Source organism: Sinohyriopsis cumingii, unplaced genomic scaffold (genome assembly GCF_028554795.1).
Source record: "Sinohyriopsis cumingii isolate HCF-2022 unplaced genomic scaffold, ASM2855479v2 utg003621l, whole genome shotgun sequence".
NCBI classification, from domain to species: Eukaryota; Metazoa; Mollusca; class Bivalvia; order Unionida; family Unionidae; genus Sinohyriopsis; species Sinohyriopsis cumingii.
In genome coordinates this window covers 50,821-122,909 of record NW_028316550.1, presented here as the reverse complement: position 1 = coordinate 122,909, position 72,089 = coordinate 50,821, and the positions used below count along the sequence as shown (strand labels likewise).

Here is a 72,089-nt window from a genome sequence, read left to right as displayed (position 1 = left end):
CATACTAGATTATAACATAATATAAGTTCATTAAGCTGATCTTTACCGTGTTCAACCTGCTGACACCACTTTCTGTTCCTGCGGTGGGATCGAAACCACCATATATTTCTCCATGTTCTGACCCAAGTGAGGTAGACAACGAACGAAGTTGATAAGAGAATTACTTTCAATGTCATATGCAGCCATAGCTTAAATTTATTGCTTTGGAAAAAGGGCGATGCAAATGAAAAATATAGAATTTTACATCATTTATGCAAATATATAACCGCTACAGGACGATTTCAATAACTTACTCAAATCATGATTACTGTCATTGTGTCTCCCTCCCTCGTTCTCTCTCTCTCTCTCTCTCTCTCTCTCTCTCTCTCTCCAATCAATTTTCATTATTATTATGTTGTTATGTTGAATATGTTGTCATACTTGTATTGAGTACGGGAGAGGTCTAATTTGTTAGAATGTGTGCCCAATCCCATCGTATCCTACTGTGACAATAAAATATGTTCAAACAAACAAAAATCAGCAACGGAAATGAGATAGGAGGTACATTTTAAGTAGTTGATTATATTTAGCATCAAACAAATTGACGGATATTTTCTGTTTATGTAGTAGTTTATGCCCAAAATCCACAATGTAAATTGTTTATAGAAATAATTGATAAAGGGCTCAACAAAAAGGTGTAAAATACAATCATTATATATATATATATATATATATATATATATATATATATATATATATATATATATATATGGAGAGAGAGAATGTGTGTGTATGTGCCCATTAAAAGTATAGTTCCTCGATAGAGATCTTAACATTTTCCATGTTTGAACCAGGCAAGGTCACTTTCCCAACCACAGAGGCACATATGTCTAATTTTGTTTTCTCTTTCCCTTCAGAATCAGATACAGTTTTAGGCTGGGATCTCAACAGTTTCCATGTGATGGCCCGAGAACCAGTCTCCTTTCTCAGGGTCTATACTAGAAATTGGTCTGAGTTCTGCTCATGTCCTTCAACCGGTATATTGTTAGAAGGCGTGGATCTCAACTGGTACCAAGTTATGACTCGGGGACATGCCAACAACCTAAGGGTCATGACCCACGGTCTATATTTGATATGGAGTATGTCTAGTTAAGTCTCGTATCCTTAAGGCCCAAATGTGGTTGTTGACTTGGATCTCAGCAGTTTTCAAGTTGCGACACAGGGGAATAATACCCATAGGGACCATCCCTGGGCAAACCCAGACAGAGTAACCCAAAAGCTAAATGCATATGTCATACCCCTGGCATTGAATATGGCACAAACCAACTTTTAGACAAAATATTTAGACTGTGTCTTTAATGTTGTACGAGATACATTACATTGCTAAAGGAGGAACAGACTTTATAGTACCATCTAGATTCTAGAGCAATAATAATCCAGCGTTTGTATATTGTCTTTGAGACGCCCCTTGTCCTCTCATCTCAACTTCAGGTTGTTTTCCATATAGTTTGGAAGCGTCTAGCTTCATTGTACATTTTGCCTGTCTTCATTTTTTTCTTTCTCTATCTTCTTCTGGGATGTGCGTCCTCTGTAATCTTAATGTTGACATGGAATCAGGAACTTCTACAGTAACAGCCGCAGTTGTTCGAATATGTCAACATTATTCCTGTGCACTATTTACAGAATCAAAACCGACGTCGCCGTTTTTTATATCTAAAAGTTTGACAGATTATTTATGACGGTCCAAATGTTTGACATGTATTTTTGGGGGCAGAAAATTGTGTTTTTACAAAAACAACACTCCTCTTGACTTTCCTGGAATTTTTTACTTTTTATATTATGCAGTAATTCTCCTTTAAGAAGGAAGAAAACCTTGAATTTTCGACAAATAATGAGTTACTAGATGCGCGTTACAGTATGTAAGAATGAAAACATGCACGATATGCGAATTTGCGTTCATGATACAATCAGATGGATAAACTACATCCAGAATGATAGCAGCTAAATAACAAAACTTTATATATGAAACGAGCAATTAGGCATGCAATCTATCGCCAAGATAATGGATAAAGAAACTGAACGAGGTAACATAACATTTTTATTGGATTCCAGCTGGATTTAAAAAATTGTCAAAGAAATAAGTACAATATAAAGGATTACAAAGTTATCTTTAAAACTTTGAAAATCATATAAATGGTGATGCAGTCATGGAAACATTTAAATTTCTCTCCCATTTTTATTATTAAAGATGCAGGAAGTACATCATAAAACGGTGCATTTTCCCGAATAAAATGTTCACCGTCTTAAATTTATAAAAATCCTAAAATTTATCTTGCAAAAATATTAATACAAATAAACCACATCAATTGATTTCTGAAGAGTGCTTACACCACATGGTTAAGTTAAATCCTGCAACCTTGTACACCAAGTAGAAACAGATTTTGAAGGCACAATCGTTCCTGCAGAACGTTTTGCCTTCGACGCGATTTTCACAGAAAATCTAGTGGGAATCAAAATCTAACTGCAAAAATAAATGAACCAATCAGTTCCAAAATTTTACTAGAGAATCGACGAAATTCGCACATGAGAAATGTAGACACGAAATTAAAAATACAACAGATATATTTTTTTTTGCGTACAAGTCAATTACATGAGACTTGTATTAGCGTGGGCTAAACGATGACATTAAAGAGAAAGAAAACTGTATTTGAATCCGGAAAAACAATAAATAGAGGTTCCGTATATTTTTTTTAAAAAGAGTATCCAAATTCACAATAATTAGCCGAATCTAAATAATCGGCTTTAGCTACATACATAGCTACAATACTGCTTTTATAGAATTGCATTAGAGTGCTCTAGACCTAAAGCAAAAGATTATAGTTATAAAACGATATATTGCAATTATGAAGTACAACCAAATATTAAATAAGTAGAGAACTTACCCTTGTCCCGCAACTCAATTGAATTTAGTTCAAGAAAAAATCATATATATCAAACATGCTCAACAATATTGCAATGATACTACTTCGTGTTTTTTTGTTGAGAACTCCAACAAATAACAACCAATATTGCAATGATACTACTTCGTGTTCTGTTTGTTGAGAACTCCAACAAATAACAACCAATATTGCAATGATACTACTTCGTGTTCTGTTTGCTGAGAACTCCAACAAATAACAACCAATATTTACTAAGCCCTTCTTATCAAAAATCGAATCATGACTATCTGCCATCAGATCACTACTGTCACGTTTCTTCTCCAACCCCTATAAAACATTTAACAATATTTGCCATAGAAATAACAAAGGTTGGTATTGTCATACATATTGCTGTGGTTGTGAAAGATTTTCAAATATTATTTCAGTCTGTTATCTAATAGTAATTTTTCAAAAAAAAATCTGATTCATTATTCATTTCGATATTTTCTCTGTAAATTCCATCGAGCTGAGTTTGATGCCCAACCAATTACGCTTCCATATTTTAATTCCTACTCCTACCAAAGTTATTGTGAAGTAGCCCTTTCAGGTGGGGGTCTGGTTATATGCGTATCAGGTTTCTAAACTCTGCATTTTTTGTTTTTAATGCATACCAGCATCCTATTTCATATATTTGATTTTCGATTTGACAACTTCTGCACTAACCTTATTGTCTTTCTTCTTGTTTAATTCATTACAGGTGCAACCTCTTCCTGATATTCCTAAATTATAATCTTTCTTCTTGTTTAATTCATTACAGGTGCAACCTCTTCCTGATATTCCTAAATTATTGTCTTTCTTCTTGTTTAATTCATTACAGGTGCAACCTCTTCCTGATATTCCTAAATTATTGTCTTTCTTCTTGTTTAATTCATTACAGGTGCAACCTCTTCCTGATATTCCTAAATTATTATCTTTCTTCTTGTTTAATTCATTACAGGTGCAACCTCTTCCTGATATTCCTAAATTATTATCTTTCTTCTTGTTTAATTCATTACAGGTGCAACCTCTTCCTGATATTCCTAAATTATTGTCTTTCTTCTTGTTTAATTCATTACAGGTGCAACCTCTTCCTGATATTCCTAAATTATTGTCTTTCTTCTTGTTTAATTCATTACAGGTGCAACCTCTTCCTGATATTCCTAAATTATTGTCTTTCTTCTTGTTTAATTCATTACAGGTGCAACCTCTTCCTGATATTCCTAAATTATTGTCTTTCTTCTTGTTTAATTCATTACAGGTGCAACCTCTTCCTGATATTCCTAAATTATTGTCTTTCTTCTTGTTTAATTCATTACAGGTGCAACCTCTTCCTGATATTCCTAAATTATTATCTTTCTTCTTGTTTAATTCATTACAGGTGCAACCTCTTCCTGATATTCCTAAATTATTATCTTTCTTCTTGTTTAATTCATTACAGGTGCAACCTCTTCCTGATATTCCTAAATTATTATCTTTCTTCTTGTTTAATTCATTACAGGTGCAACCTCTTCCTGATATTCCTAAATTATTATCTTTCTTCTTGTTTAATTCATTACAGGTGCAACCTCTTCCTGATATTCCTAAATTATTATCTTTCTTCTTGTTTAATTCATTACAGGTGCAACCTCTTCCTGATATTCCTAAATTATTATCTTTCTTCTTGTTTAATTCATTACAGGTGCAACCTCTTCCTGATATTCCTAAATTATTATCTTTCTTCTTGTTTAATTCATTACAGGTGCAACCTCTTCCTGATATTCCTAAATTATTATCTTTCTTCTTGTTTAATTCATTACAGGTGCAACCTCTTCCTGATATTCCTAAATTATTATCTTTCTTCTTGTTTAATTCATTACAGGTGCAACCTCTTCCTGATATTCCTAAATTATTATCTTTCTTCTTGTTTAATTCATTACAGGTGCAACCTCTTCCTGATATTCCTAAATTATTATCTTTCTTCTTGTTTAATTCATTACAGGTGCAACCTCTTCCTGATATTCCTAAATTATTATCTTTCTTCTTGTTTAATTCATTACAGGTGCAACCTCTTCCTGATATTCCTAAATTATTATCTTTCTTCTTGTTTAATTCATTACAGGTGCAACCTCTTCCTGATATTCCTAAATTATTATCTTTCTTCTTGTTTAATTCATTACAGGTGCAACCTCTTCCTGATATTCCTAAATTATTATCTTTCTTCTTGTTTAATTCATTACAGGTGCAACCTCTTCCTGATATTCCTAAATTATTATCTTTCTTCTTGTTTAATTCATTACAGGTGCAACCTCTTCCTGATATTCCTAAATTATTATCTTTCTTCTTGTTTAATTCATTACAGGTGCAACCTCTTCCTGATATTCCTAAATTATTATCTTTCTTCTTGTTTAATTCATTACAGGTGCAACCTCTTCCTGATATTCCTAAATTATTATCTTTCTTCTTGTTTAATTCATTACAGGTGCAACCTCTTCCTGATATTCCTAAATTATTATCTTTCTTCTTGTTTAATTCATTACAGGTGCAACCTCTTCCTGATATTCCTAAATTATTATCTTTCTTCTTGTTTAATTCATTACAGGTGCAACCTCTTCCTGATATTCCTAAATTATAATCTTATCATGTCTTGCTTGGTCATCACATAGCTTAATACTGTCTAATGTTTACATTTCTATTTCCTAAAGAACTTGTACTAGCTGTCTTTTAACAAAAGTGGCTTGAAATGGATATTTAACTCGTGACGTTCGCATTCAAGATTAACATATATTTGTCTTTCTTGACATCCACTTTGTAAACATTTTTTATTTAATCCATTTCCAAAACTTGACCTTCGATTAGTTTTCCTTTATACTGAGATGATTGCTAAAACTCCTTTCCATCTTCCTGAGTAATACGTTCATTTTCTGGTGCGAAAACGTTTACTTCCTCTACCTTTAAATGCAGTTTTAGCATATTTGTTGATAATTTCTTCATTCACATTCTAGGTGTTATATATGGAAATATGCTGTACATTCTTTTACCAGAAATGAAGCCCGCAAGTCTAGACTGACAGTAAGCTTATTCATGAGTTTCGAAACGTTCTCGTAACAGGTCAGCTTCAGCCAAATATGATTCAATGTTTTGCATTGGTCTCATCTATTCACCATCATCTGTCACGTAATTTTCAGGTATTTTTTGCATTTCAAACTCTTAACAACCTCTTTCATTTATTGCGCTTAAAAGTACAATAAAGACTGTGCTTTCCCAGACCCCATTATATCCGTTGTGTACGTGTTGCCTAACTCACCAGACGGGAAGTGTCCAGGAAGGACAAAGTCACACATGCAAAGCACGATTTTATCCTTACCTAAATAAGCAAACGTCAACTGGACAAAGGTTTGTGATTTGTGATTTATCGAAAAGAAAACAAAAATAAATATATTTCTATAGAATCTGAAAAATACAATAGGATTTCAATATAACTGTTGGAAATATAGCATGCAAAGAGGGGATGATAAACATGTAACTGAAAATGAGTAGGAAAAGACGAATGAAAAAGACAATGAAAGACAATTAATTTTTGTCGATGCTAGAGCTGGTAAAAGTTTCAAATCATTGTCAGATTACAACAGTCTACGTTGTGAACTCCTTGATAAGCAAATTTATTCCGATCGATCGACAACAAAGAGAGTTTTCAGAATGACCTAAAAGATGATTACAGGACGTCCAATGGTATCAAATACTTTAGATGATTTTAGTATTTTAAGGTGGGATTGCCACTATCTGCGTTGTGTGCTAGTTTGATAGAATTGAAACATATCTATTTGAAAAAGGCTACATAAAGTAAGAAATCTGAAAATACGGAAATGAGAGCTGGATAAATAAATGGGCATTGCTTGTTTTGTTTTGGATATTTTTATGTCTTTAACCTCAGTCGTAACAATAGTTGTCACAAGAACAGGAGCAATACAGTCTTACATGGAAAAGTAGACCAGACAATACGGTTCAAACTCGCGACAGTAATGAAAATAGCAGTTTAGACTGAATCAACTTATGTTGTCAGTCTCGTTAAATGAATTGTATAGTTATTCATATTTCCGCTGGCTAACAAACACACACACGAGCGCGTACATATACACACAGTTTCTTTGTTGCTCAAGGCCAGATAAATAAATATTGAATAGGATATGGAATGGTTAATACGATGGCCATCTTCAATGGCACATTTCGAGTTTGTAACATTTAACCAACTCCAATAGATGTCAGTAGACAGAATACCAAACAATTTCTGTGTAAAATTTGCTATAATGTGTTATCTTAATACATGTAAATTCTTCTTCTTGCAATGATATTTAATATGAAATCTTCATAAATGTAGTATTTTTGTCATTTTAATTTCTTTACATGCTCTTCTTTTGTTTTCGTTCCTCTTTGCGGTGTTTCTTTTTTCTTCTCTTTATTTACTCGTGTATTTATTCACAAGATTTAGTTTCACTTTGCATCAACGCAGTAATATATTTCACTTCTTAACATTTTTGGACATGTCATAAAATCCATACTTTTATTTCAGCTATTGGATTTCGGAGTATGTTTACTGTTGAAAATAACACTGCAAAATTATGATATGCACCTGTTGCCTTCGTGAGATGATTTGCAATTAATCTTCGTTTCCATTTTTCATAATGAGTTAGCATGCCAATTTCCTCGCAAGAAACGGTAACCTGATCATTTTTCTTCAGAAAGGTCAAAGTTCAAAGCAGAGCTGAAGCTGGTATACAATTTGCTAATCTAAAACGGCCAAGGTTGAACGTTTAAAGAAAGAACACGTAGAAGTATCTTCTTCTTGTTTAATTCATTACAGGTGCAACCTCTTCCTGATATTCCTAAATTATTATCTTTCTTCTTGTTTAATTCATTACAGGTGCAACCTCTTCCTGATATTCCTAAATTATTATCTTTCTTCTTGTTTAATTCATTACAGGTGCAACCTCTTCCTGATATTCCTAAATTATTATCTTTCTTCTTGTTTAATTCATTACAGGTGCAACCTCTTCCTGATATTCCTAAATTATTATCTTTCTTCTTGTTTAATTCATTACAGGTGCAACCTCTTCCTGATATTCCTAAATTATTATCTTTCTTCTTGTTTAATTCATTACAGGTGCAACCTCTTCCTGATATTCCTAAATTATTATCTTTCTTCTTGTTTAATTCATTACAGGTGCAACCTCTTCCTGATATTCCTAAATTATTATCTTTCTTCTTGTTTAATTCATTACAGGTGCAACCTCTTCCTGATATTCCTAAATTATTATCTTTCTTCTTGTTTAATTCATTACAGGTGCAACCTCTTCCTGATATTCCTAAATTATTATCTTTCTTCTTGTTTAATTCATTACAGGTGCAACCTCTTCCTGATATTCCTAAATTATTATCTTTCTTCTTGTTTAATTCATTACAGGTGCAACCTCTTCCTGATATTCCTAAATTATTATCTTTCTTCTTGTTTAATTCATTACAGGTGCAACCTCTTCCTGATATTCCTAAATTATTATCTTTCTTCTTGTTTAATTCATTACAGGTGCAACCTCTTCCTGATATTCCTAAATTATTATCTTTCTTCTTGTTTAATTCATTACAGGTGCAACCTCTTCCTGATATTCCTAAATTATTATCTTTCTTCTTGTTTAATTCATTACAGGTGCAACCTCTTCCTGATATTCCTAAATTATTATCTTTCTTCTTGTTTAATTCATTACAGGTGCAACCTCTTCCTGATATTCCTAAATTATTATCTTTCTTCTTGTTTAATTCATTACAGGTGCAACCTCTTCCTGATATTCCTAAATTATTATCTTTCTTCTTGTTTAATTCATTACAGGTGCAACCTCTTCCTGATATTCCTAAATTATTATCTTTCTTCTTGTTTAATTCATTACAGGTGCAACCTCTTCCTGATATTCCTAAATTATTATCTTTCTTCTTGTTTAATTCATTACAGGTGCAACCTCTTCCTGATATTCCTAAATTATTATCTTTCTTCTTGTTTAATTCATTACAGGTGCAACCTCTTCCTGATATTCCTAAATTATTATCTTTCTTCTTGTTTAATTCATTACAGGTGCAACCTCTTCCTGATATTCCTAAATTATTATCTTTCTTCTTGTTTAATTCATTACAGGTGCAACCTCTTCCTGATATTCCTAAATTATTATCTTTCTTCTTGTTTAATTCATTACAGGTGCAACCTCTTCCTGATATTCCTAAATTATAATCTTATCATGTCTTGCTTGGTCATCACATAGCTTAATACTGTCTAATGTTTACATTTCTATTTCCTAAAGAACTTGTACTAGCTGTCTTTTAACAAAAGTGGCTTGAAATGGATATTTAACTCGTGACGTTCGCATTCAAGATTAACATATATTTGTCTTTCTTGACATCCACTTTGTAAACATTTTTTATTTAATCCATTTCCAAAACTTGACCTTCGATTAGTTTTCCTTTATACTGAGATGATTGCTAAAACTCCTTTCCATCTTCCTGAGTAATACGTTCATTTTCTGGTGCGAAAACGTTTACTTCCTCTACCTTTAAATGCAGTTTTAGCATATTTGTTGATAATTTCTTCATTCACATTCTAGGTGTTATATATGGAAATATGCTGTACATTCTTTTACCAGAAATGAAGCCCGCAAGTCTAGACTGACAGTAAGCTTATTCATGAGTTTCGAAACGTTCTCGTAACAGGTCAGCTTCAGCCAAATATGATTCAATGTTTTGCATTGGTCTCATCTATTCACCATCATCTGTCACGTAATTTTCAGGTATTTTTTGCATTTCAAACTCTTAACAACCTCTTTCATTTATTGCGCTTAAAAGTACAATAAAGACTGTGCTTTCCCAGACCCCATTATATCCGTTGTGTACGTGTTGCCTAACTCACCAGACGGGAAGTGTCCAGGAAGGACAAAGTCACACATGCAAAGCACGATTTTATCCTTACCTAAATAAGCAAACGTCAACTGGACAAAGGTTTGTGATTTGTGATTTATCGAAAAGAAAACAAAAATAAATATATTTCTATAGAATCTGAAAAATACAATAGGATTTCAATATAACTGTTGGAAATATAGCATGCAAAGAGGGGATGATAAACATGTAACTGAAAATGAGTAGGAAAAGACGAATGAAAAAGACAATGAAAGACAATTAATTTTTGTCGATGCTAGAGCTGGTAAAAGTTTCAAATCATTGTCAGATTACAACAGTCTACGTTGTGAACTCCTTGATAAGCAAATTTATTCCGATCGATCGACAACAAAGAGAGTTTTCAGAATGACCTAAAAGATGATTACAGGACGTCCAATGGTATCAAATACTTTAGATGATTTTAGTATTTTAAGGTGGGATTGCCACTATCTGCGTTGTGTGCTAGTTTGATAGAATTGAAACATATCTATTTGAAAAAGGCTACATAAAGTAAGAAATCTGAAAATACGGAAATGAGAGCTGGATAAATAAATGGGCATTGCTTGTTTTGTTTTGGATATTTTTATGTCTTTAACCTCAGTCGTAACAATAGTTGTCACAAGAACAGGAGCAATACAGTCTTACATGGAAAAGTAGACCAGACAATACGGTTCAAACTCGCGACAGTAATGAAAATAGCAGTTTAGACTGAATCAACTTATGTTGTCAGTCTCGTTAAATGAATTGTATAGTTATTCATATTTCCGCTGGCTAACAAACACACACACGAGCGCGTACATATACACACAGTTTCTTTGTTGCTCAAGGCCAGATAAATAAATATTGAATAGGATATGGAATGGTTAATACGATGGCCATCTTCAATGGCACATTTCGAGTTTGTAACATTTAACCAACTCCAATAGATGTCAGTAGACAGAATACCAAACAATTTCTGTGTAAAATTTGCTATAATGTGTTATCTTAATACATGTAAATTCTTCTTCTTGCAATGATATTTAATATGAAATCTTCATAAATGTAGTATTTTTGTCATTTTAATTTCTTTACATGCTCTTCTTTTGTTTTCGTTCCTCTTTGCGGTGTTTCTTTTTTCTTCTCTTTATTTACTCGTGTATTTATTCACAAGATTTAGTTTCACTTTGCATCAACGCAGTAATATATTTCACTTCTTAACATTTTTGGACATGTCATAAAATCCATACTTTTATTTCAGCTATTGGATTTCGGAGTATGTTTACTGTTGAAAATAACACTGCAAAATTATGATATGCACCTGTTGCCTTCGTGAGATGATTTGCAATTAATCTTCGTTTCCATTTTTCATAATGAGTTAGCATGCCAATTTCCTCGCAAGAAACGGTAACCTGATCATTTTTCTTCAGAAAGGTCAAAGTTCAAAGCAGAGCTGAAGCTGGTATACAATTTGCTAATCTAAAACGGCCAAGGTTGAACGTTTAAAGAAAGAACACGTAGAAGTATCGCAAGCAGACTACATGAAGTAAACGATACAATTGTAGATTTACGATTTTCAAACAAAACATAATGTATCATAGTTTCACGCATGTTTTTCATTTGGTCTGAAAGCTCAGATGTAAGTTACTTCACTGATTCTCCAACATTGTACCATCACACTTGCGGAGCACGATCCACTTAAAAAGATGTTGGATTTAGTAATGAGCAATCAGCCCATGCACGTCAAGAAATACAGCCATGCATACATAGAATCTAATCCAATAAATGTTCTGACGCTTTTCCATGTAATAAATGGCATAACCTTTCTTACAGACAAATATCAAGTGAAACAAATAATATTAATAACCATGCATCACGTAAATCTGATTTCATTGTTGCCTGCAAATTATTTTTGAAGACATTGTTGAAGATGCCAATAGGTCCACCATTAAGCAACTATACTTGATAAAGGACACAAGTAATAGTTTAATTTTCAGTTCGTTTACAAATGTCTATCTAACAGCACATAAACATTTACCTCGTAAAATTGTTAACACGGTAGAGACAAACATAATATCAAACTTACATTGTCCAGTGCGTTGAGCCCTTTCAGTTAATAATGACACAGCTTTTAACGGGAGACAAATGATGATTGAAACCTAACAGAAAACTAATATCGTCACAATTTACCATGCAACAATCAACTCTTTTCTTACTCTGGCCTTTATGATGTTATGGAAGAAATGTATATCGAGACTTACAATTAGCCCACCGTAAAACATGGTCATGGAAGGGAAGTAAATTGTAAGGTTAATTATTCCCATTTATTTTAGTCAGATAACAGATTACCACCAAATAACACATTGGTTCCTTCTAGATAAAATTGTTACCAGATGAATGATTTGTATAAACAAACTTTTGATACTAGGTTAGTAGCTGCAAAGCAGCAATGCGCATCATCTCTGAACGAGAATGGGAACGTCTGGAAAAAATGATACTTACATTTCACATTTCTGTTTTGGACAGCCATCGAAAGAAGCTTTATTCATCTGTTTTAGCGAGTCTGGTGAAACATTAATTGCATTCGTTCCAGAAGCTTTCAAAAGAAACTTGAAGTACAGTAAACGTTTGAGGAAATAATGAAATAGTCCCAAATGTAACATATGCAAGCTAAATGGCATTCACCAGCTCATAAGCAAACCAATGCGCGACAAAATTAAATCAATCGAGACGAGTTTATTTTTTATCGTGAACTAGCAAATAGATATAAAGGGAACAAATACGCAATGTGGAAGAATGTGAACAATATTGAAAACAAAGACGATGGAGACTCAATTAAATTGCAATAAAAGAAAAAGTGGAGGAATATTAACACATTACTCCGAAGAGCACGTCGCCATTGGCAATGAAGCATTGGAGAGAAGCTCATTTTCGGTCAAACTTATAAGAATGGAACATGTGCAGGCGCAATTACTAATTAGACAAGAAATATTTAGTGATGACAGGTTGACTTTGCCATAACTATTGGATTCTTAAATTCATCCAAAGAAAATATAAAGTTGTTTTACAAATAGATGGGCTCTGAGAAAGGTTTTTTTCAATAGTCAAACTAAAAATAGAAATGGTAAAAGTCTATTGATGTTGTTGCATAGAATGATTTTGTTTATCGGTATTACAATGTCTTCAATGAATAGAATGAATAGAAAAACAAGATCTTTTACAATATAAATGATAATAATGCAACAAGGACTAACTTTTAACAACTGGTTTCGTGCTGAATGTGTAAATTTAATGTTGGCGTTGCTGATATTTATTATTTGAGGTAAGGATGTGAATAAGAAAGTCTTTGTGTTGTGATCAGAATGGCCTCAGTTTTATCATCATTCATCTGCAGCTTGTTACATGTCATCCATGATTTCACATCAGAAATGCACCTCTTTACACCTTGGATGATAGCATCAATTTCAGTTGGGTGGCTAGATTTGTATGTTTGGGTGTCATCAGTGTACAACTGGTGAGACACTGAATGATGATCTATGACACTTGAGAGCGACTGAGTGTATAGAATGAAGAGAACAGGTCCAAGAACAAACAACTGTGCAACACCACAATATAGATCCACTGAGCTGGAGTGTATTCCATTTGCATATACAATTTGTGTCTTGTTCACCAAGTAGGACTTGAACTACAGTAAGGCTGTATCATGAATGCCAAACACATGCTGCAGATGGTGAAGTAATATATCATGGTCTATTGTGTCAAATGCTGTAGAGAAATCAAGAAGGGTGAGGACTGTAATCTTTTCGCTATCCAACGCAGAGAGAATGTCATTAGCTACTTTCAGAAGAGTAATTTCAGTACTGTGGCAATGGCGATATGCAGATTGCACATTGCTAAAAAGACTTTGAATTCAGATGAGATACAAGCTGGGATAGAACAACCTTTTCTAAAACTTTTTATATGAATGGGAGTTTAGAAACTGGGCAGTTCTTTAAATCGTTATGGTCTAGTGTTGGTTTCTTCAGCAGAGGTTTTACAATGGCAGTTTTGAAAAATGATGGGAATTCCCCGGATGAGAAAGAGGTATTAATAACATCAGTTAGTGAAGGCAATACTGGATCTAAGCACTCAAGCAGCAGTGTTGTTGGAATTGGATCAAGTTTATGTGACTTTGGTACACTCTTCATCACGACTGTACGTACGAAATCCATAGAGACAGGTTCAAATGCTGCTAATGGTTAACGCTCAAATTCTGTATCCCAACTGTATGGTGACGACGAGTCAATTGAAATTGTGGTGTCAAGCTTATCTCAAATGGCTTGTACTTTGTCACGGAAGAAATTTGCAACAGGTCCGGAATGTCGACTGGAGAGAAGGTAGTTGGAAGTGGTGTAGATTTGTTCCTTGACATTAGCTTGTCAGTAATCTCGAAGAGCTCTTTGCAGCTGAAACTTTCCATGATCTTAGTAGTGTAGTGGGCTGATTTCGCTGCATGGACTATATTTGTGACAGTCTTCTTAGCGGCTTCATAGATTTCCTTATAAATAGTGACTCTGGTGGAAAGCCAAAGCCTCTCAGCTTTACGGCGGTCTCTTTTATAAGTGCGAATCTGGTCCCTAATACTACTATACCATGGAGAACACTTTTGAATTGATACTCTGCACTTGGTAGCTCGGGCATGTTTGTCGAGCAATGAACGCAGGCAGTGATCAAGTTGTTCTGCTGTAGGAGGTAAGCAAGTTGTTAGGTTTGCTTGAATGTCGTGCATTAGTTTGGTTCTATTTATCATACGGAGGTTTCTGTTAGTAGCAGATAAATGTGGAGGGTTAGGGACTGATATGTCAAGATGGCATATAATGCAGAGGTGATCTGATGCAAGGTCATGGGATACCAGGGAGGACCGTAGAATATTACCATCAGGTCTATGACGAATCCAGTCTAAAATGTGACCATGTTTATGGGTGGGTTGGTTAACTGATTGTTTGAGGTTGAAAACATTAATGAAATCTATAAGTTTTTATATGTTTGGATTTCCGGGACAGTCGAAGTGAAAGTTGAAATCTCCAAGAATAATCATGTTGCCACCTGTTGAATTTTCATACTCCGGGATATTCGGAAACTACTCCAAAAATAGAGATGCAGCCACCTTGTTTTTTTTTCTACTAGGAGGGCGGTATAGGCAAAAAAAATGGACTGACCTTTGCTCCAGTGTGAGTGTGGTTTGGACTAGTTCAAACGATGTGTGGTCGAAATTGAATGTTGTGGTGTGGTTAAAACGTTTGATCATGGAGTTCTTTGTAATGACAGCAATTCCACCTCCGCGAGAGTTACGGGGGAACGACTTGATGGAGTAACCAGTGGGTGTTAGATGCGCACACTTGTGCTCATCGCCTGATGGTTTAGTCATGTTTCTGTCAGGTAAAAGACGTCAATAGTCTGGTCGTTGATAAAAATTACCTATTACAGTGCGCTTTTCCGGTGGTCCTACTGACTAGGCATTGAATAATGCAATACGCAGAGGTATCTCTTGAATAGTTGAGACAAAGGTTGACGAATTAATAAGGATTTCATGTAGGTTATCTAAATTAACGGTCGAATTTTTGTTTCAAATTGTTGAGCCGAAATAAGGGAGATAACTGGAATTCTTTTTCCTGTTCTACGTCGGCCAGCTTTACATTAGCATTAAAATCTCATAAATGCCATTAGCACTAGCAGTGCCATATGTGACAAAGTGTTCACAATGCCATAAATGACATTAAAATTAAGTGTCATGAATGATATTAGCATTACAGTGTCATAAATGACATCAGCAATGACATTGTCATAAATGACATTAACATTACCTGCGTCATTAACGTATGTGATTATGTGAATAAAATGATCTGCTAGTCTTTATTTGCGAGGACGTGTTAATCCTCGCATATGTAAGATTTTGGTGGATACAAATATAAATGATATTATTTCATGAAGTGAAGAAGTTATAGTGTCAATCCTAGCATGGAATGAGTTAACAAATACAAACATGTCTTTACTTTCGTATGAATCTGAAGCATAACATGTACATGGAACACGTTGGTGTCCCAAAATTATTGCAAAATTTATGAGCCTCTTTTTATCGATGTAGTAATAAAGCTGTTAATTGTATTAGCACACAATGAGAAAACCCACTCAAATCGAGGGGTTTTACGTTTTGAAAAATATAAATCTACGCGTCTAGAGTAGATATTTGGAAAAATATTGTACTCGCCACTAGTGGCAATAAAATGTTTAAACTTCGCTCGTGAAATATTTCCGTATATCTACTCCAAAAACGTAGGTATCCTGCACATGCTCCGTTACGTTTGACTCTCGATGCATTCATTCCGAAGATGATATTTTCATAGTTGGGACCCATCGTAGTATCAAGCTTGCGTCCAAACCATGAAAATATCGTCATCGGTATGAAGGCATGGAGAGTCAAACACTCAAAACGCATGGTTCATTAGATAAATATATAACGAGAGACAATATTTGAAACTCTAAAATTACATTTTCACACACAGTCCTCGTTTTCGTAATTGTACTCGCACTTACAGTGACACTTTGCAGTGATACATGTGTCATTTTAAAGTAGGAGATGGGTTGATTTGCAACGAGTTATCACACACATCTGTGAGTTAGACAGATGGGACGTTAAGAGACAGACAATGTCAACGTTTTGTGAATTTCTTGCAGCACAACACTGTTCATTTCGCCCCAGGTCACCTACATAATCAAGACTGTATAACTTTATTGATGCATTGTCAGACAAGCAATCGATATTCGCCTTTCAAAGGGAAGATTCATGATTGGCAGAAAGAATGAGGAGGGCTATTCCGTCATGACACCAATAAATTAGGACCAATAAGTCAGATGTTGTCGTAGCATTGTGCTTTACAAACTGAGGACATTAATTACGCGAAAACTGGTGGGAATTGGCAGAAGCATTAAACGTTTCTTTCGAATGTAAGCTAGTTACATGATTGACTGAGACATTAAAAAGCTTCTTTCGAATTTAAGTTCGTAACATAGTTCTATGAAAAGTAATTACATACCTCTTTCTAACTCTCAATCATCAGGAACATGTCACATTCTGAGATACCATTTCTAAGTATTCAAATGGTTCATTTAAAATGGCATCATATGCTAATCCAGGAACATCATAGTAAAGAGGATGTTACAGTTTGTAATCTTTTGAAGCAGTCATTTCTGAATCCCCAAAGAAATGTCAGATAACAACACTGTATGGGTGACCTTACTGATAATCCTCATTTGACGTTTGAATTGTTAAGTAATGAGTGTAACTTTTATATTGGTAGAATAGCTAGGTTATTAAATCGTTGAAACCTATCCATAATTTCGTATCGATAAATGACTTTCATTTATTTGTAAAATGTTTTAATATCTCTATTAACTTTTCATCTCTTGAATTATTCGTACGCTAATCTATATATTATCCCATGAGGCTAACAGTATGCACATCCCAAGTGTTCTTCTGTAATTTTTGTTCATTCTGACAAACCTATCAACTATGAAGCTTTTTGTAAATGACTTGTATTCATCGTTGATGTTTCTTGAGTTTGACTTTTTCATCTGTTCGTTATTCACAGGTGTACTGTATGTGCATATCATGGTAACCAGACAAATTAAGCATGAACAACAGCATGCAATATCGGTGCTGAAGATTCAAAATTGTATCCCCTTGTGTACAGAACCAATATACCTGTTTGTTAATTAAAAGTGATCGAGAAGCTTAACTACTTTTTGTCACAGACGTTAGATATATTGTTTAATTAAAACGGTTTTCATCTTCCTCTGTGAACACCATAGGTTTTTAATGTATATTTTATAATTCTTTCTATGCTTTGTTGCAATATTACCCAACTCATCATAAAATACTTAACAACAATATGCTATTCTAGATACTATTGATATAAATTCCTTGTTGATTGATTTAACAGACAAGCAGAATCCTGATAGCCATTTTTAATGTCCAGGATAATGTATTAAATTTTTGTCTATGTCAGTTTCGCTTTTCAAAGATAAAGTGATACCTTCAACTGACAGTAAATAATATAAGTAACTTTTAATTTTAACTGGTGTTGTCGAACCTTTCTTGAGGCATTATATCTCTCGATTTATCTACAATGGGATGTAATCTTTTTGTTTAGGAAATATTCTGGTATACAGACAAATTTCAATAATTTTTAAATATATTGTTCTCTTCAAGAAATCTACTTTTCTGTAAATGACACCTATGTTGAAACAAATATTTCCAATACATTCCACGTCGATTAAACCAGTGCTGCATTAATGTTTAGTTCCAAGTCGTGTTGTTCTTAACGCTTCAAGACAACTCAGCGTACGAGTTTGTTTTTTTTTTTCTTTTTCTGGGCGGTAGATAGTTATCTATGAACAATGTTAAAGATTAAATTCTGTCAAACAACTATGTTGTCCCGTCGCTTATTTCCAATCCAAAGTCGTTATGTAAACAGTCAGTGTCCACTTCGCATTTGGTTAACATATTTTTCGAGGCTTTGTTCTGTGGGAAAACGAAAATTAGATTCGACTTGTTTTTCTTTTTCCGTGGTCTCTTCAGAATTCCAACCATTAAATTTAGCTGAACCAAGCTGTCGAATATTTCAAAGAAGATGATTTTATATTGTTACTTCTGAAAATGCATGCTCATTTAGATCTCTTGTAAATGACTTTATATGTATTTTCCTTTTCAATGTGTTTAAATATTGTCTATTCATGTGTCTTAACTCTTGTCTAGTAAAAGCCCTATTAAAGACATCGTAATTTATTTCTTACTTGATTTGGTATTGGTTAATCAAGTATCGAAGTCATTATATTGATTTATTTAACTGGAAACACACATACATATATCTTTAATTATTATAACCATTATAGTGACTATGGATCTTTCCCCATATATAAAAATGTGTTGATTATTGTGCTTTAATTAGTGTGCTTCCACAGCACTAAAAGGGAACAAAGCTACTTCGTGCTGCTGGACTTGCTTCCAGTCTCAAGGGTCACTATCCCAAGGGCATGTGCACTCTGCATTTTAACTCCAACTGACCATCGACTCGTTTCCAGTCTCAAGGGTCACTCTCCTAAAGGCAGGTGCACTCTGCATTTTAACTCCAAGTGACCATCGACTCGTTTCCGGTCTCAAGGGTCACTACCACAAGGGCAGGTGCACTCCGCATTTTAACTCCAATTGACCATCGAAACGATAATGAGAGAAAGGACGCTACGCTTTAGTCACTAAGAATTAATAAATCTGGAGACATAGTGTACATGCGCATTGTTGCTCAACTCGCATTTACTGTTATGCAGTAAGTTTGAAGGCCATAGGCAGTAAGCATAACTGAGAAAAGAGATTCTTACGTTTTTCGGTATATTTCTAACACTTTCCTGTGAAATCTTCACAGTCAAGGTGAAGCAACGAAAACAAATATTTGCATGCTAACACCGACCGTCGAAAACGAGAACAACAACAGCAACAACAAAACACATTTGTCATGACTTTATCTATTGTCAGATTACAAAAAGCATGTACAGCTCTGAAATGTATCTGGCAGGTGTTTATTCATCTATCTATCCATCAATGAATATTCCTGGCGTCAAAATATATCGCTGTTGTTGTCCTTGTCGACGATGTTGTTTCTATTGTAACTGATGATTATTATGTTTCGCACAAAATATATTTAAATAAAAACTTGATTTTCTTTTATTGATAATTGTAGAGTATTTGGAAGAATGTATTGTTTCTTATATATATATATATATATATATATATATATATATATATATATATATATATCTGTGTGTGTGTGTAATTCATGCGCGCTATGGTTTAAGGGAGATAATACTATTGTCATGTAGATTTGAACTTCCAAAGTTAGTTCCCATGCAGGAAGTACTACAACTTGAGCTTAGCTTGACCAACAAATTTTGTACCGCGGTATTTCTGAGCGTACCGTGATAACTATTTATATCAAGGACCAACCGTTCAGTGTTCTGAGGCATGGGCCTGACACCTTTTTGTTTAATTTCTGTCTGTCGATAGCTATAAAAAAAAATTATTTTGCTCTGATTTAAAGCAAAATAACACTTTTATATCCATCATATTATTTAGAAAAACTATTCATGATACTGAGATAAAAGATAAAAAAATTCACCTTAAAAGAAAATCACAGCCAGCCAAAATAAAACTTAAATGAACAGCACTTTGTAAAATACAGATTCGATATGTGTGTTAGGTGTTGTGTAACTTGTAATCTAAGAACTTTAACTAAAATTAGAAAATTGAGCTTAAACTAAAGTTATAATTGTGATAGATATCCTGCAAACATTAGAGAGCCTGTTGATAAAAATAGGAAGTATCAACACGGAAGTCTTCAGTTAATTAGTTACACTACTGATATTATAGGTAGCTGTGACGTTCTGTCGTATTGGGGTGGGGTTCTCCCAATATAATTTAAATTAAATTGAAAGTTCCACCCTGGCTCGTTAGGTTAGAAAGTTAAATTAGTGATGATGTAGATTTACAGCTCTGAGCCCCCAGTCAGCAATGCCGACGGTTAAATTATAGAGAACACGAAGATGAAATTCAATCAATAACAATTTAATAAATGTGATAATTTAAAAACGATAACTTCCAATCACTCGTCTTTCCCTCGACCAAGTGACAGCCTAATTCATCCCGTGATTTACAGTGTGAGTTCGATTTTCCCCCTGTCCTTGCATCTACTCATCTATTTCTTCCCGCTGATTCTTCCTTCTTTCCGTTCCTCTAACTCCTTCTTTGTCTCTGTTTCCTCTCTACTATCTCCTCCAGCTTCGCTCCAGACTTCAACTTCTCCTTTCCCTCTCTATTATCTCCTCCAACTTCGCTCCAGACTTCACTTCACCTTTCTTCTCTCCTTTCTTCTCCTTTCCTCCGTCTCTCTATCCGAGACTACGGGACCAAACTTTAACTGGTCTGTCCCTCAAAGCTTCCTGTGAAAAACCACAAGGCGTTAACAAATGTTTAATCGAACCTCACCTCACACTATAACGACAATTAACCATCAGACAGCTGTCACTGTTTCGGCCACGCATGCATACACATCGAAATTCCCACACACTTCTTGCAGGGTAAACAATGGCGTAATAACACAGTATCAGCGAATTGTTATACAGACATCAATACATTGCGTCACGTCAGTATATACACATATATATTTAATCTCATCGTACTACAATCTGACAAAATCAGACGCATGTCTGTACATTACAAATATTCAACAATGGCAAAATCTATAATCATATGTGTTAGTCTACTATAAAATACCCACATCGTAAATTACAATATTAACTCTTACGGCGGCTGGCAAGCTATATAATTCTTTACAAATATCAACTCATTTCTTCAAAATAGGCAAACATATTAACAAAACAAAGTAATTCTTCGTACTACGATTCTAGTACTAATAAAGTATACATACGACCTACAATTAAAATGCAGTCGCATTCCACAAAGACCGAACAAATATCTACTGACCTTTTGAAGCTTTCTGTACTTAGACCTTCCCGCTCTAAGATTTTCCAGCCAATAACGAATGGCTATTCGGAGTTACGCTAACCTCTTCTCTGGGTAATTTCTCTCAGCGAACTAACTTTTGCCGGAAAACGCAGGGATATCATTCTACCCAAATCAAGGTCTCCCCCCTATCTCGATTCTGATTGGGTGGCGCTGTGCCCCTGTCCAATCGTCTTAGCGGCCAGTTCAACCTGTCTGTCTGTTTGCAGGGGAAAGAAGTTAGGACACTCCCACTTCTTCAGGCAATTTCTTTTGATCTTGGAAACATTTCGACACCTAGGTGATAATTGGCTGTGTGCAACTCCAATGTCTGGTCCTTCGATTCTAGCCACAACAGTCTTACGTAACGGATTAGTGCTAGCCTTCGGCAATGTTCGACATCAAACAATGACCCGTCAGAATTACCTTGATTATACATGTTTCAAACTGGGCTACTCTGGGTCGGGGTAAACATGACAGTAGCAAGAGTTTAAATGGGATGCCAACGCCCGGGCGAGATATTTATCAGACAGGGCCAGTAAACATATAGCACACTTACTCAACAAACAAGAAAATATTTAGGGGACTTGAGAAACTATGAAAAGTTCAGACAGAAAACACCTGCGCTCCTGAAAATCTTTGGACCATTCGCAGTCTTACAAAGGACTATATGTAGTTGACACATGCAAATATGTTAGTAAATATTTCAAGCATGACTTGCGTTTTTATTTTTTTACTCCTAAATATTTTCAAAAGTTGGATCTGGCCCTAATATCTTTCACACAATTCCATTGTGGCTACCGCGTTGGCATACTTGAGAAATGTCAAACATTTGATTAGGATTATTAATAGAATGATATCTGCAATATGTATCGTCAATTTGTGACAGATACAACCGTTTTGTATAAAAGGTATTTTATGTCAAGAATAATGAAAATACTCTGTTCATATTATTAAAGTCCTAACAAGGTCATTTGGTAATTTCCGTACAAATTTTTACTGACGGAAACTACCGAAGTCAAGGGAAGGTGAATAAGTACCGTTGAACGTACCACCAGAAATAAGATACCGCGGTAAACCAAGATACTCGTAATCCCGCGCATATATATATATATATATATATATATATATATATATATATATATATATATATATATATATATTCAATATTGTCGTAATCTAAGAAGATGATGGCGGTGTAAGAGAATGCTTTTGATAACCACTATTCCATACATTGGGCAAAGGAGCAGGATCTGAGATGCTTGATTCATACTAAAACTAAAGGGAACCTAAAAAAATTTGGTCACACTTACCACTCATGAAACACTGTCTATTAGCGGTATTTTACTATTACGTGTACAATACAAATACATGATCTCCTACCGCAGGGCAAAGTATAGTGTAGGATAAATAAAACAAAATTACGGGGGCCCATAACAGTCTAGGGGCCCACCACCGTCACATTTTTTTTCTTCAAAGGAGCCTACAGAAATTTTTCTAATGCCTACAAATCCTGCCCGCGGCAATGTCCTTCCATGACATATCATAAAATCAAGTTTCGAGACGATGTATCCGAGCTGTTTTAGCTGTATTCAATAGGCTTTAAAACCTCGTTTGTATAATGGTTCAGGCGGCCTTGAATACATTGGTAAGACTTCTTTATTGTTCCCAGATACTTGATTTTATGATATGAATCAATTCCTTTCAAACAAATTAAATTCACTGCTGTTGATTCAAGCGTAATATAAAAGTAATATTGTGCCCCATAAATAAACAGCTATCTCCCGCCACACTAGGAAATTAAGGCTAACTTTCAAAATACTTAATAAGTGGGTCATCCATTTCTTGCTGAATAATTAAGGGCAGCATATTATAGTATTTGTATATTGCATGTGGCACACGTAATCAAACACATACATTCATATTTAAGTCATATTTCTTTTATTAAGCATCTTATCAAATTGTCATAGTAAAAATAAACAAGGTCCTGACTTTGAGCATTTATTTAAATTTATTATTACATTTACACAATTTAAAACCATACTCCCCTATCTGTTACAATATATATATATATATATATATATATATATATATATATATATATATATATATATATATATATATATATTCTGAGAATAAGATCTTGTCCAGCAACGCATAGAATTTTAATTTAGTGGTATTGATTGAAATGAATGTCTTTCTGGCAACATATCTGGTAGTAAAATAGTCATTTTGCAGAAACGTTGCACCTAAAAGCCACCCCCCCCCCCATTTACTTTCCCCAGCCCTTTCTGCTTTTTAAAAAAAAAAAGTCGGTATACAAATAAATCAAAAACCACAGTCACGAGACGTTCTTTTAATCTTAATAACGAATTTTAAATCCGCGAAAATATTGTAACATGTCTGTTCAAAATCTCGCGTAAAGTAAAATGTGAATTAATGTACGTTTAACTATAAGAAGATAACTTTACGTAATGTTCTAAAATCTTTTCAACTTATTGTTTTGACACATATACTTCTCACAGCAGTGTCAGTACTTTGTGTTCAAATTTATATTTGCTGATTGGAAAACAAATTGCTAGAATGTGTTTTTACAATCTCAGACGCCTAACATATATAATCCTTTGTGATCATTTAGAAACTTTATGGTCAACACTTTTATCATTTGTAGGCGATGCCGTTTGTTCAGTACAATGCAAAGTAATTGATTTTAGACGGATTAACTTCCATTTCTCTATGCTTCCACAGCTCTTTTATCACTTTATGACAAGTACTTCTGGGAAACATTTGGATTTAACGCCGGTACATCACTGTAAAATATTTTTTTCTATTCAAACGTTCAATTTTCAAAAATTAATTAATTAATTTAAACTGATCACTAGCTAACGCTCTATTAAATGTTTGACTTGCTTCCTATTATTATTATTATTAAGTTTTCTCATCAAAGTTGCAATATGAAGATTATTGTGAGATTTTTTTTTAAATGTCATAAAGATTGAAGTTAGAAAAGTTACATCTAGTTTTTCTTTTTCTTTTAATAGCAATTCTCCTTTATTATTATTATTATTATTATTATTATTATTATTATTATTATATATAAGAATAACATCACGATAAAAGCGGGATCGGGTTAAAACATTTAAAAATAGTTTGATAGTTCTCAGAGAATGTAAAACTAGCTACATCTTACTTCCTCCAAACAATAAAATGTACCGACCTTGTTCGAAAATCTTGTAACTTGTCTAAACTAGATAGCTTTTCTTTTTTTTGGCTACCAAATATAACTCTGCAGTATGTTTTACAAAATGGGACCCATGCTGCCATTGCGTTATAAGCAGACTCGCTTTATAACGGGTTTCACCTGAGTGTGTGTGGATTCGATGCTCCATATAGATGTACCACGTTTCCCACGACTTATGGTTTATGTACCCTTCTCGGTATACAACTTCAATTCAGGCAGAAAATGTAAATTGTAATTATAGGTTACTGCATTTGTATGAGAAAATATGAACGAGTTTTTGGATGGAATACTGCACGACCTTGAGAGTGCAGTATATCCTTCTGACAAAACGAGTTCATATTTTCCCATACAAATGCAGTAACCTTTTTATTATATGCTCATTTTTTAATTATACATAAGGTTTAATTATATAAACACAATACACTACAAGAAACAACGTAAATGAATGTATGCCGCATTCCAAACTAAATACGCAAGCACATATTCATCACTACACAAATCAACATTATTACTGCGCACATAACTCAGCCCAGATAAATTTGAACTTAGTCGCGCGCTCGACATAACTTTCGAAAGAAAATGGCGTGTCTAGTTAAAATTGAAATTTGGAGTCATATTGTGAATGAATGTGCATTGCAACAACTTTTCCATTTGATCTGGAATGAATAGATTTTGGTATTTTCCACGATTCTAGGAAATTTCGTGATTATGGACTGGATTTGTATGTGACAATTCCACATGAAATACATGAGATTGAATAAGCGTGTTGACATCTGCAAATGTGTTTCTGTTTCTGTCATTGAATGTTTGAAATCATAATGTGGGAAAAATATGAAGCCTTTCAATTGCAATTATCAAAAAGACGCTATGGAATTTAATGCTTATTTCATTTTGAGTGCAGTAAGGAAAATGCAATTGCACTTATCATCAAAATTACAGCACAATTTTGAAATGTGTAATCCATATTGAAAACCTATGACATGACTCATGTAATTCGGATTTGCAAAATTAAGAAAATACATTTTGAGGAAATTCAAGATGTAAAATTGTAAGTATATTTTATTTTGCCATTTTTATCACCAGCTAAAGAAGAGAGTATATGACTTGTCACTTGTATGTTATTTGTAAGGACCTTATCTTGCGTCTGTTATATACTGCAGCTAGCCTAAATCCGTAACATTGTATCAACGCGGAATGTGCCAAATCAGCTGGTATGTGGCAGTCCACGAAACATCTGCTTTAGTTCATTCAGAAACAAATTAAAACAACCACAACGTAAAGAACCTCTTACGCGAGTGTACATGATTTGTGTACAAATCAAAAGTGCTGGCGTCTGCGTCCATTGTTTGTTTACAATAGAAAGTAGTTCCTTTATGCACGTGGATACTATGTGTGTATTGTCGCGCGGATTCAATATCGGGTAATACTGCACGATTCTGACAATGTAAAGTTAACGGGGAAAAAAATGAGCATATAATAATTAATTTTAACTTAAAGGTGTATCTAGATTAAAGTATTGTAGTTACAAATGGATAAACCTACTGAATCAACTGCTAGGTAATCTTCAACATCATATGATGACAAAACTGAAAACATTTCAAAAGAATTTCTACTCAACCTGTAGAAAAGTATATGACAGGACATGCACCAATGTCTTTACACCATGGCGGTGATCTCCTCAGATCACAGTGGTCACCGATATTACGGATGAGTAATGGCGTTTTTATAACTAAATGTCTCACTATTTCATCAGAAATTGAGATCTTTTATAGTGTTTCAAATTTTAGTGAAATTTTTAAAACTAAAAAAAGATGAATACTCTAGTGACACTTAATTAAATATGTATGCCTATCTGTAATTACAACAATGTCATCAGCTATTCCTGTCAGTAAGAATTAATTACAATGTATAGATTCTGTTGTGCTCATCTGCTGTCAGATAGCGAAAATGCCAATAAACCCGAACCCGTTTCCTGTACCCAAGGTCATGAAGAGTAAATCAGAAAAAAGAAAAAAAATTGGTTCATATTTTCCAATACAAATGCAGTAATAATTATACGGAATATTTCACTTGATTTAAAGTTTGGATGTTATTCTGAATGCATTCGTAATATAAGATGGCTCTCTTTCTCTCTCTCTCTCTCTCTGAAATTTGTTTAAAGCGTATTTTTCCTTTATCATTTGAAACTGTCATCGGTATACTACAACTTCAATTGGCATAATGTGTACGGCTAAGGAAGTTTACACTATTGTGCATTTGTTTAAGAGCCGTCGTAATAAATAAAAGTGTATTATGCCCATTCTTCAGCACAAATTTAAACTTTAGTTAACAAAACTCAGGTATATGTTCGCTTGAAAAATACTGATTAAATTCTGACTTTTGTTTGATGGTTTCGCGTGTCAGTGACAAGAAGATAAGGAAAGAACGCTGGGTTTAGCAATGTAATAACAAAGGCATGGTCATGTTTTTGAGGAGCCACAACTTTGCTACTGAGAACAGTTTTTATTTGTCCCTCTCATGTTTTATGAAGAATTTTCCCCGTTACACCACGGTGAAATTCAAAATTTAGCTGCAAAACAAAAAGCAGTTATAGGACACACGGTACTAATTATACGGAAGAACTGTGAACCAGTCTAGAAATGGGTGAAGAAATAATAGAGTATTTACAGGTTTGGTGGTCCATAATTGGTTAATAATGAAAATTAAAATTTTAGGAAAAATATCTTTTGAGAGCTTATCCTATATGTAATTTAGAAAAAAATATTGACAAATTTCTACTGATGCAATTTTAGCATTTTTACAGGCTTGACTCAGGAGTACTCAATGCTGAAAGTAGCACCTGATTCATTTGGTGCAGAATTAATAACACGTGTTTCATGCACATGTATGTAAACAAATTGCCGCGGGTCATATGGTGTTCTCCACACATAAGCTTGCACCAAGGTTAGATGTGCACGAAAAATTATACATGTCATTATCAGCACCCATAAATTTTAAGTTATTGAATTTTGAATATGATAGTGTTTCCATATGTTCACCATTGGAGTGGGATTAGTACCGTGAGTCCTATACCCCCTCCCATTCGCCTTGTGCCCAGGGACAACTGCACTTCCTCTCCACCCTTCCTTCTTGTGGCCATTTGTCTCCTATAGGAGTTTCAGAATTTTCATATTTAACTTAAAATCCGCAATTTAAGAAATAGATGCATAGACGTATCACAAAAAAAATGTTGCCACGCATTATAAAAAAAAAAATCGTTGCACACCTTTCGTCCACTAGCCGACACAACGAAAAAGAGTTTGTAAATTATTACCTCCCTTTATATTATCGACCTGTTTTCATCAGTTTGCCAACGTGGCTTTCTCGCGCTTTTATGTTAAGCATCCACCGTGAACGATGTTTATGTACATGCCTGTTATCTAACTATGAGGATATTTGACATCTTAATATCACTAGTCATACATGTGAATACTGTGGCCTTGGTTTTTTTTTATAAAAGTGTTATTATATTCATTAATTATAGTTAAAGATGGGGTAAAATAGATGCCTAGTATGGAAGAAGAAAATTCGTGATCGGCGTCACTGGATAATACATTCACCTTCGCTTCGCTCATTATGATCATTAGTTCTACCACGCACGCGCACGACAGTTCCGTATATTGCTTACTTACGCACACGCATCGGTTTGTTTTGCAGACGACACAGATGAATTTGCATCTTTTAATAGCATATGACAGCTTTCATTGGGCGACAATGGCCTAAGGTTGTGTTTGTCTTCATAATTGGATATAATATGAAAATGCCATGTCAACTGAGCACCTGAGCTAAGGCTGGCAGGTGAGTAAGATGAGGTAATGTTGACACGCAGAGACAGTAAAATCGACCGACTACTGTTTTTCTCCAGTATGGGAAGATTCAGGATTGGCTGTGAACTTATCAATGGAGGGACTTATTTTCATATTGTGAATGTATCATACCGATGAGTCTAAATCATTGTCAACTTGTAAGAATGAAACTTAAGAGAATTTATGAGATCCTACAATAGTATAACGGAAAGGTGGTGTGTTGACTGTCATTGGAAATGCTGTATTGAAAAAATGTCATTCTTTGATGTATAGTGTGGCCAATCACAGAAATTTATTTATAATTCATCATAGATGCCGACATATTTAATGAGGGTATACTAGATTATTAGCTTTCTTAAAAAATTCCACACAAAGGAAATTTCGGATCTGATTTAACCGGGAAGGAAAACTAATAACTTTTGATAACATGTTTCTTCAGAAATAGGTTCAGTTGGAATTTTAATTCGACGTCCATTAGAAATAATTAATCAAATAAAGAAAGACGTACATGTGCATGGTGGTTTGATTGTGTACTAAGCAACGTGTAGATGACCGGATTATTTTACAGTGACTTCACATTGAAATGTGTCATTACGTTTTACAGTCGTGCCAGCTGTCATAGATTAAAAAAGGTACGTTTATTTTCTTCACTGAATGAACTGAAGGATTCAGTTTATTGATATCAGCAACAATCCATACCAATCGTTTTCTTCGGGGACGGCATGGTTAGGCACAAAAGGGAAATCATAATTGTGGTGGTTCCCCGCGTATGTTGAAGGATAAGTAACAGACAGCCACTTGACCAAAGCGTATTGAGAGATTTCTTGCCTGAATGGCAGAATAATATAAAAATATTACATGACAGAATGTGAGATAGCTCTATGAAGCTACAACATCGTAAACGACCAGCATTCATTACGTGACATTCACCGGCACACCAAGGTACTTCCTTTCAAATATTTCCTTCTTTTTGCTGCACAACAATTTTGGTGGAGGTTTCCTTCTCGCTTCTGCTTATATATTTTAATGGACAGGCAAAGAACAAGAAAGTAGATGGTTCACACAATTTCTAATAATAATCTATCAATATAGACAGGAAACGGAGGTAGACTCGAATTATATGACCCATTACTTATAGTATCAAACAGCGTGGAATAGCTGCTTATAACAAAATATTCATTATTACAAAACGTTTTAATGAACACTACATAGATCTTTTTACCCCCTTCCATCTACCCTAATCCACATTCCTGCAACCCCGCGGCGTAATTTCCTGTGATGCATTCTTGTAGTTTTTATTCTCTTTCTTCTTCCCCCACTGCCCAAGATTTGGATGAATACGTTCTGCTAATGGCAAACAGACGGACGGATGAACCTGATTGTTCTGGAGAGGGCTCCGAATCTCAGGTCGAAGAAGAGGATTTGAAAACTCAACTAGATCAAAAAGAGAAGGATTTAATGCTAGCAGCAGAACTTGGAAAGGCACTGCTAGAAAGAAATCAAGAACTAGAAAGAAGAAGTGAGCAATTAACAGAAGAATATAACCAAAAATTTGAGGTGAGTTCCAGTAAGCGTGTATGTGTCAAATAAACGAGAGTCCATTTCTCAGGAACTGGATCAGATCTAGCATAAAAAAGCAGATTATCCATAATAGGAATTATGTCCATTGGAAAGAAATAAGTTACTACTCGAATTATTTTTTTTTAAATCAGGCAAGTACGTTAATTTATTTAATTAGTCGACCCCGGTGCCATTTGTAATTTGGCCATAAAAAAATATCCGTTTTTTTCTGTGCAGACCCCATCACTTTTTCCCCCAGGGGTATAAAAAATTTATACAAAAATGCCAAAATCGATTTGTCAATTTGGGCATCTATACCCAGTGGTATAAAACTTTATAAAAAAGACAGTCCCTAAGTTGGTTTGTGCGTACATATATATATATATATATATATATATATATATATATATATATATATATATATATATATATATTATATATATTATCAACAGTGCAATTGGAAAGACTAATTTTTACCTTTGTATTGATTTTATAAGACAAACAATTCTCTTTTGAAATTGCACATTAAAATTTACTTGGAGATTGGAGTAAATATTTTTTTGATAATATTATACTTGTACACAGAATCATTGCTACTTGTTTAATGTGTGTGTGTGTGTGTGTGTGTGTGTGTGATTTTGGATTTTAAACGTAGCTTTAACAATTTTTCAGTCATATCACTACGATGTCTGCAGTGTGGCAGTGTATAGTGATGTCTATCACTGGGGCATCATGCCGCAGACATGTAGCATGATGTCCCACCCAGTCACATTGTCCTGACACCAGGCCGACCAGTCCTAACACTGTCCACTTCATGCTGAGCGCCAAGCAAGGCAGCTGTTAATACCATTTTGTAAGTCTTTGGCATGACTCGGCCGGGGATCTAACCCACGACCACCCGCATCCGAGGCGGACGCTATGACCGCTAGGCCACCAGAGCGGTTGTTACTTGTTTAATATAGTCTCGTGTACTTCCACTTTCTCACCATGATGTATGTGCAAGTTGCATAAAGTCACAGATAGATTCAGGCAGACTGATATATGGATTGATTCAACAAGAGGTATTAAGCGATAATGAGATAGGTTGCAGATATTACAAGCATACATATTTTATACGATTACATAACAGACAAAACTGACTCCTCATTTTATTCAGACTATCAACTTTGTAGTGTAATATTTTCACAGATTATTTAATTTAATAAAAAGAAACAAACCAAAAATTAAAAGAACAAAACATGTTAAAAGGTTTACCGGAAATTTAGAACTCATTGTTTCAGTTACTATAACAGGAAGTTCGATATATGCTGTGACCAAATGAAAGAAAGAAAAAACCTCGTTGTTTTAATTATTTACTAGCGTATGTGAATATGATGAGTAATGTATTCCTTTGTAAGACTGCAAATTATCCTACCATTTTCAGTACGCGCTTTGTTTTCTCTCGGAACTTTGCATACTTTCTTAAGTTCACTAAACATTTTATCGTTTGTTGATTGTGTGTTTATGTTTACTTGCCCTCTCTGCTAAATATCTTGGCCGGGTGTTGGCATCCCAGTCAAGGTTTCCTTACCTAATATACAGTAGTAAAGGCTTCAGTATCGGCACTATTTATTTATATCAATAGTCTCTCTCTCTCTCTCTCTCTCTCTCTCTCATGAACATTATCAGTTATAGTGTAAGCTTAATCAGCCCACTTTAGTTACAGCTTTTAGATTACAACTTGTACAACAATTAATATACACATAGAAAAATCATCTTATATACGCTACTGACCATTTATTTTGGGGGGAGGGGGTAGACTGTGATAATTTTCATTTGAGCTGAAATGTTTTCTTTTCTTTTACCTCAAGATGATTAATATTTTTATCGCTGATAATACCATGGATATAACATGGTGTTAGTTTGCTTTAAATTAGAGCAATGCCTTTTTCGAGCTATTGACAGACGGAAATTAAACAAGAAACGTACAAGTTCCCTTCACCAAAACAATGATATGTTGGTTCCTAATTCAACTGAGGTATGCCATGGTCCTTATCGCGGTACATTCAGAAACACCGCGGTACAAAATAGTTCAGGGTACCCAGCTCCAGTTATTACATGTGTGAAGTAATGACGACCACGATCACCTAAGGACAAATAGATATTTTCATGTTCCCAGATGTGACATAATAATGATGTATGCCATTAGATGTTTCTACATGGCATTGCCACAAAAAAACATGTGCTCACTCATTTGCATAAGCTTATCGGTACACATGCACTGTAACTTTCAGACTGCATTTGTATAGAAACAATAGCTCTAGCATAACCTTCCACTGTGTATAATAATTAATATCTCGTGTAGCCACGTCAGATCGCGAGAATTGTCTAACAAGTTTTCAAGAATGATTGACCATTATGGTGAGAGAGACAGAGAGTTAATAATACATAAATGGGTCTAATGGTTATGAACTTCTGTATAAAGTGTGATTTTATTTGGAAAGGAAAACTGTATTCAAAGATAAATACTACATCACTCAAGTTTTTCCCTGTATCTTCTAATACATCACACACAGAGATTGAGAGAGAGAGAGAGAGAGAGAGAGAGAGAGAGAGAGAGAGAGGGAGGTGGGGTGGGGAGTATATTTACCCATGCCAGAGGATGCTGATAAAGAATGCACCAGATAAGTTTTCCACAACAGCTGACTATCAGTAAAAGTGTGTGCTGACCGTTATTTTGATCGTGTGTTTGTGGTGTAACTTTTCTAATGATGATTTTGAAATGAACAAATCACACCTTTATTTGTGTTTTTTTTTTCTCGAATAGGTGTTAGAACAAGAAAAACACCAACTTCACCTGAAATTGGAAAACCTAGAAACGGAGTACGTAAACACTGTGAAAGAGTTGCAGTATGACTTGTCCCAGCTGCGTAATGAACTGTCTGAGTACCAGAAGCAAACGACTTTGGAAAACAAAGAAAAATCCAGGATCATCCGAGAACTTTCCCAGCAAAATGAAAAACTTGTTGAGGAAGCGCAACAAGCCTCGGTCCGGCAAGAGGCAGCTGTATCAGAGTTAGAATTTGTGAAAGAGAGAGGTCGGACAAGAAGGTCTTCGAGCAGTCTATATTTAAATCAACTGGAATTACTCCAGGAAGAGGTAAGATTCGTTGTAACATTTATAGATTATTTTGAAACCCCCAAAATCATCCCTTAATGGTTTTCTCAGATATATCCAGTCTGCAAAGTGTGTCAGGCAAGCTCACACAGGTGATATTATTATCAAAAATTCATTTAGGAAACGCTCCAACATTAGGAACACTAAATTTGAGATGGTTGTCATATACCTACGTGGTCGCAGGTAATCACTACTATTCTTCTTCATTTCCATTGCAGCAAAATAATCTAACGTCGTGTCTCAGCAGTCGATAGGCTATACACGGGCGGTCAGTATATTTGGTGGAGGAATAACCCAGGAAACCTTTTAGGAAAAACCACCGACCAACAGGAAACTACTGGCAGGCTTTCTCACATGCCTGCTTTGGTTGAGCTGAAATTCGAACTCATGCGGACACAGGTGAAATGTTTGTCTGATCTGTATAGAAGAAAACATTGGACTACTCGGCCATCCAGGTGCCTCTTTAACTTTATGAACACAGTAAATATGACCTTGGTTATGCCATCGGAACAGACTGGAAGATCATAAACGAATCCGAGGAGCGTATTGTTTTGCTTTCTGCAAGGTAGAGGTACCTATTTGCATTATCGACCATGCTAGCTGGATTTGCTGGTCTTGTCTTTTAATGTTTCGTTCAATTCGTGTCTCAGACGGCCATAGTTCATCTCTAGACAGGGAAGTAAATAAAGTCAAATACGTTTCCGTCTATATCTATCGTAAAAAGGGTTGCTAACCTATAAAACGAAACATTTCGGGAATAAGATCTGATTTGCCAGACGGGTGTCTGCTTTACGTCCTGTCATTTTAGCAAATGTCCAGGCTAATGGCATACTATAATAACAGATAATTGTTTATATGCCAATAATAACTATCGTAAAAAGTAAAATAATTCAAATCCGTGTATGTCGGCGTTCTTTTAGATTCGTGCACAATCACAATTATTCACTTACATTACGCACTGCTAAATCAGTTCAGCTTCTTCTTCTCTCTCTCTCTCTCTCTCTCTCTCTCTCTCTCTCTCTCTCTCATACATAAATAATTTGCGTAAGATCAGAACAGTTCGGTTTGGATCGCATCTTCCAACATTTTTCGTTGCACTAACAACATCTTCAAAGCAAAAAGAAATGTATTTATTTATTTATTTCAGTTGGCAATGTAACATATTGACAAATGGATGTACAGACGACAGAAAATCTTTACTTTCGTAAATGTCACAGGTGAAAATACAATTAAAAAATTCACGAGACCGTTCTTTGGCCTTGCTTTTAAAAACCCCACAAAAAGCGTAAATAGCCTTATTTACCCCTGAAAAAGTTGTAGTTAGTCATATTTTACGTTTATGTCAACATCTTCTTTCAGACAATATAGATATTTTAAAATGCATGTTTTCTAAAGTGATCCCATTAAGATTACAAATAATGAGAATACAGATTTTGAGTTGTGATGTATAAAAGTAAAACGTTATCTTTGCTCATATAAATATCTTCCTATGAACTATAGCCCTATTGTCAGACGTAGCTGACGGAGAAAAGAGTAAATAAAGGTTAAAGAGATGTACGTTTTTACATTACGTACGGAATTAGCGAATTTCGAATGAATAATAACATTTGGTTACATAAATAGGTAGCTGTTGCGAGTCTTTTCGCCATAATTAACTAATGGCTTCTTTGGCGCCAATGCCGTGGTCGTCAGGTAGTAGGGCAAAATGAAACCACAGAGGAAATCAAATTGAATTTTACAGCAGAGAAACATGCAATAGGCGTAGTATTTATTCATGTACTTAATGATATTAAAGTAAAAACAAAAACACAAAAAAAGTATGAGAATAGTAAAACATATTGGGCCGAGCTGAACAATGCCAAATTAAATCCCGAGGCGGAGACTGTGCAGTTGCATTTTTTTCGCAATTTGCGAATGTGAATAAAGGATACAGCAAAGGAAATGACGTCAATGCTGTAACATGTATCATAATCGATGGCCAGCGTAGGACTGCAAATAAAATTATTGGATCCGTTGTCAGACATGTAGATATATATTTTTGTTAGTCAAAAGTTGACGATTAACACAGGTGGTTATTAACAGTCCAAGATATAGCTATTCGAGTGAGCTTGTGAGAGTTACGTCTCTCTATGTTGATGCTATGACGCCGTAGCTAGTTCTGCTTTAGATAGGGCGCTTACTTCGCCGCTGGCAGCAGGGTGTGTATGTCTTTGGAGGGGATAACTGTCCCCATGCACCAGACGAAGGGGGCGCCGTCAGGATTTGTTCTTTCTTTCTGCAGCAGATATTTTCATAGTATTTCGCCATCAGCTCATTGTAACGGTTGCAATTCTTCACAAAACGTTTAGGGGGTTGGGTGGGGTGGCAGCTGGCTTACAAATGTTGTCAGTAGCAAAGTAAGGGTGCCATTTAAGAACAGTTCCCTCGGACTCCTGACCACGTCTTCTCATCAATCCCGTACACAGGGAGAGTTACGATCTCAACACCACAACTCGGCTCTTGCACACAATAAAACGTGTTACATATGAATGGCTACATCCTTAAAGCAGGACTCATTGCCCAGTTCTTAGAGAACAATGTTCTGTGTAATTATATTATTGTAAAACAAGCGTACAATGCTCTATATTGTATACAATACACAAGAAAGGTTTTATAAAATATACGAGCTTAAAATATGAAAAGTAGATACTTGATTTTTTTATTCGGTCGCAAAGGATGGCGAAGATTTGATTTTTAAGCTGTAATATTTAAAATCGATACCATGTGCAAAAGCGTCAGTGACAGTGTATACGACATCCTTGGTTGTTAATCTCATTAGAGTTGAATGATTAAACCGGGCCTGAATTTTCATCACTCGGTTGCGCCTGGGGGCGTTGAGTTCGTTTATAGATAACATTTGGACAGATATGAAACAAAATTAATTTCAAGATAAACTATTATTAAAATATAAAAATTATTTTCATTTTTGCTTGAGATTTTTTTTTCAGGACAGCTGTTATTATTCTTGTTTCCATGCTTTTCCAAGGATTCGATTTATTAGTCGTTTCGTCCGTGTTTTTGTGCACGTAGTGTCGCAAAATCAGATCCTTCGAAATGGGAACACCATACTTAGTGATACGATTAAGGGTGTTTTTGACTGTGCGCAGCAGTGAACTTAATCCACGTCTTAGAAGGCTGTTGGACTGGGAAAGCTGGGTGATGATTAACTTGGAAAATCGTGGGGATATGTTAATTTCTAGATTGGTATGAGCTTGTTTAGCCATAAAACAACCCTGTAGGTTGAATCTTAATTAGACTCAAACTTTAGTATTTGTAAATTTGCAGGCACGACAGTTGAAGATTGTTCATTACAAGCTTCTTGCAAGAAATAATGTGATATCATGATAACTGTCATGTAGATAATATAAGTTGGTAATACATTTTTAAATAATTTGATCCGCATATCATGCTTATCTAATGTTTTAGATATCATAAAAAGATTTAGTGGGGCAGTAGTCACGCTTTGTGTCATTTTAAGTCGCCTATGTCCAACAATCGAAGGTAACATATTCAGTTTTAGGCCTAGGGTTGTCTAGACTCTAGACCCTTGCTTCTGAACATCTTCCCACTTGTTACACAGTGTCGAGATCATTATGGGCCACAAAGTTCATGACAGTTCTGCAGTGAATACAATCATTTTTTGGGCCCTATCCGAGAAGAGTATCTAGCCCATTTTAAGTACATTGGATGAGTCACTAGATATGTGGTGAAAGCCCAGCCGCTATGGTTTGAAGCGGATTACATGGATAAGTTATCATTAATTTCAAAAGGAGTAAAAAGCACTATAACACATTGAATTGTAGTTTCACTGAAAGGCGAATTATTTTAGGTTAAAAGCTTTCCAGTCATTTGTTTGTTCTAGGTATACTAATTAGAATAGCTAGCAGGACATTGCAAATCATACGTTTGATACAGAGGTTAGCTTGCTTAGAAAGTTTAAAATGTAAGGCCGATTCAAATAGATGTGCTGTTGCTGTTATTTCTGGTTGTTGTTGTTGTGTCATTTTTGTCTTAGTTCAAAATAATGTCTGGTTTGACTAAAAAAAAAACGCCATGTTTATTCAGAAATACTGGCTCACAGTTTTGATCAGGTATTTCATGTGTCTTACGCGTGGTACGCGTCTTTTGTATGACTCGTAAAGCCATTTTTTTTGTTCTCCACGAGTAACAACATACTGATCAGATCTATGCATTATTATTTTGTGAAGGTACGAAATTTTGTTTTCTTTTTGGTTTGTGTCATAAAAATAAATTTTGTCATTTGTTAAGAAAAGTTACGATTTATTGACGAAACTAGGTTGTGCAAATTTTCCAAGCTAAGTAACAAGTTTCAGGCAATTAAAATAGATTATTTTCATGTACAATCGGTGAGTGTTCTGACGACTTTTGTCTTAAATTCGACATGAAATGTTTTGATTTGATTTGATTTGATTTTTAACGTAGCTTTAACAGTTTTTCAGTCATATCGCTACAATGTCTGCACTGTGGCAGTTCATAGTGATGTCTAGCACTGGGGCATCATGCCGCAGACATGTAGCATGATGTCCCACCCAGTCACATTATCCTGACACCAGGCCGACCAGTCCTGACACTAACCTGTTAATGCTGAACGCCAAGCGAGGCAGCTGTTAGTACCATTTTTGTAAGTTTTTGGTATGACTCGGCCGGGGATCGAACCCACGACCTCCCGCATCCGAGGCGGACGCTCTAACCACTAGGCCACCGGAGCGGTGACATGAAATGTACTTAAATCATTCATTGTACATGTATTGAACTGAAAGGACAATATAAAAGTCTGTCACAAATTATTGTAAGAAACTTGCCAACACCAGGTCTGCAGTCACAAAACTTTAGGCCGATGCTATTCGCACGTCCGCCTTGCACCTTAACTGAGAAAGAATATTCTAACGGTGTGTATCTCATCTAGATTGATTATTCGCAAGGTTGCCATGTGTATAATTAACGTACAGCTATTCCATAGGCCCCCGCACATAGAGGCAAGGGGTGGGTTGGTCAGCTTAATAGCTGACCACTGCATGTTTGCTCCGGCTCCCTTTTCGATATATGCTGTGAGAAAATAAAAGAGAAAAAAAAATCACGTCATATTTTATTTATTTACTAGCGTATGTGAATATGAGCTATTAGTACGGCTGTCGCATACCTAATCCGTGAAACCACTCATTTTTTGCAGCTTATTACCTACACGTCGACACTTGCAAGCCGTTGTTATCAAAATTATCCGCCACCTCTGGAAATAGAAATTTCCCAATAGGTCACTCACGACAAAATTTTCTTTTTATTTTATGTTGAAACGAGTTGGTTAGCTAAAATTATAGTATGAGTTTGAAAGTAGTAGATTTCTTAGGTAACGTCAGCTGTTTACTGTTTATGTTCTGCAGTGGTTTGGGTACATTCGCAAAGTAAATCTGCGTAACCACAATTCATCCTTAATTCAAGATAAGAAAGCATACACATAAAATGTACATTTGCACAGCAAATATGAGGTAACTTAATTCTTTTGCAATTCAAGATAACAAAGTATACTTTGAAAATAAAAAATAACGCAACAAGAAAAGCTTTGAGAGGAGTTAATCCTGAATCGTTTGCGTGATAGTTTATCATATCGCAATGATTTAGGAGTATGCGCAGTTGATAATAACTCTGCATTTTAAGGATTTCTTGGATTTTTTTAATTACTTGTTTGATTATGGGAAGTCGGTGCTGGGGACATAGTCCTCATACCTTAATGGTTAGCCAATTACTAGGAGCAAAAGTCGCGGAGTGAAGAGTTGGTGAGATTTGATGATGTCATGGTTTACTTCTAGTTAAATGAGGTCAGAGCCGCATGGATGTCCATAGAACTCAGTAGTCCCTATTAAAATATAAATGTGTGAATTGATCGTGTAACTCCCTGTGCAGTATTTATGATTGGGGATTGATAAATTGCACAGTGGAATAACTGTGAAGTGACTGTTCCATCATCTGGTGGCGCCGTTTATTGTTGCTATGATGGTAAATATGGTTTAGAGTTACAGGCGAAATGTTGCTTAAAATCATGATTTGACTGGCCTAAGGTTGCGTAGTAAAAATAGTTCCATGTATTAAGTCTTGAGTTGTATATGTTCACGACGTGGAATACTGGCGGTACGTTACGGAAATTTAATGAGAAAACACGCCGTTGTGAGGTTGACAGGCAACTGGGAAGTTGTGAGATTAGTAGTTATGTACTAATTATAGTAAAATTATTTATAGTTTGGACACGCCGGTATTTCTAGTTTACGACAGTAGTTGTATAGAAGACTTTGGAATCAGGGGAAACATGACTTCTAGCGAGATTCACGCCAGGGTTGACATCGCTCGGTCTAGAAACCCCTTTGGCTTGTTAAAGTTTTTCCACTCGCATACAGTGATTAATATGCATTATGATAATGTTTATTTGCATATGTTATACCTGTATTGAATCCAAGCCCGAGGCTGTTAAAATAACACTGAATTATCACAAATTTTTCTCCTGGGAAGGCCACTAGTTCACTCCTATATTTGAGTCGTTCATAATGGCATTGACCGTTAGCCATGTGAATAGTCTTTCCTGTTGCTGCCACACGGCGGTCGTGCGAATAGTCATTCAAAAAGATAGTACACGGCGTCCGTGCAAATAGACACTGCTAATACTTTACACCAAATATTCTTACCACTTCACTATTGAGCTTGCATATTCACGCCACCACCAACCCCAATAATTAAGTGGTCACTGTGGAAAATGTTTTATTTTGTTGCAGGTTTATCAGCTGACGCAAAGACGAGACGAACTTGAGCGGCGGTTGTCACAGCTGACGGAAGAGAAAGAATGTTTTGGTTGTAGTCTAGAAGAAGCGCAAGATCGTATGATGGTCCTAGAACGGAGCAAGCGAGAGTTAGAGCAGGAGGTATGAAATTTAAGCATTCCATTTTCTCTAATATAACATAATAAAGTACAACCTTAGATGAGCCCCACCGCTTCAGTGGTTACGTTCGTTTTTCCCCCGACAAGATATCGTTTTCTGTAGGTCTATAGCTTTCGTTCCCAGGTCATCACCTTTAAAAAGCTGTACGTTTCGGAGTCCAGAGTGGCCGAGTGGTCTAAAGCGGTGTTCGTCACGGACTACTGCCATCTCACCTCTGTCTGCTTGGGTTCGAGTCTCGGGCTTGGCCATTGTGTTTATGTGAGAAAGCTTGCCGGCAGCTTCTCGTGGGTCGGTGGTTCTTTAAGGGGTTTTCCCGGGTTCTTCCTCCACCATTAATACTGGCCGCCATGTATAGCCTCTCTTGTGCTGACAAATGGCATTAAACCCTATAACAACAACAACAACAACAAAGCTATACATTTCTTCCTGGTTTGGACACTGTGGAAAGGTTTTTGTTTACACCAATTAAAAGGAAGGGCTACAAGTAATTTGGAAATTGTAGCCAAACCTCTTTTGACGGTTCCTCGTAAACTTGAGAAGAAACAATTGCTGATATTTATTTTTCAGTGATGAAAGCATAATGATTGCCTATTTATGTTCACAGTTTTCTTTAATGTTTCAATTTAGCGTTTTTCTGAGTTTGCCACACTGACGTGACATAGTCATAAAGTCCCCTATTGATATTCGATATAATTTACAGTTGTTTTATTGTCCTCTTTTACAGCGTTGCAGGTAAAAGGACAGAACATGTTTCAAAGGCTATTGTCACTTTGATGACATGTCTTAAAGACAGTTCATCTCATGTCAAATTTAGATCATATTGTTGAGTATATATATGAGTCCAACTACAGACTGCACAGAACCAGTTCTGCGGTGCATCATGACCTGGTAGATATGGGTCTGTGCAGTTTGTTATGAATAATTACTAGAACTGAAACAGCATAAACCATGATCTGCAGGCCCACTATGCTATGGCAGGTCAGGGTCTGTTTTTTGCAGTATGACTTGACTTGTGAGTACATGTATATACGGTATTCACCTTATGAAATCTGATGCACTATTTGAAGAGAATATTCAGTGATTGTTTGGTTAAAAGTAGTTGAAATTAACATACATAAATTTATATCTGCCTTGTGATAATTGACCTATCATTTTGTTAAGTATAGTGATCATATAACTTCATGATTATTTTCTTACTGGATAGTATTTACTAATTTAGTGACCATGTGAATGAGTAATGGTTTTTTTTTATGAATATTTTCTCTGAAATCTTTTTTACTTTTATCTATCAAAATTACCTAAAATCAGGTTCACAATCAAAAGATCGAAATTCTGGAGTTACAAGAGACAACCAGCCAGCTGACAGCACAGATCGAACACCTGACTGAACGAGCATCCACTGGAAGTAGTCACTCACAGACCCTGTATAGTGAACTGTCACAGATTGGGGGAAACAATGGTCCCACTGATATGGCAGTGGCAACAGATACTGACCAGCAAGTAAGAAAATCTTTCAAAGAATTTATTTATTATTTGGGGCACCATACTGAGATGTGCAAGCCGTTCAGTAATCAGCTTCACTATGTCCATCTGTACATGCAAAACTTATAACCACCAATACTCTGCAACGTTTTTGTATAATTAAATGCCATCAGTGCATGAATTGCCTAAAAAAGTGTAGATGTGCCTTTTAAGCATCTGTACATTCACCAATACTCTGTAACCCTATAAAACATAGATTTGCATTTTAAGCATTTCATCCTTTCAGGTCAAATGTTGATGGACTTTTTGCAATTTATCCGTCAATTTTTAGTCTCTAGTACACTAGATCCTTTGAACCAGTAAAGACTTGAAACCTTTTAACATATTCTAATGCAATTTGGTGTGTACATTGTCTGATAGACCAAGATGTGCCATTTATGGGTTTTGTCAAATTTGGAAATACTTATTGTTCTTGATAACTAACTTTGTTTCTGCACATGAGAATTTGCCTGTAACTGGTTTAACTCATAACTTAAGTACCATTCAGCATCTTCTGATGCAGTTTGGTATGAACATAATTTCATAGGTTAACATGGAATCTTTTATGGGTTCATATTTATAGCCCATGACAGCGAAGTTCATATTTTCATTTGAGATGCTGTTGTAAATGGCACAATGCAAGAAATGTTTAAGATATTCTATTACAAATTGATGTGGAAATGCTTTTATGGACCTATATGTACCTTTTATAAATTTTGTCTTGTCAAGGTCAGTTTGGATAGAGTAATGGTCCAAGACATTTAAACTCAAAAGTTTCATATGTTACGTTACCTGTAACCAGCATAGCTTAAGGAGTGCTAAGTATACATCTTAATTCAAAAAATATTGTCTCAGATTTCCCACTGCTTTTTTGGGAGTTTGTATGCTCTACTCTGTTGTGGACAGAGTTATATCCCTTGTCAAATGAATTCTTCCTTTCACATGGAAGCTTGGAATTCTGCTTACAATTAGCATATCTCAAGAGCCATTTAACATATTTTGGTCAGTTTTGTTAGGAATATTTTTGTTGTTTAATGTCAATCCCATCTGGATAGAGCCATAGTCCTTGACATTTGATGTCATATCTTCACTTGGGACATTACCCGTAATAACCATAGCTCAGTAACCTTTGATTATTTCACAGATCCAGCTCTGTTTTTTTATAGCTTATTTTATCTTCTGATGCAGGCTGTCTCATTGTGTTATAGTAAAGGGCACTTAACTCCCATTTCCTGGCACAATATTGCCAATAATTTCACAAATGCTGTTAAAATCGCACTACCAACTGATCCATTTTAGATGGTGTTATGACTTTAAAGCTTCACATCTTTCCATGGGATGTGGCTTGAAGTGCTGATTCCTAGAAAGAGTTGAGATATAAACACTCCACATCATCATTTAGAGAGTCATGGCCCCTAACTTTCATTTCCCATTGTAAGTTCCTTAGTTTAAAGCCTCTCAAAGTGTTCTGAGTGGGATCCATTGTGATGCACCATTGTTAATGGCTTAAGATTCTTTTATCTTGTAGAATAAAAGCTGAATTCAAGTTGATTAATTGGACACTATGCACACAGGAGTCAGATTGTGCCTAATTTGTAATCTGAAAATGTTTATTGTCAAAGTTGTAAGACTAATAGGACTTTACATTCGAAGATTTATAGAAGTTATTGAAAATTTTAAAACTGCATTTTTCTTGTAAATGATCCATATAAGTATGTTTGGTGCATCTCAAGTAATTGTGAAATTTTAACTATTTTATCTAGTAGCATTTATATCACATCATTTATCATGCTCATTTTTCTTCCTTGGTTTTAGCCATCAGTCTAATGTTTTTCCTTTGGAGCAGAAGTCCATTAAATCATCCGTTTTTTCAGAATCAATTTTTTAAAATCTGAAGCCAGTTATTCTCATAGGAATAAAATGCCAAGAGTTACTGCTTCATAAACTTTCTACTTTTCATTTTAAGCAGATGAAACATCTTTAACTTATTATTTTGTAATATTGCATTCCTTTTTTTTATCTTCAAATATTGCATTCCTTTATCCCTGTATGTTAACATCATATTCCCTTTATGTTAACATCATATTCCCTTTTTCTTGTCTTTTAACGTCATATTCTCTTTTCCTTGCCTTTTAATATTGCATTCCTTTTTCTTGTATTTTAACATCATATTCCCATATCCTTGCCTTTTAGCATCACAATCCCTTTTTTTGTCTCTTAACATCATATTCCCTTTTCATGTCTTTTTAACATCATATTTCCATCCCTTGTGATTTAACATCTCATTCCATTTTTCTTGTCCTTTAATATTGCATTCCATTTTCCTTGTCTTTTAACATCACATTCCCTGTTCCTTGTTTTTTAATGTTGCATTCCCATTTACTTTTCTTTTCTTTTCAAAAGCATAATATACATGCTTCAGCACCATTTGTGTACAGCTTAAATAAACGCTCAGGTTCTGGCAAGCATGCTTCCATTTTAAATCTTCCTTTTTCTCAGAAATCCTGAAATTTTTTGGTGAACTTTCTTTCTTCCCATTTTAAGCAGATGAAACATCTTTAACTTATTATTTTGTAACATTGCATCTCTTTTTCTTGTCTTTTAACATTGCATTCCTTTTTCCTTGTATTTTAACATCAAATTCTCTTATCCTTGCCTTTTAACACCACATTCCCTTTTTCTTGTCTTTTAACACCATATACCCTTTTCCTTGCCTTTTAATATTGCATTCCTTTTTCTTGTATTTAAACATCACATTCCCTTATCCTTGCCTTTTAGCATCACATTCCCTTTTTCTTGTCTCTTAACATCATGTTCCTTTTTCCTTGCCTTTTAACATTGCATTCCCTTTTTCTTGTCTCTTAACATCATGTTCTCATTCCTTGTGATTTAACATCTCATTCCCTTTTCCTTGATTTTTAATATTGCATTCCCTTTCCCTTGTCTTTTAACCTCACAATCCCTTTTCCTTGTTTTTTAATATTGCATTCCATTTTCATTGTCTTTTAACATCACATGCCTCATTCCTTGTTTTGTAATGCCGCATGCCCTTTTACTTTCTTTTTTCTTTCTTTCAAAAGCATAATATACATGCTCCAGCATCATTTGCATACAGTTTAAATAAACCCTCAGGTTTTGGCAGGCATGCTTCCATCTTATACAGTATTAATCATGATTTATTTCCACTTTGTATCAACGTTATACTCTTCTCTCATCTATTTCATAGTTGCCAGCAGATCATTCAATTGACGATGAGATAGAATGTGATGATGATGACTTTCCTATGTTTTCTCCAAACAATTCTGCGATGAGCAATCAATCACTTTTCCACCAGACTTTAGGCACTGAGGTATACTGTTGTTTTCATTTCTATGACAACCAGGGGTTCATCTTCTTCTTGAAAGTCATTTGTTTCGCAAGGCCTTGGAAGAAAAAAAAACAACCAAAAAACATTGTACTCAAACTTTTGACTGCAAGTTTCAAAGCCAATCTGTTTCATTTTTCAATTAACATGGACATCAGTGACTCATATACTGTTGCACTCTTTATGTAAAATTTAAGTGACAATAAATGCTTCACAGATTCTGTGTGTATTTTACTTTACCTTTTCAATGTTAAATAATTAACCACACTTTGATCATTGATTAGTACTGTTGAATCCGAAATAAAATAAAATTATCCATATAGTTTTTTTCCAACCAAAGAATTTGAGTATTCTTTTACAAGTAATCAAACAATTCCAGTATGATATGAGTCATTCAACATGCAATCAGAAAAAACAAAATAAGAGTATAAATCCAGGTAATTAATGCATTCATTAGAAACATTAGAATCTGCATCATAAATTTTATGTAAGCATATCTTTCTTTGGGAAATAATTAATTGATTAATTAATTTGTAATTTTACAGATCAGAGACCAAATTCTTTATGTTTACAACTGTATTCAAGAATTTTGTCGTGAAGTTAGACAACACATAGAAACAGCTGGAGAGATTGACCAATTCAGTGTTTCTAATGGTGGAATGGGTAGGGAAAGTAGAACAGTGGCAGATCACCTTTCCACTGAATCAACAGCTGAATTCAAAGGAAAAAATGATGAGGTACAATGCAATCAGTCGGATCATCCCACAGACTCCCCGCATATTCTTAATCTTGCTGTAGAAGAACTAAGGAAGCACATTAGGGACATAATTGCCTTCAACAAGCAGGTATGAAAAATTGATCCCTTTATACTTTATAAAGACCAATGTCAGTTAAGGTGTAGTACCATATATACTTGCTTATAAGTCAAGTCAAACTACAAACGACAATGATTCTGATCTGCCATGAAATATTACTTGCGCAGATCAGGGTCTGTATTGTTTGTTCTACTTATTGCTCCTAACAAACTGCACAGACCCAGGTTTTCTTACACATTATGTGACAGCAGATCTGGGTCTGAGCAATTTGCAGTTGGTCTTGTCTCATAAGCGAGTAATATGGCAATCCACATTTGTCATCGTTTCTAGTTTGTTTAGGAACACTTTTATTGACATTTTGCCTGATTGTTAATTACGAATAACCATATTGTTTGCATGTCAGCATGAATATTTGACATCATAATTAGTATTTTTTTTCTGGGGTCTTATGACTGATCAGATATAATTTGGTACACCTAGAGCCGTATTTCAAATGAAAGTAAAACTCGTATAGTTTTGATTGACTTTGTCACAGTCTTGTCCAATGTTCTCATCAAAATTAAGTTTAAAAGAGTAGTATAAGGAATGTCTTGTTATCCCCCTCCACAGTCTATGGAGAAAAATGTATAGTGATACACATGTCCGACTTTATGTCTGTTCCATATCTCCCGAAGGAGGCAGCTTTCAGTGCAATGTATTTATTGTTGAAACAGGATATATCTAACATATGAAATGTTATTGTGTAGGTTTTGTTTTCTGTTGGTACAATAGAGACATGTGCAATGTTTATTTTGAAACAACAGTAAAATTAAGGTTTGGCTTTGGTTTTGTTGTGCTTAACCCTTTACCTCATGCAAGCATCTTTGGACACCTCTACTCCATTTGTATGGAAAAGCGCCTTTTGATGCCTGCTGTAAACATCAGCCATTTTGAGTTGATTTTCATAGTGCCACCTTCGGGGAAACCCCCCCATTAGATACTATATTCATTTCTGCGAATGACAATTACGTCAGATCACGTGGTCACTGTTTATGCACTGTTCGATATCTGCTTTTTAAAGTAACTGGGTCACAATCTCCACTCTCCAAAATGGCGGTCGCAGATTTCACTCAGTACTTACGAAGTTTTCACGATTAGAATCACAACTATGAAAGATTCAGTAACTTAGGTGAAGGCTGTGATATTGATGTAGGAAGCAATTAGTTTTTATAAATTATCCAATTCAGATGACTTAGTGATGTAGACGCAGACAAAAACTTGTAAATTTCGAGTATGAGAAATGGCAGCTACGGTTGGTCACGCGGCCTCACTGACATGTCGGTGAACGAGTTCTCTCAAGATTTTAAAGCACATAAAAAATTCTTCCATGAAAAATAATTACACAGCTATAACAATCGGACTTTACTCTTAAATTTTTCCACATATAATAGGTATGTACCAAAAGTGTAAAATGGTTCAAATTGCTGTTAAACGTAACATACACTACATTGCTTAACAGTTCACAGGCAGGCCTATGTGTATGGAGTCGACTAGGTAACAGGTGTTCTATTTATAGCGTGCTGCACTTTGTAACTATGTTCTATGAGGTAAAGGGTTAATGTAATATTTCAGCGCATGATAGGCTATAGATGGCAGCCAGTGTATTTGGTCGAGAAAGAACTGTAAAGACCTCTGGAAGAACCACTGTCCCATGGGAAACTACTGGCAAGCTTTCTCATATACACACATTAGTCAAGCTGAGATTCAACTCATAATAGGGCCAGCATTGATATATTTGAGTGATCTATAAAGGCCAGAAATTATGCCAGCTGAGGCCCCTGAATAAGTAAGGCCATTAACTATATGGCATTGTGAAAGGAAAGTCCTTGTACCAAAAGTGTAGCAAAGATCTGTCACTCTGCGAATAGCACTTACATTTTCTGATGAGAAAGAAAACTGGGCATCTTACATCAAGGAAAAGAGTAACAAGAATTTTACATTTTCAGGTGACAGCAAACTCATGTAGTACTGCAGTGAAAGAAAGCCTTGAAGAAAAAATTAATGAATTACAACGTCATATGAGACACACACAAGATGTCCTTCAACAATCACACATCAAAGTGGAACAAAAGGAAATAGAACTTCAAAAGAAAGATGATGTGTTGAGAGAATTTCAAGACAAGGTATCATCAAAACTGAAACTATTAAGATTGATTACTTTTACACTCATCTAATGTTACAGTACAAATTCTGATGCATTTCATAATTTAGGGTATGTTTGATTGAATGGTTTGATGGAAATCTATAATGGATGGATGAAGAATTGATTGATAAATGTATGGACTGTGTTACATATATCTGATTTAATATATATATACTTTTTTATTTTTTTATTTTTCTTACATGCTATGGTAATGTAAATTTATTTTACATGAGATGATATTTTTTTCAGAAAATTGGTTGACCTGAATCAATCTTTTCATAAACACCAAGTGTTCACTTGGAAGCTGACCTTGATTCAAAATTAGTAAACAAATTTCTGTTTTATTTTAAAATGATTGGTTGTTGTCAAGGTCATGATGGGACTACGTAGGTTAAGAAGTAAACACTTTTTTTATTTTTATTCTGGGAATAAAATCATTTGTCTAATCAAGTCCATATTCTGTGTACATGATATAAACATGATCATGTGCCCCCCCCCCCAATTTCGCAACCTGTGGGAATTTTAAAACTGTGTCATATGATACAATATTACTTTTGTTTTAGAGAGAGAGGTCTCAGTTTTGGGGTTTTTCACACTGATGTCAAGTTAATTTGTTGTAGCCAGATTTTGAGTTAATTATCTTCAGATAATTTGGATTTCAAAAGGATTAATCCTTTATTCTCTGGAAATATTTGAAGAGTGCTTACACAGATTTTGGAAAGACATTGTTTACAAGTTTAATTCGGATTTCCAATACCGGAGTGCCATTATTTGTATTTCTATAAGGAACTGTAGATAAGTACAGTTCTGACTACAGCATATGTCATCATCATCCATCTTGGATTTTCCATCAGGATTTGAACTTGAAATTATTAGAACATTTATTACTAGGACTTTTGCAATTTAATTCGTGGATTATTCTTAGATTATTTTTGGATTTGATTCTTGAAAGCATAAGTTCTTCTCCTTTTTTAATTTTTACAGGATTTTCCAGGAAAATAAATTATTTTAAAAAGCGTGTTCTTTTCACTTTGTTTATGTTACTGTTTATTCGAGCCTAAACACGTATGTATGTATGTATGTATGTATGTATGTATGTATGTATGTATGTATGTATGTATGTATGTATGTATCAGATTGTAGATTACGGTTATAAAGAAATGAATTACTGTTTTTTATTTTACTTGAACTTTCAGAAAACCATTATTCCCATCAAAGCAATTGTAATCTGCAGCTAACCAGTCCTTTGACAAAATCTCATGTGTTTTCAATTGTGTCTATGGGGCAATTTTACAAATGTTTAAAAAAAGGTACATATTTTCTGTCATGAAGCTGAGGTCAATTTATTTTATTTATGTAGATCACCATATATACTCAATTATTAGACAAGTCCAACTGCACAGATCTAGATCTGTTGTTACATAATGTGAAGGCAGATCTAGGTCTGTGCAGTTTGTTGGTAGTAATCATTAGGACAAGCACCATAGACCCTGATCTGCAGCTACATTATGCTAAGGCAGATCAGGATCTTTCTTGTTTGCTCTTTGACTCGACCTGTAAATGAGAATACATGGTACGTAAGTCAAAGAATTCACCGTTTAGTATTTCATTGTTATAAGAGTACACTGTCTAGCTGTCTTCATTTCAGCTTATGGAATACCAAGATCTAATAGGTCGACTTAATAAAGAGAGAGATGATCTACAAAATAAAAAAATACGTAGCCTTAAATTTGATGCTGTTGTGATGCAAATGAGAAAAGAGAGAGATGAAGCTTTAGACAGGTATGGTCAATAAAGTCTTCAATCATTTGAATTTTAAAACAAAATTTATGAGCAAAAATATCACCATGAGATTAGTTGCTATTGAGTTTTCATCATATATTTATCAGATTAGTAATATATAAAAGTAATCAATGATTAATCTTTTTCTATTGCAGATACATGTATTGCTTAAAATAATATTATCGTATATACTGACATATAAGCTCACATATAAGCTGACCCCACAAACTGAATAGGTATTAACACTAAAAGGTCCATGACCCGCATATGAGCCGACCCACAAATCTGAGACAACATCACAAGATGCACACCGTAAGATCTGAATGGATTTATTTAGGCAAACTTATGTTTACAGAAATTGAGTTTATACCTCTCTTGGGGTTAGTATGTATGATTATTGCATAGAAATTATATAAGTTCATAAATTTGTTTGAAAAGTCAAGAAATTTGTTTAATTTTCTGTTTTCTTATTGTTTCTGCCTAATTTAGATTTGTGTTTAACTTGATCGAATGATGACAAAAATTGAACATTTACGGGTTGCTGTAATGATACCTTTTTCTTTTTGACTCAGGTTAATTATTGTTTGTTTTTGCATTATGGAATTATACTTTTTGTATAAATGCACCAGTAATTGATTTTTTTTTGTGTGCCTTGAAATCGCAAATACCTTACACACTAAAATGTGATCCCAGTATGACAACAACGAACAACGATAGAGTTTGGTTCAACGCTCACATTTATGCTAGTGAGCGCATTTACATAATTGCGCCACCACACATACATTTTAGGTTTGAACACACACTGTATGAAGTACATTCCGCTGAATGAAGTACATCTCTTGGATTCGAATCGGGCAACACATCACTAACCTTTAGTGATATCTTCAAAAAACAATATTGAAGTTTCAGAAATAATACTTTGAAAATTGTGCTAATATGGTAAAACCTGAGTTGTAGTTTGCATTGATATAAGTGACCTTACAACCAGTTCTGCAGAACAATGGTAATTGTGCTAATATTATGGAGTGAAAGGTAATTACACATGAAAGTACTGGTATAGTTGTGAGTCAGAATTCCCTCTTAACCCAAGTCAGTTTCAGGGCTTTAATGATGAACTGGCCTGTATTGCTGTTGAAAAACAAAAGACAAATCTGCCAATTATAAACAAAGGAGATGTCAAAACATCCAGCTTTCCAGTGTGTGGAAAATTATGATTTTGTTCAGCCAAAACACAAAACTAAAGTAGACTGATGATGACTTATATACAGAATTTTAGCCTTTATTATTACCATTCTTTCATGAACATGTAACAGTTACGCTGGTTATTTGTCTTGCACAACTAAGCGTGTGTACCTTTTCATAAATATTACCTCAGTTTGTAGGATTGCTTATATCATTGAAAAAGGGTGAGCATAAGGATCAGCGTAAATGAAACAGCTATTAACGACTGTGATTTGGTCAAAACAATGAATAAAACAAAATCTGCATCTAATATGTTTGGGAATAAACAGGGATTTAAATTAAATTAAGGATGATTTGCAGTGTGTAAGTATTTTACGTTATAGTACAGTCTGGTGTCCTGGGTAAACTCAAACTGGCCCATGAATTATGAAGTCTTTATTTACCTCTATTTAATTTCATGTTTGGAAAATCAGAAATATGTACACAAAAATTTTTTAAAAAAGCAATCATAGTAGTTTTTAACAGTTTAGCAAGTTTTGAGGATGTATTTTTGTTACATGCAAATAAGTCTTAGGACATGGAAAAAATTATTTTTTCATGTCCCAAGATTTATAGTCATTACATAAGCCAACAAAATAAACGTAAATATTTTCAAGTTTATACCTTCGCCTGCAGATAAGCCAGACTGCACCTATTATTCAGCTTATCCGTGAGTATATCATTTGTTATGTCCTGAAAATTATTTTCCACATTTACCCGTGATGAAAATAAAAAAAGAATAAAATAAAAAATCAGTACATAAATCATTGTGTTCCTTCCAAGTGAGATCATTCTTCAAACCACTGAAGAGGAATATGAAAATTTCAAAATTTATTTGTAGAAATTACAGTCAGTTGCAGTTAAGGAAGGCATACTCATCACTGGCATGTTCTGAAGCAAAACAGTTTATCATTTATCATAAATTATTGTATTCTTTAATAACAGTTTATCATTTATCATAAATTATTATATATTTTGCTTCCAGGAAAAATAATATGGAACTCCAGCTGTCGAAGACAAAGCTGGACCTTCTTACTTTGAACAGCCAGCTAATGGAAGCCATTCACCAGAAAGTCGGGATTTCTCAGCAGCTTGATCAGTGGCAGGTAGATGTAGACTCTTCCTTTTCCCGTTATCATTTACTTCCTTCTCTTGCTTACTTGGATACTTCCACATCTATATCCAACAATTCAGCCTTCATTGATCACGTTACTTCTAGCTTTTTCCAGAGTTTACCTTTTTCTCTGACATTCTTGGGCCTCCACTCAGATGAAATTACATTCATCAGGAGTTTATCTCCTTTAGTTTACCCTATATACTCAAGTAGTTTTCATTTTGCATGACCTCATTGGTATGCCATCTTTTTCAAATTCAAGTAATAGTGCATGTTCTCTGCTGATTCCAGCAGTGTCTCAATCAATTCCAGCATTACTTGTTAGGTTCAGGAAAAGATCGCATTACTACTGCAGATTTTGCAGTATGTGCTCTTTTTATCAATTATCATGGACCCCATCAATCTCAAGCCTACCATATATGTAGAATGTTTTCATGGATTGTTTGGCTAATAAGATGAATATATAAGATTGTATAGAGGTGCTAGAGGAAGTGATGTTATCTTGATTCCAAAGAGTATGGGTGTATTCTTTTTGTTCAGGTATTCTTGAGCCTATGTTGCTGCCTGGTAAATGTTGTCATGACAGCATCTGGTTTGTCTTTACAACTCTAAGGAGAGTTTGCACTATTTTACTACAAGTTTCAGTGAAGTGAAAATTAATTGGCTTTAAAAATTCCTTTGGCCTAAGGGTAAAATTTAAATGACTCAGACAGACACTTAAATTGTAGCTTAAAGTGCTATCATATTCAGGCCTTTATATGCAAAAATAATTTTACTTGGTAGTCTGTGTTACTTTTTAGTAACACAAATAATTGTTTTTTGGCATTTTGCCTGCTTGATGTTGGTAAATTATACCACTAATAAAGCAGGAGGTCAGTGTCACTTACACACTGTATATTTGTATTTGCCTATCTGAAAAGAGATTGTATACTATATGAATGTGTGTTTGCATGTGTGTGTGTATTATAATTTTTTAAAAATAAAGCAGGAGGTAATTGAAATCCATCTTGAAATGATCATATTTTTGCTAAAATGAATATTATGATTGGTAAAGTGTTTACTAAAGTAATTATTGATGATAAATTATTAAAAGCAATTTGTGCAGAAATAAGGCTAGTAGCTGGATTGGTTGTAACAGTAATGTAGTAGCAGTATCAGTAGTAGACATAGATGACTTGACAAACTAGTATTTAATTTTTATTTATTGATTATTTACTTAGCATACAGGTAAAAAGGACTTTTGACACCTTTTTAGCTTAATGATAGATAATCATCCAGTAATGCTTTCGTAGAGAATGGATATATTTTCAGACGTTTTTAAACAGATATAGAATTTGTAAATTATATGATATATTGTCTATACATGATGAGCTGAGTTTTAGAAGGAATTGCTGTTATGCTGATTCAGAAAAAGAAAAAAAAAGAAACAGTGTATTAAATTATTACAGAAGTTCCACCCAGGCTCGATTTTGGTTGGAAGTTAGTAAACAGCAGATGTAAAGCTTTGAGCCCCCAGTCAGCAATGCCAGCATTAAAATGATTGAATATACAAAAAAAAGTGAAATTCAACAAATAACTATTTAATGACAATTCAATAATCAAATGATTAAAATTTCCCAAGGACTCTTCTTCCACATGACCATGTGATAGCCTGTTGCATCATTTGATTAGTAGTGTGAGATAGCTTTCCACCTGTCCTTGTATTCTACTTATCTGTGTATTCTTCTCACCTATTCCACCAATTCCTTCTCTTCCACTCATCTTTCTCCAAAATCCTCCTCCTCAACTTCTCTATACTCCTCCTCCTCCTCCACTTTCTCCTCCTCAACTCCTTTCCTTCTCCTCCTCGACTCTCTTCACTGTCTAGACTTGTTGACTCAGACTGCTCTGCTAGTCTCACTTCCGTTTCCCCTCTTAAAGACTCAGGACTCAACTGAACCGGAAGTTCTGTCCCCCAATAAGCTTCCTGTGAAAACGCAAGGATGTTACAATATTTTCCTTAGCCCTCTCATCTCACACTACACCCAGTCTATCATCAGATAACGGCTATTAAATTTCTTTGGTCACGCATTCATTCACATCGAAATACTCATACATCCTTCAACCATCTTCAAAATTCACAATTCAAGCATGTGTAAATTCTAACATATCAAATGAATAAATGTACTAATTTACTACGAAGTAACCTATTAGCTAATGACAATTTAATTCCGACCACAGGCTAAGTCTACATAATTCTCTATGTAATTCTCAAATTCACCTGTAAATGAACACTACAAAGGTAATTCTACGTACTAAATGATCCTAGTAATTAAGTATACATACTACACATAATTAGAATTACAGTGCCATAATATTCTGCAAAAATCAAGCAAATAACTTACTGACCTTTACAAAGCTTTGTCTTTCCTTAGAATCTCAACTTTAAGTGTTACTGCCAAATTATGAGTGGCTTCCTCAGAGTAACCCTGAATTGCTCAGCAATCTTCCAAGGCGAGACTAAATTTTTGCTTGCTAGTTAGAAGTTATAATTTGGATCAAAATTAATATCACAATTCCGATTGGTTGTCGCTTTGACCTGATCCAATCAAACTTAATGGACAGTGTCCTCCTGCTGTCTTTCCACTTGGGGACAGATTTAGAACACTCCCCATTCTCTCACGGGTTCCTCTGATTTTAGGACTAAGCTGTAACACATAGGTAAGAAGTCACTCGATCTAATGCCTGTGTCGATCCAAGATGCCGGGTCTTTTCTCTGATCATGGTAATCTTGCCTGCAGCAATGTTTAGACATCAAACCATGGCTTGTAATAATACCTTAGTTTATACACGACATATTAACTGGGGCTATGCATTCCATATCAATGCTATCATAAATGCTGTCAGTACTGATCAATACTATATAGTCCATATCAATACTGTACATTTCCATATCAACACTGTACATTCCATATCAGTACTATACATTCCATATCAGTACTATACATTTCCATAACAATGCTATCATAAATTATATCAGTACTGATCAATACTATACAGTCCATATCAATACTGTACATTTCCATATCAACACTGTACATTCCATATCAGTACTATACATTCCATATCAGTACTATACATTTCCATAACAATGCTATCATAAATGCTATCAGTACTGATCAATACTATATAGTCCATATCAATACTGTACATTTCCATATCAACACTGTACATTCCATATCAGTACTATACATTCCATATCAGTACTATACATTTCCATAACAATGCTATCATAAATTATATCAGTACTGATCAATACTATACAGTCCATATCAATACTGTACATTTCCATATCAACACTGTACATTCCATATCAGTACTATACATTCCATATCAATACTGTACATTTCTATAACAATGCTATCATAAGTGCTATCAGTACTGATCAATACTATACATTCCATATCAATACTGTACATTTCCATAACAATGCTATCATAAATGCTATCAGTACTGATCAATACTATACAGTCCATATCAATACTGTACATTTCCATATCAAAGCTGTACATTCCATATCAGTACTATACATTCCATATCAATACTGTACATTTCTATAACAATGCTATCATAAATGCTATCAGTACTGATCAATACTATACAGTCCATATCAATGCCATACATTCCATATCCATACTATACATTCCATATCAGTACTATACATTTCCATATCAATACCATACATTCCATATCAATACTATACAGTCCATATCAATACTGTATATTCCATATCAATACTGTATATTCCATATCAATACTATACAGTCCATATCAATACTGTACATTCCATATCAATACTGTATATTCCATATCAATACTGTATATTCCATATCAGTACTATACATTCCATATCAATACTGCACATTCCATATCAATACTGTACATTTTCATAACAATGCTATCATAAATGATATCAGTACTGATCAATACTATACAGTCATTCCATATCAATACTGTACATTTCCATATCAATGCTATCATAAATACAATCAGTTCTGATCAATACTATACATTTTCTTATCAATAATATACATTCCAAATCAATACTGTACATTTCCATATCAATTCAGTCATAAATACAATCAGTTCTAATCAACACTATACATTCCATATCAATACTGTACATTTCCATATCAATGAAGTCATAAATACAATCAGTTCTGATCAATACTATACATACTCTACTATTTTATCATGAGGTTGACTTAAAAATAATTATAGGTTGCAAAATAAGCCTTCACTGTTTTACTGTCCAGAGTAGGCCATTGCAACTATATAAACCTGCTATTCTATATGTTTTGTTATCCAAAGGTAGGCTGTTATAGCAATAAATTCCTATGCTAGACGTTTTGTTATTCTAAAGTAGGCTGTTGCAGCAATAAATTTCTATGCTAGATGTTTTGTTGTCCAAAAGTAGGCTGTTGTAACAATAAATTCCTATGCTAGATGTTTTGTTATCCAAAAGTATGCTGTTGTAGCAATAAATTCCTATGTTAGACATTTTGTTGTCCTAAAGTAGGCTGTTGTAGCAAAAAATTCATATGCTAGATTTTTTGTTATCCAAAAGTAGGCTGTTGTAGCAATACATTTCTTGCTAGATATTTTGTTATCCTAAAGTAGCCTGTTGTAACAATACATTCCTATGCTAGATGTTTTATTATCCTAAAGAAGGCTGTTGTAACAATAAATTCCTATGCTAGACATTTTGTTATCCAAAAGTAGGCTGTTGTAGCAATAAATTCCTATGCTAGACATTTTGTTTTCCAAAGAGGTTGTTTTGGCAATTTTGGATGCTTTGTTGTCCAAAGTAGCCCATTGTGACGGTAAGCTAATTTGTTTAATGTCTATTTTACAAGCATACAAATTAATGTTCAAAGAGGGGAAAACTTGAGTCATCATAGAAGCAATGCAGACATTTGAAATTTTATGTCAAAATATAATCATAAAGGCATGAATCAGTAGTCAATGAATTAACATGATTGATGCATTGAAATTTGTTTAATCAGTTACCTTGCAATTCACAGGATCGATACATAGAAAATCATGAATCAATTACAATGGAATTAACAGGACTGAAAAGCATGAATCAGTTACCATGGAGTTAACTAGATTGCTGCATTGGAAAGCATGGTTATTAAAATTCTTTAACAATCTTGCAATTAGTAATTTTGATACACAGAAACATTATTTCTATCATCTGCTGAAAATACTCCTACCTTAAACATAAAATATCTCTGGAAATAAACTGAAGAAATTGCTAATAAATAAGACGTGTCTTATTTTTCCTTAATTTATTGGGAATTCTTACATGAATTGTTCTTGTCAGTCACATATTTGTGCAGTCAGACTGGTGTTACATATATTTGATTTAATTTATATATTATTTAAGTTGTATTTGATTTGATTTGATTGTTTGTGGGTTTTGTAATCTTTTTATTTTCTTTACATGTCAGTGTAATGTATTTTTGTTTACTAGGAATTTGATATTTTCCAGAAAATTCAGTTTGACCTTAGTTTTAACTTAGATACCTAATAATAGAAATATATTCATACATGGTTGGGCAAGTAACCAGTCAGGAAAATCTTGATTTCTTCATCTATAGGTCATAAATATCATCCCTGGTTTAAAACTAATATAACATTGATGACTCCTAGAGTTCTGCCTCATACGTTTCTGTTGTCCTTCCAGCTTGACATGGAGGAACTACTTGATGTCCAGATGCAGAAGAGAATCCAGGAGCAGTTGGATAAGGAGCAGATCATTGAGCAACTCAAGCTGCAGTTGAAGAGCATAAAAAGGTCCAAGGCTGCATCCTCCTTTCTCAAAAGACATTGACAAGCAACACTGTGACAAAACCAAAGAGCAAGAAACAAAATATAAAACATTTCTCCAAAGACATGGACCATGACAAATTGAAAAAATTGTCAAGTTTACAATGTTGGTCTGACTTGAAATTGAAGACTGTCTTCCAGCCTGAAAAGTTGTTTGCCAGCAGTGTGATAAAATGATTGTGACGTGATTCACTTCATTTGATTGATTGGTGGTTCATGACAACCATACTCTTTGTTTTTCTAAAAGTGACACAAAAGATGTGGCAATGAAAAATAAAGCATATGGCAGACTTGACTGGAAGAACATGTCAGTGTCTTTCTTTATAAAAGAATAACTTTAACAGTGAGTCATTGGACAAAAATTAAGGGAAATCCAGAAAGGTTTATCAGTTAGTTCAGTTCTATATTGTAGTTTCTCAGATGACTCTAACAGTCAAATAAAAAGAGACAAACACAAAACTGTTGTACAATTTGGGAAAGTAATTAGACCCGAAATAACAGGCGGTTGTACATAAATATTGCTCATGAGATCTGTAGCCATTATCTTAAACAGCTTTAGACTTCTGCTTACTTCATCTGCTTTCTGCATGATGCAAATTCATATCTGCAAAGAAATACAAACTTGAGTACAGATTTATCACACTAGTCAAATTTACAACTTCTTTTCATAGATAGTGATCAACACATCTTCAAAATTGTATTAGCTATATATTATATGATATTTGTGTAACAGTTATATGCCTAAATCAAACAAGCTCAGATGAAGAAAAAAAAAAGAGACAGAATTTTCATCCTAGAACAGAAAACTTGGGCTTTGCATGGATACGTGGCTGATATCATCTGCAAGCATTCTGGAAAAGACACTGTACTTTCAAGATTGCTACATGCATACCAAAGAAAGAGTTCTTTTCAATACATTCTACAGAAGAAATCTGTATCAGCTTGTGTTTGTTTTGAATACAAAACTGCAATGATCGATACTTTTGCAGCTATGTCAGACTGGAAGACAGAGCATCAAACTCATAATCAGGGCTGTGGTTTGGATACTCACACAAGCCAGAGTGGGTTGGATACTCACACAAGCCAGAGTGGGTTGGATACTCACACAAGCCAGAGTAGGTTGGATACTCACACAAGCCAGAATGGGTTGGATACTCACACAAGCCAGAGTGGGTTAGATACTGACACAAGCCAGAGTGGGTTGGATACTGACACAAGCCAGAGTGGGTTGGATACTCACACAAGCCAGAATGGGTTGGATACTCACACAAGCCAAAGTGGGTTAGATACTGACACAAGCCAGAGTGGGTTGGATACTGACACAAGCCAGAGTGGGTTGGATACTCACACAAGCCAGAGTGGGTTGGATACTCACACAAGCCAGAGTGGGTTGGATACTCACACAAGCCAGAGTGGGTTGGATGCTTAAATTCTTGGGAAATGCAGTTAGCTCCATTTTGATTGATACAACATATCATCCTACTGGAACATCAACTGCATGATTTGTTGGAAGAGTTGAGTCAGTGCTGAATGAAGAATATCATTATTGAAAGATTTAGGTCCCATGAGTAGGATAACTATGGTTGCTATTTGCCAACTAAGCATTTAGTAAATGGTCTCACATATATATGGACAAAGGAATAATGTGAATCATTGATGAGCTGGCTACATTTGATGGAATGTTTTTCATTACCTCTTGTCTTTGAGATATAAATTTGTCTTTGACATCTTACATACAGATGTGAGTGCACTGCAGACAACAACAGAAACATTGACAATGATAATAACGCTAAATCATAATAGTAATAATAATAATAATAACAGCAATAGTACTTTGATGGTTGGTTGGATCAAACATCAGTAATATTCTTATAGTACTTTGGAATATTTTCCAAGGCATATTTTCCCAGTCTTTACTCAGATTAGTACCAAGTTTGTGGGGTAGATAGTACTACTAATAATTTACTGAATTGCAAATGTTCATTTATTTTTCCCATTGTTTTTTTTTTACTATTAACACTTATTTTCTTGAAAGGTGTGAGAGATCCTAAGATATACAAGCATATATGCCCATTCCTTGCCAGAATTTTATTGTTCAAGTATTTTGGATTTGAGGAGAAAGCTCAGTTCGCTAATAACTATTTCTTGTCAGTCGGGGATTTTCTCCCTGAAAAATATCAAGTACTTTTAAGTATGGGGAATCTGTCAGGCAAAGGAAGTTGTATATACATGTATATACATGTGGTATAGGTGACCCCCTGGGGTCCTGACATACCAATTTAAGCCCCTGATAAACTGCTTGACCTACTGGGCCCATGACAGACCACTTGACCCAATGGGATACAGAGAAATCTTGACAAGCTGGGCATCTGACAGCCCTCCTGACCCACCTGTATATGGAACAAAGACATCAATTAGATTGGGTAGTGGGCCATTGAAATTTCAGTTATGCACTAATTGGCTGACAGGTGCCTCACAAGGCAACATCTGGCTTACACAGTGTTCATGTTTCCTTAGTTTAAATGTTTGTTGTATTTATTTTACATTTATCAATTTTACTTGCAGTACACTCTTCTGATACCATAATTCATTGACAATTTAAAGAAGTTTCATATCTGTTTTAGAGAGTAAGGAAGTCATGCAAGTGTGATATATTTTGATGAAAAACTTGACTGACTAATTTTCTTGTAAATTGCCTTAATGGTGTACATCATGTTCATTCAACTTCAGCATGTATTTGTATGAGACAAAACACATAAACGTATCTATTTCTTAAAGTGAACTTCTTTATGGATAAATTTTTATTTAAATATATATTTGTCTCATGAATTTGGCATGTATTATATGGATGAACATCTCAGAGGAATTTCGCTTGTCATGCAATTGTACATTATAGATTGCAAAATTGCCAGTTACCAAAATTGACATGTTATTTCTAGGTGAACAAGTAAAATTATCTAGTCATTCTGAAAACTGTATATTTGGTTTATAGAAGAAAGCATTTTTATTATCATCTTCCATTTCGTTTTGTTTGTTATTTAGTTTAGGTGATGTTTTTGTACAATTTAGATGTTGATATGGCATTAACAATGGCAAATTTCAGCTCATAGCTTTTGATATTGTTATGATTCTGTGGTTATGCTTCCTCTGCTTTTGTTGTGCAAATAAAAGCACAATCAAAACTACTGCTGTGTGTTGATCTTTTAATTAGTTTTATTTTAATTACAAAAATCAAACAGAAATATGAATACACATGATTAATTACATTTTACAGGGATTCAGATTTAAAAAAACACAGAAGATTGATTTCTTCTGAAAGATAATAAAAGATAATGATAAACACTAATGTACTGTTAAGAATGCACACACACTATATATATATATATATATATATATATATATATATATATATATATATATATATATATATATAATACAGACTAGAGAATATTGGTTTGTCCTGTTACATATATCTGATTTGATTCATATTTTAATTTAATTGTTTGTCAGTTTTACATTTTTTATTCTATTATATGCTATTATAATTTAAATTTATTCACTGGAGATGATATTTTTCCAGAAAATTAGTTGACCTGAATCATTCTTTGTAAACACCAGGTGTTGATCTAAATCTTGACCTTGTTTCAAAATTTGTAGCAACCTTCGTAAACAAGTTCTTTTTTATTTTAAAATCATTGGTTTTTGTCAGGGTCATTTTTTGTGGTACTGACATAAACGCGATCAAGTGACCCCCCACCTTTTGATTTTGCAATTCCAATTTTTCCATTACTATGCATTTGTTAGTTTTAATAGAGATGCTTTGGAGAGATTTCTCAGTTCTGGGCTTTTTGCACTGATGTCAAGTTATTTTGTTGTAGCCAGATTTTGACTTATAATATTCTTCAGATCAGTTGGATTTCAAAAGGATTATTTCTTTCTTCTCTGGAAATATTTTGAGGAATGCTCATACAGAAATTTTGGAAAGACATTGCTTACAAATTTAATTTGGATTTCCAACACCAGACTGTCATTATTCGTATTTCTACAAGGAACTGTAGATAAGCACAGTACTGACTACATCATATGCATCATCATCCATCATGGATTTTCCATCAGGATTCGAACTTGAAATTATTAGAATATTTATTACTAGGGCTTTTGCACTTTAGTTTGTGGATTATTCTTAGATTATTTTTGGATTTGATTCTTGAAACTGTAAGTTCTCCTTTTTTCATTTTTACAGAATTTTTCCAGGGAAATAAATTACTTGTTAAATTTTAAAAAGCTTGTTGTTTTCACTCTTTTAATGTTACTGTTTATTTGAGCCTAAGCACGTAACATAGAATTTGGGTAGCTCAACCAAAATTTTTGTATTCAGGCTAAAATATTTTGGAAGACATTTTTTGTATAGATTTGAATTCCCCATGTTTTTTAAATCTTTAGTGAGATCAACAAGCTTTTTCTAAAATGGCATCAATTCTTACCCAGGAACAATTAGATCATTTCAAAAAGTTGAATTGATTCAACTTACCAGAAAATACTATCTTTCTGAGGTAAAGGCTTCCTTAACGAAACAAGACATAACAATTTTTTTGATCCAGTATTTGGTAGAACAGAATGTCTTGGATAAAAGTGCTTTCATTTCAGTCAGTAAGTCTGTAAAAGACTCTGACACAAAAATGAAGGAATTAGAATTAAAATACAAGATGGAATTGGAGTTGAAAAAGCTGGAGCTTCAGAAAGATAAAGAAGAAAAACCAATGCAAATGCAGTTGCAATTGCAATTGGAAAAAGAAAAAGAACAAATGAAATTGGAGGAGAAAGAACAAATCAAATAAGAGAAGGAAGAAATGCAATTACAAGAAAATCAAATGCAGTTACAATATGAGAAAGAGGAGAGAGAGAGAGAGAGAGAGAGACAGGAAAGAGAGAAAGAAAACCTAATGCATTTGCAAGCAGAAGAAAGAGAAAGAAAGACAAACGCAGCTACAAGAAAAACAAATGCAATTAGATAAGGAGGAAAGAGAGGGAATATCAATGTAAAATGAAAGAATAGGAAATGGCAAGTGAAAAGCACATTCATACTTCAAATTCAGATTTAAGTTTTGATCTTGCAAAGAACATTAGATTAGTGCCCCTTTCAGAGAAAAAGAAGTAGACAAATATTTTCCTTATTTTGAAAAAGTTGCTAAAAATTTGAAATGTCCAAGGGAGCATTGGACTCAATTATTACAATGTGTACTCACTGGTAACATTAGTCATATTTACCGTTCACTGTCAGTTCAACAAAATGGTGACTATGATATGGTCAAAGAATGCATCCTATGAGTTAGTCCATGAAGCTTATCAGCAAATATTCAGAAACTATAGAAAAGAAGCTGGACAAACTCGTGTCGAATTTGCTAGAGAAAAAGAGCAGTTATTTGATAGATGGTGCTTGGCCAAGAAAGTTGAACAAGATTATGAAAGTCAAAAGCTTGATAACACAATTTCGTCGTCACCATACAGTTGGGATACAGTATTTCAGCGGCAACCATTAGCAGCATTTGAACCTGTCTGTATGGATTTAGTGCGTAAAATGAAGAGTGCACCAAAGTCATGTGAACTTTATCCAAGTCCAACATCACTGCTGTTTGAGTGCTTAGATCCAGTATTGCCCTCACTAACTGATGTTATTAATACTTCTCTCTCATTCAGGGAATTCCCATCATTTTTTCAAAACTGCTATTGTAAAGCCTCTGCTGAGACACCAACACTCGACCGTAACGATTTAAAGAACTACTGCCCACATTCTAACCTCTCATTGATATAAAAAATCTTAGAAAAGGTTGTTCTAATTCAAACAGTATTTTTAGCAATGTATAATCTGCATATCGCCCTTGCCACAGTACTCAAACTACTCTTCTAAAAGTAGTTAATGACATTCTCTCTGCTTTGGATAGTGGACGTATTATAGTCCTCAGTCTCCTTGATTTGTCTGCAACATTTGACACAATAGACCATGATATATTACTTCACCGTCTCCAGCATGTATTTGGCATTCATGATACAGCCTTGCTGTGGTTCATGTCCTACTTAGTCAACAGGACACAAATTGTATCTGCAAATGGAATACACTTCAGTCCAGTTAATCTATGTTGTTATGTTCCACAGGGGTCTGTTCTTGAACATGTTCTCTTCATTCTATACACTCAGGCACTCTCAAGTGTCATAGATCATCATCCAGTGTCTCGCCAATTGTACGCTGATGACACCCAAATATACAAACCTAGCCACCCAAATGAAGTTGATGCTACCAGCCAAGGTGTAGAGAGGTGCATTTCTGATGTGAAATCATGGATGACATGTAATAAGCTGAAGATGAATGATGATAAAACTGAGGATATTCTGATCACAACACAAATATTTTCTCATTCACATCCTTTACCTCAAACAATTAATATCAGCAACACCAACATTAAATTCACACAATCAGTACGAAACCTAGGTGTTACTCTGGACAGTACGCTCACATTGCACCAACATGTCATAACATATGTAAGGCTGCATATCTTGAGCTGAAACGCATCAGCTCCATTCGCAAATATCTTTCAGTTGATGCCACGAAGACACTTGTTTGTTCATTAGTACTTTCAAGACTGGACTATTGTAACTCAATTATGTCTGGTTGATATCAATATCTACTCCAGAAACTTGAAAAAGTTCAAAACAGATGCTCGGATCATACTTAGAGTACCACGATCAGAGCACACCTCCCCGCTGCTCTGTACCCTACTACACTGGCTATCCATGCGATCCAGAATCAAACACAAAATTTTTTCTCTGTGCTACGTTTCACTGACGGACTCTAGTCCAGCATACCTATCCGACCTCGCCCATGTGTACACACCAGCAAGATACTTACGCTTCTCTTCTGACAATCGTATACTCATTATTCCCACTATTAAAACGAAGTCATATGGGCAACATTCTTTTGCCCAGCAAGATGGAATTAATTGTCCACTGAACTTCGATACAAAGACACAGTGATCCCATTCAAGAGTGCTCTTATCAATCACTTATTTCGACTGCAAGAAAAAACTTAAAGATCTAATAATGTTTCCCACCTTATAAATTTTATGCATGTTTTTTATGTTTTCTAATTTCATGGTGTTTTTTTGTGTGTAATCATATCATTATATATGTTTTTTATCTTATAGGTGTTGTCTGTTGTTGTAAAGCGCTTAGAACTTCTAAAGATTAGGCGCTATACAAAGTCCTCATTATTATTATTATTATTATTATTATTATTATTATTATTATATCGATGCATGAACAGAAGTGAAGCTGATGTTCTTCATAAACTTATTTTGGGGTGACACACTGGTCCATAAACTGCCACAATTCCTTACAGCACCATGCAGCATTTGTTGTATTCTAAACGAGTATCGATGTAGGTGATGCTGAGGAAGTTAAATTAAAATTGATTGCCTACATTCTTCCATGTACAACAATAAATTTGTTTCAGTCATATTAAATATATAGGTCTGCAATCTGGCATTGAATGTTGCCATATATCTATATGCAGTGGATGACTTTATACAGAAATGGACCAGGCTATGCCGGAGACTTGTTTATATGAGAACATGTCGGATGTCTATATCACATTTTGTGAATTGGTCGAGTCAGATGGGATAAAGAAAGAACTTAAATGCATGTGCTATAATAACATAACTTGTATGAAGTCGTTATCAATGGCAGGGTTACGAAAGAAACACAAGACGATTCAGAATATTTACATAGTTATACATTATGAATTATATACATTCAAAGGCTATCAACAACAGATTAGGTTATAGCGCTTCGTTCTAATTATGGCACAATCATCCCTTTTTGTTGCTAAGTCCAGATAAATGCATTATTTAACACAAATCAATATGCAGATCTTCCAGTCTTATAATGAATTGTCTGAAGCCCTCTTCGACAGATATACCTCCACCTCCATGCTCCTTCAGATGCCATGTGGAGTTCTTTAAATTTGTTATCACCTAATACCCCATGAACAGTTATGCCCACTGTTCCACTTGTGGAGCTAAAAAGGTTTCATATTGTTCTTTGTGAGCTCATGCCTAGATTCCTGGCAACGTTACACCAAGTTGGCATCGCAGGAATACTTAACTATAACAATGAAGCAGCTGATAAAAACTACAAGGATAGGTACTGTCACGTTGCAAAGGAGGTCAATGATATTGTGCGACCTGGAGTGTCTGCTTATCCTTATTTACCATTTTGGGGCAATAATAGCAAATTTGCCTTCGATATGCCTCAGGTCATGAAACATATTTGCTCAAATGGTATTCATTTGTCCCCTAAAGGACAGTGGCATCTTTATAAGTAACTTCAGGGAGCTCTTCTCAATGCATGTTATAAAAAACATAAACATTCAACGATAACTAGACCAGGCTAGCTCAAGTACTAATTCCGCCCTTCGATTTCAGTTATATCTGCCCACAAAGGGAAATATCAGGCCAGGTCCTGTACTTGTTCTTTTGTTTTTTGTAAACATCCTCAGTGTCTGCCGTTGTGGATGCACTGGGTCAGGTCCCGTACCCGATCCGTTTGGATTAGTTCCTGGCAAGCCACTCTGGCCTACATAATTGGGGGTCCCTGTGATATTTTTGTGTTTCTCCCCCCCACCAAACAACAACAACAACATTAATGATCATATACCAAGGTATCCTTGTTCTTAGTTATTATTCACAAGTGGTCTTATGAGTGCTTCCCGGAACATGTTCCAATGTCTTTTATATCTGCCCATAAAGGGAGATATAATGCCATGTCCTGTACCTGTTCCATTGTTTTTCGCAAACATCCTAAGTGTCTGCCATTGTGGAGGCACTGGGTCAGGTCCCGTACAACCTGCCATGTCATCGCGGGAACCAGAGCAAGGGCCATCTGCCTCCTCCAGTGCCCAAATAGAGATGTTCAACAGTCAGTCGGGGCAAGCATTGCACAGGCTACCTCATCCTTAACAGGACTCTCTCATACAGGTCTAGTGGGTACACAGACCCGAACACACTGTCTAATCTCATCGAAATGGCAAGTGGGTTCACTGCAGATGGATATGACCGGAAAAGTACACAGGAGAAACCTCGGCCGAATAATTACAACAGCCACAAAGTACTGAATAACTTGATTTTGTGGAAGGCAAGAAACAGAAAACTCTAACACAGATATAACAACATTGATATTTTTTCACTATTTGCGATCTTTGCAGCTGGCACTTATATCCTTCTCTCTTGGGAGCCACGAATGTCTGGGAGCAGAATGCGAAAGGCATGGTTAATGTGGGCTAAGGTCTTTTTTCAGACTGCAGAGGACCCATGCAAAGTGGGTGACTTGCATGGTTCCTGTGTTATGGCAGTCTCAGGTCCCAAATGGATTGTTTTCAGTTTGATGGTTTACAAATTTACATTCAGGTCTGAATTTCAGCTAATTAGTTTATCACATACTATGTTAAAGTAATTTTGTAAATAACCTTATGCATGTTATATCATATGAACATAATATTATTTTCAATACAATTGTTACTTATGTGGCCTGCATCAACAAATCGTTTTCCAGCGTTATTCGTTAAGCTCAAATTCTTTATTTTCTCCTTACTGTTGTTATCCTGTCATACACTCTTCATCACAAAACTATTTGCGCTAGCGCAAGGATATTTGTGATGAGGGGTGAATAGGTCTTGTTAGGCACTGTAAAGAAAGCAATATAGACCCTCTGGGGCCAACCAAACCCAGGAATGGGGTCACGTGACTCGTCAAGCCAATGGAATATAGTTTTAACGTGTACGAATATACGGGTCAGCATTCTTAGTATCACTTGTTAGTCGTCGACTAACACAGCAGCGAGAGGCACGTACAGCATTATGACAGAGATGGAAGGATTTTTCCCGCAACAAGCGTTGAATGCAATAAGGGTGTTAAACCTCGAAATTGCCACAGGATGGAGCGTTCGCGCTCAAGCAAAGCGTACTACGCTATTGCTAATATGGTATGAAGATAGCAGAAATAACTGGAGAGGTGCCAGTATAAGTAATTGGAGAAATGCGTCCCCGAGAAGACAGACACAAAGAAGACAAAATGAGGCACCGCAGAGGGAGGAAAATTTACACCTGCGAACTACAACTACTTTACAATAAGTGACTCCCACTACAATGACGTTAAAAACTATTAAATCGCCTCCAACTATCCAACTAGATATAGGAAGAGCAGTTGAGATCTCAACCAGAAATGGAAAAGAGGCCAAAGGAATGGGCATAGAGGTGAATCCAAGTCATCCACTAAGTGGAAGGAAGTCAATGGCAATAGAGGGTACCCAAAAAAGAGGAAATTGCAACAACAGTACTGCAGGAAATTAACAATTTAAACAACTTAAGAAGATCGGTGGCAACAGCATTAACATTCATAACCCAGCAAGTGGACACGAGTTCATCAACCCCAGGAGTAGCTACATCGATACATTCTACTGCAGTACTACCCGAATCACCTAGCGGGAAAATTGCTGGAAGCAAATCTGCTAATCCAGTGAAACTGACAACAACAACAACAACTAAAACTAGTGAGCGTATAAAAATACAACCTACCACACTTGCAACAGCTGTAACTACAACAAAGACGTCAAGTACTGGTGCCAGACCAAAAACCGGAACAACACCAGATAAAAGTAAACAACATATACCAGTTACGAAGAAAAAACACCAAAATACACAACAAAAGACATTAAGTCCAAAACAAGAAGCAGCCAAACCATGACAGACCAAGTCACAACTCAACAAGCAGGCGTGAACAACTATGTGGCCAACAAATTTGATGAATTGGGTCTTACATATCTACTACAAAATGCCAACGCAGCTATATACTTTGCTGACGCACTCCGGACAATAAAAGAGGCGCATCAAAAAATCTACTACGATGGATCACTAGGAAAGAAATCTATGAAAAAAAATATGAAGATGCAAAGGAGCCATCATAGGCATCAGCACTTAAAGAGAAGAATGTTATGATTGCACAATAACAATCCTGGCGATGCTGATAAATTAGCTCCTGAAATTCCACAGAATGAAATAAAAACCAATTCCTAAACACCACCAATGGAAAATATTAGTCTTGGGAGACCTATGCAGTATTGAGGGATACACAAGCCGGAGAAGGGAAAGCTTTAGCCCTCCACAAAACATAAAGCCGTTCCTGTATCCATTCTCCAACTGATAACCTCACCCCTTCTCATGGCTACCAACTATTGCCATTTTTAAAAAAAATGAGATTTCAATTTGGCTCGTTGTTGTTGTTGTAGAGTTTAACGCCATTTTCCAGCACACGATAGGCTATACATGGCGGCCAGTATTAATGGTGGAGGAAGAATCCGGGAAATCCCCGGAAAGAACCACCGACCCTCGAGAAGCTACTGGCAAGCTTTCTCACATACCCACATTGGCCGAATCCTAGACTCGAACCCACGCAGACAGAGGTGAGATGGCAGTGATCCGTAACGGACAGCGCTTTAGACCACTCGGCCACTCGGGGCCACATCAATTTGGCTCGAAATCTCGACTTGATAACACTACCGATAACCTAATATGATCTTTTGACCACCGTTCTAAATCAAAACCACAACTCCTAACTCGATATCCAGAATTTTTAAGGGTTACATAGACCTATTTTATTGGTTTAAAATAAGAGATATGCACACTATGTGCTTTTGAAATTATTTTTAGCTAGGAAAATTTAAAACTAAAATACGTGACTCTAATTGTAATTGTGGCTAATACAGAATTAGTAATAGGGAATACCCACTATATAGGCAACTGGGTTGAATTTGATAATATAAACTCTGGCGTTTTGGGCGTATTTCAGGTGCTTTCCGGCGACGTTTGGTCTTCCTTCAGGGTCCGTCTCCTCCCTGCCAGCTCGGACATTAACGACGAGTGTGTGGGCCGATTCCCGCTCGTCTAAAAATCGGGTATTCCGAAGAGCGTGTACGCACGGAACGGGGGTGACGTCATAAGAACAGTGCCCAATCCTACGAGACGTATTATCCTGCAGTATATAGATATTTACTGACATTATTAAATTACACTGAGTGCGTGTTGGGTACACTCCCACTCATGATAGCCTTCCATACAGGTCGAAAGGAACTTACTGTCCCACGACTTGTCGGCTCAATCAAACAGCACTCTTTGAGTGCATTAATACTTTGGGGGAAGTGGCATCATTCCTTCTCCCTCAGAGAAACTAAACATCCTCCCCTTTCCAGGGACGTCATGGGCTGTGCTGTAAAATTACTCTAGCCTATATATGAAAATTATATGACGTTACGATGAGTCTTGTCAGAAAGTTTACCCCTTTACGGGAGCAAATCTCCAGCTGTAGAGCTGCCTTGTATATGGTTTGATGTGGAGTCACAGAACTCTGTGTGGTTTCGTGTGACGTATACGCTGTGTCTGGTGACGTTGGTTCGGAAGAGTATACTGGTGTTCTCGATGCGAGGGACCAGGGCTTCGCGACCATCGGGTCTGTGTTAAATGTGAGGGCTCTCGAGGGATCCTTCAACAGACTGAGAGGGGTGGACCGTGCGTGGGCACTTCTCTGACCATTGAGTAGAGCGAGTGGAACAGGAGTTACATCTTGGACGTTAAATGGGGACCACGATAGTTATATATATATATATATATATATATATATATATATATATATATATATATATATATATATATACATACATATATATATATATATATATATATATATATATATATATATATATATATATATATATATATACTGTGTTCCACGTTGTTATTTTCACTATTGCTCTCTGAGCAAACTTTCATTCATTCCTATTGCAATATCGTTATATGAACGATCGATAGGTTCATAATTTCATTCATCCCTATTGCAATATCGTTGTATGAACGATCGATAGGTTTATAATTTCCTGCATTTCAAAATCGTTATATGAACGATACATTCAAACTTACATGCTTTTCAATATCGTTTTATGAACGATACATTCAAATTTACATGCATTTCAATATCGTTATATGAACGATACATTCAAGATTTTGTTTATATTGGGGTGTAGATCATATACTTTTACTTTGTTGATCGGTGATAGGACTTTATTCACGTTTGTTTGAAATTCCATTTGTTAAATTCATGTTTGAGTTTTTTCGTTGAGATACTTATTGTTGATAGTTCCATGTTGGAACTTTATAATTTTCCATATCTTTTTATTTATAATGCTGTCAAATTTATTAACATTTAATTTGCGTTTATAAATAAACATCTTATAAACGCAGTTGCTTTGAGTGTCTTCACTAATCCAGTCCCAACCCGGCTTCATCTTTTGACAAATGGTCAAGTTTTGCCCCCACCCCCACCCCCACCCCCGAAAAAAGTTGAAATAACGTCCATGCCCCCTTCCCGTGTGCTCAAACGACTCTAATCCAATTCAGTCAGTCAGCGTCACTTGCAAAAGAATTCTTGGAGATACAGGTTGTATATTTAACGATCATACATTTTACATTTTCCACCACCACCCCACCAACCGCCTTGGTGTATAGCGTCCTATGTTGTAGTTATTTTGTAAATAACTTTAGGCATGTTATATCATATGAACATAACTTGTTGTAGCTGTTCTAAATATATTATTCAAGTTTCACGTTTCTTTAATGTTTTTGTATCTTTTGTTATTTGTATCTATTTGAAAACATTTTCTTTTTAAGAAATGTCACGGTTCTTTCTCTTTTTGGTTTGATGGTTTACATATTTACATTCAGGTCTGAATTTCAACTAAAACAGAAAGAACCATGACATTTCGTTTAAAAAATGTTTTCAAAAATATACACAGTCTGCAAGAGTATAACAATAATCTTTGCTTACAACGAGCTATTTAAGGTATGCTAATTTTGTGTGCCTTGCAAATGACATAAAACTGTCAGAA

General features: G+C 35.0%; 2 protein-coding genes and 1 long non-coding RNA gene across 4 annotated transcripts in view; 2 read left to right on the top strand and 1 right to left on the bottom strand.

Annotated features, from left to right (window-relative positions):
* Positions 1–28,099: 28,099 nt before the first annotated feature.
* LOC149769512 (BICD family-like cargo adapter 1) lies at positions 28,100–61,292 on the top strand. 2 transcript variants are annotated; one of them, XM_089949862.1, is made up of 11 exons: positions 28,100–29,478; positions 29,864–30,093; positions 32,903–33,235; positions 40,072–40,218; positions 41,545–41,736; positions 44,984–45,106; positions 45,667–45,966; positions 47,922–48,098; positions 49,767–49,900; positions 52,107–52,227; positions 57,964–61,292. In XM_089949862.1, exons 2-11 carry the CDS (start codon positions 29,887–29,889, stop codon positions 58,108–58,110), a joined length of 1,881 nt encoding a protein of 626 aa, XP_089805988.1. In that variant the 5' UTR covers positions 28,100–29,478; positions 29,864–29,886; the 3' UTR covers positions 58,111–61,292. The 2 variants fall into 2 exon arrangements, with proteins under 2 accessions (XP_089805988.1, XP_089805987.1); XM_089949861.1 differs by having other exon boundaries at positions 28,100–30,093.
* Positions 53,800–57,955, bottom strand: LOC149769513 (uncharacterized). Its single transcript, XR_016419130.1, has 2 exons — positions 54,624–57,955; positions 53,800–54,201 (listed from the first exon to the last, which is right to left on the bottom strand). It is a non-coding gene; the product is annotated as an uncharacterized LOC149769513 (long non-coding RNA).
* A 7,009-nt stretch (positions 61,293–68,301) lies between the features above and the next one.
* The window catches only part of LOC149769511 (uncharacterized), a 12,529-nt gene continuing 8,741 nt past the window's right edge, over positions 68,302–72,089 (top strand). The window contains exon 1 of the mRNA XM_089949860.1: positions 68,302–68,409. Within this exon, the coding sequence (XP_089805986.1) occupies positions 68,302–68,409 (108 nt within the window). The remainder of the gene's footprint in view (positions 68,410–72,089) is intronic.

Bases quoted from the DNA above. Each gene is read 5' to 3' on its own strand.
- LOC149769512 (XM_089949861.1), top strand. From the start codon at position 29,815: ATGCATTCTTGTAGTTTTTATTCTCTTTCTTCTTCCCCCACTGCCCAA. The intron at 30,094-32,902 runs GTGAGTTCCAGT...TTTCTCGAATAG, and splicing joins AATATAACCAAAAATTTGAG to GTGTTAGAACAAGAAAAACA. The intron at 52,228-57,963 runs GTAGATGTAGAC...TTGTCCTTCCAG, and splicing joins AGCAGCTTGATCAGTGGCAG to CTTGACATGGAGGAACTACT.